General features: G+C 41.2%; 4 protein-coding genes, 1 non-coding gene and 1 pseudogene across 5 annotated transcripts; 2 read left to right on the forward strand and 4 right to left on the reverse strand.

Annotated features, from left to right (window-relative positions):
* Positions 1-12037: 12037 nt before the first annotated feature.
* Positions 12038-12717, forward strand: LOC107276379 (uncharacterized; annotated as a pseudogene).
* Positions 12718-13742: 1025 nt separating this feature from the next.
* LOC4346877 (probable glutathione S-transferase GSTU1) lies at positions 13743-14695 on the reverse strand. Its single transcript, XM_015757106.3, has one exon. It carries the CDS (start codon positions 14583-14585, stop codon positions 13899-13901), a length of 687 nt encoding a protein of 228 aa, XP_015612592.1. The 5' UTR covers positions 14586-14695; the 3' UTR covers positions 13743-13898.
* A 5346-nt stretch (positions 14696-20041) lies between these two features.
* On the forward strand, positions 20042-21319 carry LOC4346878 (FCS-Like Zinc finger 6). Its single transcript, XM_015757107.3, has 2 exons — positions 20042-20701; positions 20784-21319. The coding sequence occupies exons 1-2, from the start codon at positions 20298-20300 to the stop codon at positions 20953-20955; spliced, it is 576 nt and encodes a 191-aa protein (XP_015612593.1). The 5' UTR covers positions 20042-20297; the 3' UTR covers positions 20956-21319.
* A 17871-nt stretch (positions 21320-39190) lies between these two features.
* TRNAY-GUA (transfer RNA tyrosine (anticodon GUA)) lies at positions 39191-39277 on the reverse strand. The gene is given in 2 exon segments: positions 39191-39226; positions 39241-39277. It is a non-coding gene; the product is annotated as a tRNA-Tyr (tRNA).
* Positions 39278-39344: 67 nt separating this feature from the next.
* LOC4346881 (polyamine oxidase) lies at positions 39345-47976 on the reverse strand. The gene is made up of 10 exons (NM_001422741.1): positions 47815-47976; positions 44750-44999; positions 41943-42089; positions 41126-41381; positions 40885-41028; positions 40618-40767; positions 40283-40540; positions 40092-40173; positions 39861-39949; positions 39345-39770 (listed from the first exon to the last, which is right to left on the reverse strand). The coding sequence occupies exons 1-9, from the start codon at positions 47936-47938 to the stop codon at positions 39870-39872; spliced, it is 1491 nt and encodes a 496-aa protein (NP_001409670.1). The 5' UTR covers positions 47939-47976; the 3' UTR covers positions 39345-39770; positions 39861-39869.
* A 12063-nt stretch (positions 47977-60039) lies between these two features.
* On the reverse strand, positions 60040-70522 carry LOC4346882 (polyamine oxidase 7-like). Its single transcript, XM_015755946.3, has 9 exons — positions 70387-70522; positions 68238-68487; positions 66547-66693; positions 61569-61824; positions 61279-61422; positions 61012-61161; positions 60677-60934; positions 60442-60523; positions 60040-60277 (listed from the first exon to the last, which is right to left on the reverse strand). Exons 1-9 carry the CDS (start codon positions 70520-70522, stop codon positions 60216-60218), a joined length of 1485 nt encoding a protein of 494 aa, XP_015611432.2. The 3' UTR covers positions 60040-60215.
* Between the last annotated feature and the right edge of the window lie 1567 nt (positions 70523-72089).

A 72089-nucleotide genomic window follows, 5' to 3' on the forward strand; every position in this document is an offset into this window, starting at 1 on the left:
TGACGTGAAAGTATGCCTGATCGGAAATTTAAGTCCTAAGTTTTATCTTTCTGTAAACTCGTTGAACCCTGTTTTGGCTTTGATACTAATGAAAGCTGGATCGACATATATATATGTACACACACACTCTCGACATTCTTATCTAAATCTATTATATTATTAAAACAGTCTTCAAATGGGCTCACCACATTCACTCTATAAATAAATACTAAAAGCAATATAACATTAATCGAAAAAAATAATCTAATCCATCAGATGAAGTGGGGCCAAATTATAACAGTATAGGTATAGATTGATAGTTCAGGTTGTATACAAGTTATAATTGTATGTATAAAAACAGAAGAAAAGAGATTTATATCAGTCCAATCCTAATTTTTATATCTATATATACATAATATAATTGTGTATATGAAAATAAAAAGTTAGAACTGCACATATTAAATCCAATTCAACGAGACCATCCAAAATTGCACGGGAAATCCTCCATTGATATCACACGATCAAATTAATGTCAAAAGTTAGGTAAATTGATCGGTACCTTGAAGTGGCCCTGACTTAATTGGGAAAACCTGAGTCTAATTAAGCTAGTTTCAACATGATACTATCGTATTATAATTATTTGAAGCCAAAGCTTGCTTTACAGGCTAGCTTAGCACATACATGCATGTGCCTACGGGTAATTAAGACAAATTCTTGTGACGCTAATTAATAAATATTAATTGTATCTGTTGCGCGTGCAAACCCTTCGAGCGGATAACTAAATTATATGCAGCGTTCTTGACGGAGTAACGAGGGTATGGGTCTTGTTTAGGACCAACATACGATTATATTTAAACAAGTTTAGTTAATAAGACAAACGACTCAGCCCGGTTTACACAGAAACGTGGATTTTTATTTTCTTTTGGACGCCCGGAGAGCTTTCTAAAGCCGGTCTCCACACAGATGTGTTCACGTGACGACGCTCTTCTAAATATTCCTCCGTTGAAATGGAGACGAATAGGCTTTTGTCCTTTGTGACTAATATATCATTCAAGATAGCATTGCTGCTCTCTTTTGACTTAATTTGCCAGTTGCGGTTCATACTTTCAGATGTCCGCACTACTTAAAAATTAAACTATAGAAGTTATAAACAACTCTGCTTATAATTATAAAGAGATGTCCTGTAGATCCAAAACAGCTGTAATATTAATTTCTGTATCTATTATATTGAAAAAATCATCCTGTGAAAATAGTGGTATTTTCAAAGGCACCTAGCTCAAGAGATTGTTTTTTTAAGAAACATTGTACAAACGCAAACGCTCGGATAAGCGACATGCAAATGCTGTGCAGCTCCCGGCACTCCCACTCACCATCGCCGCTCTCGAGCCCACCGCTGCTAGCAGATGAGGGAGGATAAGGAAAAATGAGGTATGAGTGGAGAGGATAAGGGGAGTGATCCAGGAGGAGTGCATAAGAATTTTTTAAAAAATACATTTTCGTGTTCAGATTTTTTTAAGGAGTTGTATGTGAAAATAAAGGTCGATTTTTTACATACACAACCGGTTATAGTCCGCCTGTAATATACATGTATTTTCCTACAGAAAAAATGTTTATGTAGTAGTGCCTCTCAATAGGCCACCGCCACCATCAACTGTCGTACTATTGCCAAACGGTGCTACCACCATTCATGTCCATAGCCACACCGTCACCGCCACGAGCTCGATCGGGGCGTCAGTATTTAGATGACGAGGAGCAGAATGATGGCGGTGAGCCTCGGTACTAATAGATCAGGTAGCGACAAGCCTCGGTGGTGAGGTCGGGCTTTGTCTTTGCGACGACAGCGGTGAGGGCTTCATCTTGACGATAGTAAAAACAACTATGGGAAAAGCTGCTGCTCGCAGATTTACTGCGTCGACAACGTTGGCCTGGGGATGGCTCCACCAACCATGAAGGTCCTGGTCGGCAAACGCAGATGATATTGAGCTTTCTTTATATAATGAAATGGATAACATCTCTGGTCTCTGTCCATGGGCACACAGCTAAAAAGTCTCAGAAGTGAGCATAAAAGAACCTAAAAAAAGGTGTGAGATGGGACAAACCCCCAACTTCTACCAATAAGATGACCTACTAAAAAATGTTTCCAAAATTACATAGACTATCACAAAATTCCGTATGTACTACGTCATCCAAACTGAAATAAAAGTTCTTTGGCTAACTTCTGCCAATAAGATGATCTACTAAAATAATGTTTCCAAAATCACATAAACTCTATCACAAAATTATGTACGTACTATGTCATCGATCCAAACTGAAATAAAAGTTCTTTGGTTACCAATTCCAAGCGTGCAGCACCATTGCGCATAGTATTCTGTTGTTCCTGTGAAAGCATCATACACCAAGAGTGTAGCCAATTGGAACACATAAAGATAACATTCATGATGTTAGCCATTTTTTTATGGTTAAAAACTATATCATTACTGCAACACCAGATTGACCAACATATAGCATTAGCTCCAAATAAAATCTTTTTTTGGTGGGTCTAGGCACTCCCCTTAGCAAGTTACCAATAATATCTTTTGCATTGTAAGGAGGTGGGATATTGAAGGCAAAGAAGACACATCGTCAAGCAAAACGTGGAACATGACAGTCAAAGAAAGAGATGTTGGATGGTCTCTTGTGTATTAAAAAACAACATTGCTTGTTTCCCCTCCATTTTCTCTTTATAAGGTTATCTTTCGTTAAGATTATTTTTTTAAGGAACCACATAAATACTTTAATTTTAGTGGTACCTTTACCTCCCATTAGACTATTCTCTTGCGGATCTTACATTGGAGTTAATGATATATATTGAGCTGAGCATGTGTTTGTGCGCAAAATCGTGCCCTTTTGAGTTGAGTTGTTCCTCTATTGTTTTGCTGTAGAAAGTATATTCAGTGCTCTGAACATTTCATCAGGTAGCTTCTCCAAAATGCAGGTTACAAATTAATTTAGATCCATATGTTTAGGATGGCTTCGATTACGATAACACTCCCCATTTCATATTATAACCATTTCGATCTTATATACATGAACCATTATTTGATGTTGTCGGTGTGTGTATTGTACCATTATTCGAGACGTTCGGCACTAGCTACTAGAATTCCGAATTTAGGTTGATGATGCACATACAATAATGCAGCACATCCACGTTGAGAATGGAGAAAACTAAGAGGACTGAAATAATGCAGGAATTACATATCATCCAAGTGCCATACCTTATTTAAATGTGAGAAATTAAGCTTCTATCGATGCAAGGTAGTATGAGGCATTAATTAACAAAGTATTAATTTGTTTTAGGCGCGCCAGTGGGCCACTAATATCCTTAGATGATAGACGCGATCGAGATTGGTACTTATATAGTATATATGAGCAGCACAAGCTTTATTTTAGTAGTATATATTGTGCTGCATCGAGCTCACAGTAGCGTATGTATACTAGTTGTGAGGCTTAATTGACGGGGGGCCGCAAGCACGGATCCTCCTGGGTAAGTTGGGATCGTTGCTGCAGCGTGAGCCTCTCGCATCTGCAGCTGCACATCCTGTAGCAGCAGCAACCGCAATCAGCAGCAGCACGATCAGAAGGGGCGCCATGCTTCCGCTCTTCTTCTTCTTCCTCTGGTCCGCCGCAAGATCAGCTAACACGATGATGATCATGGTCACCAGCTGGGCGGTGACGCCGGCGGCGGCGGCGAGGAGTCATCAGAACGTGTCCCATGAAGGATTCTTGTGGAGGATGCGGACGGCATGGAACAGTTGAAATTAACAGGCTGCAAAAGAATCAGCGTCAACATGTATTGATATAGGTCAGCTTAATTAATTTGGGCTTGTGTCTTTAAAAAGGAGAAAATGACAAAGCCTGTATGGATAGGATTTATATTTTATAGGCTAATTATTAAGCTCTAGTCAACACTAGATAGAAAATGCGGCTCGATCTGTCACAGGATCGATGCGCGCACGTGTTCTTGCACTCATTTTTCTAGCTTCCTCTCGTTTCGTGGTATCTTTTGCTGTATGTAAAAGATATATATTTATACATGCGTAGAATGGTCAGATTTTATATATATATATGTTACTGCTTAAACATAGTGAACTTGACCTTTTCATCAGTTTATATGTAGCTGGAATTAATGATATTCAAAGTACATGTACACATTTTTTATGTTATTTGTTGGTTGGTATTATGGTATACATATGTACGGTTATTAGCATATCGCCGAAACTTGTGCACACATGCATACGTTCCCCCCAAGCAAAATGAACTGAGGATGGAAACGTTTCCTATATAAAAACCCTAGCTAGTTATAGGAGGTCCTCCTCAAAGCTCTCTTCGACCAAATTAACAAACACATGAGATATGAGGGCTATACCTGATGGTGCTGTGACTCCGAGCCAGCTGAGACAAAGGTCGGAACGACGCCGGCCGTCGACGGGTGCACGCGGCGACAGTCGTTGTGCATGAGAGTAGCAGCATCGGTACGCACAAGCACCGGCCACACACTAGTCAAGCCGGCGTCGTCGTCGTCGCCATCCAACGGGCACACATACGGTAATAAGAAGCACACAAAGGCGAGAGACAGTAGTGCAGTGAAGCAGCAAAGGGTACTGATCAGTGCTGGGTTTGATCGACGAGCCATGGTGGCTAACTGACCGACCAGCTCTATTGCAGTACGGCTATGTCCTGTCTGCACTCTGGAGATCACTTGGAGAGGGATGAGGAGCCGAGGAGGACGTTGCCCCTATTTATAGGCCTGGTGTAGAGTACTTCCTTCGTTCTAAAATAAGTGCAGTTTTGCATTGTCCAACGTTTGACTGTTTGTCTTATTTAAATTTTTTTATGATTATTATTTTTTTATTAGATGGTAAAACATTAATAATACTTTATATGTGACTATTTTTTTAAAAAAAATTGATAAATTTTCAAATAAGATAAACGGTCAAAAATTAGACATGGATATCCACGGTTGCACTTATTTTGGGACGGAGGTAGTAAGTTAATTTGTGAGTTTTGTATCCAACATTTGACTATCCATCTTATTTGAAAAATTTATAAAAAAAAGTCACTCATAAAGTACTATTCAAGTTTTATCATCTAACAACAATAAAAATACTAATCATAAAAAAAATTTAAATAAGACGGACAATCAAGTTTTGGATACAGAAACCTATAAATGAACTTATTTTCAGATGGAGGAGTACCATTTATTCTAGTTAAGCTCCTTGTGTGACGTACTATCCTCAAGAAAAATTAAGTCGGTGGTTTGATATAGAGGTCTTGACTTGGTTTGTTTGCAAGGGAATAAGACAATAGTGATTAGTGGATAAACACAACAATAATATGCACGCGGCTTTACCATATTTTTGAATTGATGCAGCAAATAAAAAGGTGGACTATAGTTTCAGCGAAGACAGGATGCATGCATGCTTTTCAATCTGCAAGTCTCCCTTTCCAATTGTCACTCAAAAACTAGACTTAAAAAATAGTTACTTCCTCCGTCCTAAAATATAACAACTTTTAACACTTAGGATTTGTTCCAAAATATAACAACTTCTCTCTCAATATTCTATTCACAACCAATCACAATCCTCCACCATTCACTATTCCCACCTACCTCCACTTCTTAACCAATCACAACCCCTTTCTATTTAATTCTACATACTTTCTTAATAACCGTGTCCAACTCCAAAACTCCCTATATTCTGGGACGGAGGGAGTACTTATTATATAATTTTCACAATAAGTTAAATCCTAAAATCATGACAGCTAAGCGTGAGGTAATAATCTAACCTTTCCACAGGCCCTGGGTTGGGCGGTTAGAAATACATATCCTATTTCACCCCCAGGCGCGGGTATGAATAGTACTACATATCACTCATCTCGTATCCTATTCTCTATTTATATAGTTTTTCCTCAGAATTGGATTCAGAAACGGATATTTATTTGTATATCTAATTCATAAATATTAAATCTAGGGAGGCAATTTTAGTGTTAAAAAATACATCAAGTAAAAATTTATGCAATATTACTTGTGAGCTCGTAAAACAGTGATTAATCAATCTTTTATTATGTTTGTAGATTAATTTCATAGTATTTTTCATATATGTTTGATAATACTCCCTCCATTCTATAATATAATGTACAACCATTTTTTTAAGATGTTCCATAATATAATACATGAATGCATACATGCAATTAATTATGACATCTTCTCCATTAAATTATTACTTTTTTAAATCCTTCACTCTCACATTCTCTAATTCTATTGGATGCATGCAATACATATTTATTAAAGGATCCAAACTATAAGATAATAATAATTATTTCTTAGTCTTTGGGTTAAAGATGGTTGTGTCTTATATTTTGGAATGGAGGGAGTATAGGACATAGAGAAGGATATAATTTTTTCGGTATCCTAACCTTTTTTTTTCAGATTTAAATTCGAACTAGGATTCCGGATATCCATTTTTCTCTCCTACCCGCGCCATTTTCGAATTTGAAGAAAATATGGGCTATAAATACGAGAATACGTATCCAACCCGATTTCAACCACAGTGACAAGTCGATAGTGCATGAAATGGAATTTGTATTTGACTCATCTAAAGTCATCGACTCAAAGTAAGCAATAAAGAGCAATATAGTCATCTAGGTGTGCAAGGGTGTAACGTGACAGTCATGTCCATTGCATGCATATGGCCATATATATATATATGGGTACGTGGAGGTAGCGAGTCTGGCGATACATTGTGCAATTAGTTGAGCTAACAAGTACATGCATGCATTGCATGATGTGAGTTAGTATCTATACTACATAACAGGCCCGCTGCATATATACAGGTGTGGAGTCATATACAGATGAGAGGAACACATAAATGACTGGAGAGAATCATGACTTAAGTCTTCAATTCGTTCAGTATAAAATACTTTGTGTGATCACCTAATCCTTTGGCTTTACCATTAATAGTCCACCGATCAAGCGCGTATACATGATAAGGTAAACCAAAATTGAGTCATTGTCAGTCGCGATCAAACCAGCCATAATAATCCAGTCACACTATAAAAAAACAATTTTTGCGACCAAGCTATTATTTTTCGTTGGCGAAGTAAAAAAAAATCCGTCTGTAAACAGATTAGAAAGAGACCCACCTATCCATTTTACATTAGCCATCCCCTCTCCTTTACCCATTAATTAAGTCTTTCCTCATTCATCCCCTACTCCCCATCTCATCATTCCTCTTCTCCCCTGTCTCCTCTTCTCTCCTTCATCACGAACGTGCAAGCGAGCCTGTGGCTAGCGTGGCGACGGGAATGGCGGTCTCCGCAAGTGGTTAGCGGACGGCAAGAGGGCGGCAGTTTGCCTTCAAAGGAGCACGCGAAGATTACAATGATGCTAGCAAACCGCGCGGCAACAGATCAATCGAGTCGATGTAGGGTTTAGTGGGCCTCAGCAGCAGCGACGATGACAAAGGCAAGCCGCGCAACTGCTAATCCGGTGGCCCTAGAGCCAAGAGGGGTGGATCCCGCCGCCCATTGGCCTCGGGTGCAGCGGGCCTCAATGCCAGCGACGATCACAACAGCGGCAAGCCACGCGGTGGTGGATCCAGTGGAGGCTTCTAATGGGCGATCGATCGCCCTGGCAATGGGGGTAGCGATCAGATTCGCCCCCCCCCCCTCCCTCCACCTAGTTTTCTTTTTTGGCACTGCATTACTTTCTTATTTTAGTAAATTTATACACCTAAAGTTTATACACCTCAAATTTACACATCTAAAGTTTAGAGACCAAAAGTTTATAAGTCAAAAGTTTATATATCTGATTCAAATTTGAATTTGATATTTTTTATATATAGTATTTCTATACATCTAAATTTTATACACCTAAAGTTTATGGACCTAAGTTTATAAGTCAAAAGTTTACATACCCGATTCAAATTTGAATTTGAATTATATCTGATTCAAATTTGAATTTGAATTCAAATATTTTCTATATATAGTATTTCTATACATCTAAAGTTTATACACCTAAAGTTTATAGACCCAAAGTTTATAAGTCAAAAGTTTACATACCCGATTCAAATTTGAATTTGAATTCAAATTTTTTATATATAGTATTTCTATACATAAATTTTCTCTAACTTTTGTTTTTTTTTAAAAAAATTATGGTGTACTGTAGTAGAAAGAGAAGAAGGGGAGGAGGAAGGGGGAGAAGAGGGAGGAGTATAGGGGGGCTGATCGCGCGGGATTATGGGACTTCGATCTGATCGCGGTCCGATCCCGCACGTGATCGATAGATAAATATCCTTTCCGGGATCCGGTGGCCTCGACCCCGGGAGGCTAGGGCGGATCCACCGCCGCCAGCCTCAGGTGAGGACGTGAGGTGGAGTCTCAGCGATGACAACGACAACAACAGTGGACTCCGGCAGCGGCGACGATGACAACGGCAGTGGCGGACTGCATTGATGATGATTGTGACGGATTGCGGTAGTATAGATGGGAGCTAGGATTTTTTTTTTATTATTTTGTTTTGCACGCGGGTGGCTTAACTTGACCATTCGTGGAATCGATTTTCGTGCGTGGTTGTACCGTCCGTTTGAGAAAAATACCGATTTTGTAGATAGTGTGGTTCAGCCGTCTGACGAGGCAATACCAGGCGAGATATCGATCCGAACCAGTAGACGGTGTTTGGCCTCTTCGGGAGCAAGTCCTATGTCCATTGCCCGTTTATTTGGATCTATGTTCACGTGTACGCTAAAAATCGATAGACCAATTAAGTGCCGTTCCCTTGAAAAAAACAGACGACGCCGTCCTTCTAGATGATGGACGACAGGAACGAGCCCACAAAGCACGACAACGATCCTCGATCGACGAACAAACAGCCGGTTACTGTCATCGAAAATAAGCTACGCCCTCTCAATTTCAAAATATACTGTCACTATGGAGAAACCATCTTTACTCCCGGTTTATAACCCCCTGTAGTCCCGGTTACGATTCCAGGACCCCGGATGAAATAACCGGGAGTAAAAATCAATTTTTAGTCCCGGTTGGTAACACCAACCCGGACTAACTCTTTAGTCCCGGTTAATGCTACCAACCGGGACTAAAGAGAGGATAAGAGAGGATAGGGGCAGTCCCGGTTGGTCCATTTTCTTTTTATTATACCCAGATCAAACAACAAACCCCAAATCGAGTGTCATGCATATACCTAAATCAAACCCCAAATCCCCAAATCAAAGTAACATCACAAATCATTCACATCACAAATACAAATCCTAAGTTACTTACACACAAATCAAATACATCATAAATCTTAAAAAAATACACACAAATCAAATGCATCACAGATCGATTATACATCTCAGATCCATGCAATGAATCACAAATTCTAAAAAAGAAATTATACATCTCTCAATCACAAATTATAAAAAAAAAGAGGAGAACCGGCGCGCTGCCGCCCCGTGCGCGGCCCCGCCGCCCACGCCACGCGCTGTGCCTCGCCGCCCGGCCACCACATGAGGGCGCGTGAGGCTGCCTTCGCCTCCGCGCCGCCCGGCCGCGCGAGGCTGCCTCCGCGGCCGCCCGGCTGCCGCCACCACCTGAGAAGTGGGGAGGAGAGGGGAGGGGCAGATCCAAAGGAGGTAGAAGAAGAGATGGGGTGAGTGAGAAGAGGAGGAGATAAATGTCAAAACTTATTAACTGATCCTCCCGTGAGCTTCGGTCCTCTCGATCTCGCGCGGCGCATGTCGATCTTTTTTCCCGTTTGGTAACACCAACCCGAACTAAAAATATATCTTTAGTCCCGGTTGGCGTCACCAACCGGGACTAAAGATAAAGGAGGGGTCTGACACCACCTGCCGTCTTTTGAACCGGGACTAAAGATTTTCAGTCCCGGTTTTTAGTCGAACCGGGACTATTGTGGATTTAGGCCGATCGACCAAAGATAGTTTCTCCACCAGTGTGTACTATCGTTTTCGATGTTTTATAATATAAGACTTATATGTAAACATTTAATTAACTAGCGTATCCCTTCCTCCAGATTCGTTTTTGAAAATCCTTTACTGTCTAAATCTCAAAATACACCGAGTATATATATATCTACGGTAAAAATTACCTGTACGTTGCAACGAAAAAGAAAAAAAATAAAAGTACACAAAATATTAAATAACTTTAAAATGACATTATTTTTCATAACCTGGTGTTACATATGTTTTCTTTCCGTGTAGAAGCACCGCATATATGTTTTTTTCCATATATTTATAAATTATTTTATTACAGTAATAAAGAAATATTTATTCATATTTGTGGCTTAGAAATCAACACATTAATTGAAAGAAAAAATACACCGTTGATCATAGGGGATCTAGAAAAAGTTTTGGTCCATATTTAAATATAATGATGTAGATTTATCAAATATAAGCTCTATCTTTATAATTAGAATTAGATTTATCCAAGTCATGATCTCATACCGGCCAGCAAACCGAACTGTTTTCTTCGTGCCAACACAGATGGGATACAGCTGGGGTTTGGAAACATGAACACACAATAAATAAAAGATCATTTCAGCAATTATTTAATTGAAAAAAGGAATCAAAATCCTCACTTTCAGGTTTGGGCTGAATATGGAAAAGTCCAGACTCCTTCCCTTAGTCTCTTCTCTGTTTCCTGTTTCTTTCTCCGTTAAAGTCCAGTTTGCGTCCTCCTTCAATCGGGCCTAGGAAAAGAAGTCCCAGAATGTCGCTACAGTAACTTCTTCGAGCTCCAGCCGAGCTAGAGCCAGCCTACACCCGACGCCACCCTAATCCCGCGTCCGATTTAACCAAACCCGTGGAGATAATCTCAAATTAGTTGAGGGTTTTTGTTCTATATCTCCTACTCTATCTTTCCTCTCAAGAAATTAAAGGAAAACCGCCGTCAGAACTAGTTAGGGATTTTATCTGATTTTAACAGTTGAGGAAGACCTGTAACCGGTTTTGTGGTTCAGGGATACGAATCGATCTCGACGTGTAGTTGAGGGAGGCAAATACAGTTCTTCCTTTATTAAACTCATAAGCAGGATTCCTAGACATGGGCCTAATGGACAACTAACTATCTATGGGCTCGATCTCATGCAGTTTCTGCAAATAAGTCGGGCAGGAAAGGAATAAGTTCATCTTATGTCCCTTAACTTATTAACAAATCCGATCTTAGTCCTTCAACCGGAAAACCACATACAAGGGATCCCTCAACTGTCAAAACCGGTGCAAAATAAATTCTAGGACAGTTTGGACGGCAGTTTTAGCTGACGTGGCCCCTATGTGGCTAATTTGACTCGGTTTTCATCTGACGTGGCAATTCTGTGGCATATGAAGCAAAATTTAACAATTTTAAAAATAAAACAAAATACGTGGGCCCACGTGTCAGTATGGATGCAAGCGGCCAACCCGCGAATCTACTTATATGTTAAATAAAGAGTAATCTGCGGATTTTCGCGTCATGTCTCAGCTTGCGGTACTTGGGGGGAAAAGTGGACTTTTTCTTTCCACGAGTTGGTCTAAACAGAGAGGCTTATGGGCCCGCTATTTCAGAATAGGAAAAGTACACCGAAGGTCCCTCAACTTATCATCGAGTTACAAAATCATCCCCAAACCGCAAAACCAGATATCCGGCATCCCTTAACTAATCAAAACCGGTCACAATAGTTCATTCGGTGGTTTTGACCCCGATTTTGTCCTACGTGGCAGCGGAGTCAGCATGGGACCCACGTGGGCCCCACTTATCAGGCTGAGTCACTCTCCCCCTCTTCTCTTCCTCGGTTACTCATTTCGTTCTCCGTGTGCTTGAAAGCCTAAGGCCGGTCGGCGGGCCGAGGCGGGAGAGGAGGGCGGCGCCGCGACGGCGGCCGGCGGCGGCAACCCGGCCGAGCTCCTCGGCGGCCGTGCGAGGGCCGCGACGCCAGTGGGGGAGGCCTTGGAGTTGGGCGGCGGCAGAGGCACGGGGAGGAGGAGACAGGTAGCAACCAGCGGAGGGGCGGCGCCGTGCAGTGGGGTGGCGGATGGGAAAGCGGCGCGACGTGGTGGATAGGGAAACGGTGCGACGAGGATGGCAACGGGCGAGCAGGAGCGGCAAGGCGGCGGTGTCCACCTCTCCATTCTCTACCTCTATTACCTCCGAGTCTTCACCTGCGAGGAGGCAGCGGCACGCGGCGGCCTATGGAAGAGGAGCGGCGCGCAGCGGCTCGCGGGAGAGGAGCGGCGTGCCGCGGCCAATCTCCCGGTCTCCTCCTCCTCCTCCGCCACCGTATGGATCTCGCCGCTCAGCTGCCGGATTTGCACGGCCGCGGCGATGGTCCTCTCGCCGCTGGGCACAGCTCGCCGCTGAGATCTGTGGGGCTATGGAGCTCGAGAAGGGGAGGCGGGAGAAACGGGAGGTGTTGGAGCCGCGGAAGGACTGGCAGAGCACCGTGGCGACGACGACAGCAGGCCACGGGCGGAGCGAAGGGGTGGGCGGAGCGGCAGCGGCGCCTGAGGTCGAGGCCGAGGACGTGTGGTGCGGGGTATAGTGGGAGGCGGCGTGGCCACGGCGGACGAAGCCGGTGGTGGTGGCCAAGGAGGAGCCCTACGGCATCGTCGTTTTCGGCGGCGGTGCATGTACGGCGAGGAGCGGGAACAATGGCGGCGGCGGCGGCACGCGTGGAGCTTGACCGACAAGTCGACGACAACCTGGAGGAGTTGAAGGGGTGCGTGGATCTCGGGTTCGAGTTCCGCTACGACGTAATCCCCGAGCTCTACGGTACTGCCCCCGTGCTCGAGCTCTGCTACTCCATGACACAGAGCTGTCGAAGTGGAGCACCAGCCGCGGGACGTCCACGGCCTCTGGCGCGGCCGCCGCGAAGCAGAGGCTAACACCGCTCGCTAGGGGCAGCCGAACGCGCTCGCACAGAGGCCGCCTCGGCATGCGCGAGCAAGAGGATTCGCGACCGTCGTTGGTGGAGTCGCAGCGGATGACGCCGGCGGCGCGTGGATGCTTCATCCCGAACCGGATGGCTACAGGTGCATCGGCGCGCAGTCGATGACATCGCCGTCGGGGCTGCCGCGTTGCCGTGTTTCCCGCTGCAGCCCCCACCACTGGGCGCCGGCCGCCATCGCCCTCCTCTCTCCCGCCTCTCCTGCTGGCCTCTGGCCCTGCACCCGCCGCTTTGCCTCTCCCCGAAAGAGAGAAGAGGAGAAAAAGGGAGGGTGATGACGTGGATTACCCTGACATGTGGGGTCCACGTGGGTCCCACGCTGACCCAGCAGCCACGTAGGACCAAACCGGTATCAAAACCGCTGAGGGATCTTTTGTAACCGGTTTTGATTAGTTAAGAGACGTGGGATATCTGGTTTTACGGTTTGAGGATGATTTTGTATCTTGATGACAAGTTGAGGGACCTCGGGTGTTCTTTTTCCTTCGGAATAAGAACGTAACGCACGTGCGGCCCATGGTCAGGTTGACACAGCCCAAACTCGTCTGCCCGATGCACACATCGGCTTAGTGGGCTTCATGTAATGGGCTAGGCTACCCTTGATACCCCGAAAGTCCTACCTCACGAGAGGACTGAGGACGAGGTGTCGCACGTGCTGCAGTCACCCCTGCATTTCATTCTCCGGGCATATCCCTTCGTTTCGTACAACAGATCGATTCGACGACGACCCATAAAAACAAGTACATTAAATTGTTTTGATTATGGACAAACAGAGCGCGCAATTCAAACACACGAGTACACAACTGCACTTTCTAATTTATTCGTGAAGCTCAAGCACATACATACAGGTGATAGGTAGGAGCAAAATCACAACGCGATAACCAAATACAGTAACAATAGATATAGATCATACGCTGCGATTGTTAACCAAACCAAATCTGGAATTCTCACTCTACTTGGCGCCAAACTTGGCCTTGAGGTAGAGCGCGAACTCGTACACCTTCTCAGGATCAGTAAGCGTCTTGGCGACGCTGTCCCTCCCCTTGCATCGTTCCCCCCACGCCACCAGCCGCGGGCAGATCTCCGCCACGGCGAATCCCGCGAGCCTCTCGTAGGCGTGGAACCACGCCACGAACGGCACGAGCACGACGTCGAGGTAGCCGAACGCCTCGCCGCCGAAGTAGTCCCCCTCCCCGAGCTCCGCCTCCAGCGTCCCCAGCGCCTCCGCCATGTCCCTCTTGGCCTGCTCGTGCGCGGCGTCGCCGGCCCTGAGCTTCCAGAGGCGTGTCTGGCAGTCGAACAGCTTCTTGTCGACGTAGTCCGCCCAGAACCTGGCACGCGCGCGGGCGTAGGGGTCGCTGGGGAGGAGACGCGGCGACTCCTTCTTCTTCTCCGGCTCCGGCGGCCATGTCTCGTCGATGTACTCGAGGATGACGAGGGACTCGCAGACGGGGCGGCCGGCGTGGAGGAGGACGGGGACCTTCTTGTGGACGGGGTTGGAGCGGAGGAGGAGGTCGCTCTTGTCGGCGAGGCTCTGCTCGCTGTACTCGTACTCCACGCCCTTCTCCGCAAGCGCGATCCGGCAACGCTGCCCGAACGGGCTCACCCACAAGTCCAGGAGCACCACCTCGTCCGCCATTGCCGGCCGGCGCCGCTAGCTGGCTAGCTGCTCGTCGGAGAAGAAGATTGGAAGAAGAAGCTGGTAGTAATGTGGATCAGTGAAGCTAGCTGCTTCTGCGTTTTGTGTGTGATTTGGAGGTTGTTCAGGTGAGCTTTTATAGGCGATGGAGATGTGTGTGGCTTACGTCAGCAGTGACTGTTATGAGTCCGTTGATTATTCCAAAAAGAGGCTTCCTGGTTCATGGGTGTGGCCTATTTTGGCATATACATATATGCATTTGGATTTTGACAATACAAATGCATAACTAAAATTCGTTATATATTTTTTTGTTAGGATGTTGTACTAGATGGTTCGAGGCAATACAAAATGTACATAACACATACTATGTGCTTCCAAAATTATTTTACACCAAGGATAATAGCCAGAATTTAACACCTCATGAAGTGATTATTACCTATATGCAATGGTGGGAAAAATATTTGTTGCAAACTTTACAACTATCGTAGAATAATAAGAAAATAAAATTTTAAGATTTATCTACGTCACTATAAGGTACTACATGAATAAATCACAGATGATTTTTCTTTAAAAAAAACTCGAATATTAGGGAATGACCTAATATCAAATAATTAGAAGGGGTGAGGCTTTGAACCTAGGTCATCTAGCCCACCATCTTGTGGAGCTAGCCGGAAGACCCTTGGGAATTTCTCAATTTTTCTTTAAAAAAAAACCTACTATAGTTTTTAAATTCACGCTATGATTTACATTATATATTTTCTGCCTACTCTCTATTCCTAGCAAAAGATAAGTAAGTCATGTACTCCCTCCGTCCCTAAATATTTAACGCCGTTTACTTTTGTAAATATGTTTAACCGTTCGTCTTATTCAAAAACTTTTGTGAATATTATTAAAAACTTGAGTAGTAGTAGTATATTTAATAATGAATCAAATGATAGGAAAATAATTAATAATTACTTAAATTTTTTGAATAAGACGAACGATCAAACATGTTTAAAAAATAAATAGCGTTAAATATTTAGGGACGGAGCGAGTATCAGTTTTTTACCTGCTAGGAGAAAATTTACATACAGATTGTTTCTTGCTGTGATATTGCGTCCGCTAATACAGAGTAGGCGGGTGCTTCCTTAATTTTCTTTGTTCTTTTCGACAAGGATATGATATGCTTCATCAAACGTGCACACACGATTACCAAACGCACTCACCCTATCTCTCCGGCAGTCAAGAATTTTAGTACTTAATTTTGGTGTGTGCTTGCAGTTCCAGATTGTTCTCTCATCCTTGACCGCAGCGGCGGCGTCACGGCCTGCGTCACGGTCTGAATTCCCAGCTTGCAATTCGTGGATGTTTTGTTGTGTGATCTGTTCTGCTACCTGTTGCGGTGTTGCCTCCTCCTACCTGCTTCTGTTTTTTTTTTACTAAAGCACGTGTACATCTAAATTGGATCACAAATCTGTACTCTAAAATGGATTAAGAACTCAAGATACCCCAATTACAGTGATAAAATGAGGATGACTTCTGAACTGAACCTCCTGGTATAGCATTCGAGGGCAAATAAGAGTCAAATAATGTGACCAAAGCTACAATGGCTCACAAGCAGGGGAAAATTTTCTTTTCTAATTGTTGCGGTAGATATACTCGATGGTTTCTAGATGGATGGATGAACGAGCTGTAAGAAATCCCATATTACGATCGACTGTTGTGACATTAGGCATGAGCAGGGAGATGACAGGACAATGTTGAATGATCCCCTTTCCTGCTTGCACTCCAAGTAGCATCTCCCAATTCTTCTCTCTCTCTTTTTTTTTCTTTCCTTTTTGGAAACGGCATAGCAATATAGAATCTCCATGGTTTTACATTGGAGATGAACAGTAAATAGTGACAAATATTTAGAACCGAGGTATTCCGAGAACATATCAATTATCTCAAACAATGAAGAAACTTAAAAAAGTAATGCAGATATGCATCAACTAACAACAGGTTACCCTAAGCTAGCCTCAAATCTGACACAAGTTCACTCAATCCGTATGATTGTAATCACCATTCACCAACATGTTCAGGTTCCATGGACAAATGAACCAAGGGTAACATGTTAGAGAAATATGCTAGATATATAGATATATAAGAGGTTGCTAAAGTTAGCGATCACAGAAGCATTGCCGAGCTCCTGTCAGAACCATTCTCGGTTGTTTTCTTTCTAATATACCGACGAAGCTTTTGCATGTGCTGGAGGAAAAAGAAAAGGCATAGCTGTAAGAGCTTGAGAAAGATGCAGCACCAGTCCAATGGCGATCTCTGCTGAAACGACTCTCAACCCACCAATGATCCTAGAAGTTCAGGCTTCAACGAAACCGAAATTTGGTTTGCGTTGTCGTAACGGATGAGGCTTTTATGTTTTCTACGCATAACGAGAGCAATGCAAGATTCAAATCCTTCCTCTGGCAAAATTTCTGCGGATTTTTCAGCATTACAATGCCGCCGTGGCCCGTGGTGGTGACCGGGGTCGCTCATTGCCGGCGCGGCGGAGGAGTCGCGGAGGAATCGCGACGGTGGGTGGTGGAACCGAGCGGGGCCAAGTGTCCTATTGGGCTTTTAGCGTTGGGCCTATCGAAAGTGGCCCTATCCTGCAAGGGCGTTGGGCTGGGCCTGCTCGACAGGCCCACCAAGCGAGACGGCCCACCTTACAATACTGTAGTACTGGCATTTTCCACAGAGAATCCAGCAAAAGCACAAGGGGAGGTGGGCCCAGAGGAATCCCACCTATAACCGCCCGCCACGTGTGGGACCCTCGGCGTCAGGTGGGCCCCACTCTCGCTGTTCCTGTTCGTCCTGCCTTCCCAAAACCGACGACGCTACAGCGGCCGAGCTGACCACCGTACGATACCCCACGGCCCACCCACACCGGCTGACGCGTGGGCCCAGTGAAACCCGCGTGTGCGCGAGGGCCGCGTGCGGCAAGCGATTTGGGTGGGCGCTGGAGGCCGACCTTTCCCCACGCGTGGCCCACGACATTCTACCGGTCCAAGTCGTCCAGCTCAGGCCGGGCCCACTATCCCGATTCCCTGGGGGCGCTTTATTATGCCGTGGCTTTTAGGACCGGATCAGATCGTAGCCAAAATAAACTTTACTAAATTTGACAAGATGATAATATTATTAAAATTTTGGCATGATTTCTTATATATTTACCAAATTTTGCAACAAACTAAACGTAGCCCTTTTTTTTTTGACAACTTTAAAACAAAATGGTATGGTTGAAAATGGCACCAAAGTGAACAGGTCCTTCGTGCGCAAAAATATTTTATAAGCAATATAATACCTGTCACTTCATTATTGCACTTCACTTATGAGTGACACAACGTCGTTGTGAACGCTCCAAACAGCCAAGCACGATATTTGCATTTCGTTTTTACAGAAAAAACAGACCTCATTGAGATTTCTAAGGGTGTAAAACATTTAGCAGAATCTCTTCCCACCAAAATATATCAAAGAATCACAAATTGAATCATGATTATGAAATTAATTAGTACTCCCTCCATCATATAATATCACAACTTATAAATCGTATGAAATACTTTATACTACAACGATTCTAAACAAACCTATGATATACCGTATCAAATTTAATCTTAAGTTCCTATAATGTTCCTATATTATAGGAAAAGCGTCTGAGGGAATATTAGCATACTAACAATAACAATGCCGAGGTCCTATTTGTTTAGACTTATAAGCTGACTTCTCAACAAAAAAAGTCTAAGGTCATCTTTATTTAGATTTATAAGCTAGCTTATGAGTCGAAAAGTCTAACCATACATAAACAAGTAGCTTTTCCATTTCACTTTTTTAAAGTCATAAGCCACTCTTACACTATTTGGAGAAACTTTTTTTTTCTTAAGTGAGGTAGAGTTATAACTTCACCATTAAACTTAGAACTTTAAATCCATTAGCTTATAAATCATATAGGCAAAAAAAAAACTTAAAAACCTAAGCCTAAAAATAATTAACTTTTTCATATGTTTTTAAAGCTATAATATAATATTATGCTGTTAAACCAAAAGTTAGGTACTTAACCAAGAAAGCTAACTTAAAAACTTAATCCAACAGACTTAAACCTAAACAAAAGTTCTTGAAAATCACTTGAGCAATTAAAGGCTAGTTCACTTTGATGCCATTTTTAACCATACCATTTTTTTAAAAGTTGTAAAAAAAATGGCTACGTTTAGTTTGTTGCCAAATTTGATAAATACATAAGAAATCATGCTAAAATTTTAGTAATATTGTCATCTTTCATGTACACAAACCTACACGACCAAATGTGATCTTTCAGAAAATAAGAGGAGAAGCTCGAGTTTTGGTAATTTTGGCTAAATATTTGTTTTAAAGAAAAGGCACCAAGCATTTATATGATTGAAGGGACCTGTGAGATCCGAGGAGTAAATTATTTTCCTATCATCTTGGTAGTTAGGCATACTGTGACAAATGACTTTTTGGCAAGTTAAACTCATGTGTAGTTTAACTGGTTAGACTTTGGTTTCTTGTGGTGGAACTTACTCACCCTGTTTCAAGTAATAGATTTGAAGCGGATGCTTACATCTACGACTAGTTATTCTTTTAGTGATAAACGATATTCCTATCAACAGCGAACCATCCATGATGGCTTCATCAATCTCTAGCCTAGTTTTTCGGAGGTGTCCATAGGGTAGGGTGTAAAAGTGTGAACTTCATCAATCTCAAGATATGCTACATTTATTGTGGTGAGTATGCGCACGTTGTTAGCATTTACGTTTGTACTGTGTCCATAAAAAAAATTAACAGCTTCTTTGGAGCAATGATTAAAAAACACACAAGAATATATTTTTTACTCCACCTTATTCCTATAGGATTTGAAAACATAGAAATATTTATTTAGCGCATTGAATGGTTTTTATGAAACAAACTTATGAATTTTAGAGGCACGTTCCATAGCTATTGCTATAGTTACGCTGCACGTTATGCACGGTTTTGCTGCTTGCTGCTGCAGTTGGCTGCGGCATAGCAAGACAGCAAGCCAAACAGACCATATATTCCTTTGTTCCAAAGAAGCTAACATGAATTTTTTTCGAAGAATTAAAATCCTTCAATTCCCTTTAAAATTCCAAAAATCTTAAGGAGCCCTAATAATTAAGTTTGGTTGCACATACATGACAACTGGTATGTGACGCACAAAGAACCCCACACCAGACTCAGCTTTCATGCATCGAGCTGCTCAATCACACAAATTTTCTCCCCATTTATGAGATATCCCAATCACACTAGTAAATGTTGGTAGTGCCACTACCAATATATAATACAAAACCAACCAATAAATTTAAAATAAAAATTTAAATAAATTCCGCATCGACAGCTCCCCGACCGAGCCAAGATGCGAACAAAAACGCAATCATCAGTCGCGAACAAAAGAAACACAATTGGCTCGAGAGAACGAACAATCAGTGCAGAGCCGAGCCCCCCGCGCTGACGTGGATCCGACGGATCGCGGGATCCCGATCCGACGGCCCAGATTCCCCCTCCCGCTTCTTTTATCTCCACCCCCTCCTCCCAGATCCTCTCCTCCACACACGCTCGCCGCGCGCCCGCACGCTCGCCGTCGCCGGCCGCCGCCTCGTCGTCGTCGTCGGAGAAGGAGGAGGAGGAGGCCGTCTCTCTGCGTTCTGGCTGCTCGCCTGCGTGGTGGTGATGATGGTGGGCAAGAGGGGGAGGGGAGGGAGCAAGAATAACCCGATGAGGCGGACGACGAGCATGACGGAGTTCTCGCCGCCGGACGTGCTGGCGGCGGTGGTGGAGGAGGAGGGTGAGGATCTCGAGGCCATGATGATGGTGGGCCAGCCCGGCGGCGGCGGCGGAGACGGGGCGCAGGACTGGCTGGCGTCGTTCGGCCGCGAAGGCGGCGGCGGAGGAGGAGGAGGAGGCGCGCCGGGGCAGGACTGGCTGGCGGCGTACCGCGCGCGCGCCGCGCCGGCGAGGGCGGGGCTGAGGCGGAACTCCGCCGACTACTGCTCCGTCGAGACCGCCTCGTTCCTCCGCTCCTGCGGCCTCTGCCGCCGCCGCCTCGGCCCCGGCCGCGACACCTTCATGTACAAGTACGAACACCTCCTCCTCTTCTTGTTCCTCCATGAATTCATCCATGGCGCCCGGCTAACGCACGCACTGTGTGCTTCGCAGGGGAGAGGCGGCGTTCTGCAGCCTGGAGTGCAGGCAGCAGCACATGACGCAGGAGGAGTGGCAGGACAAGTGCGGGGTGACGTCCATGAAGAAGGAGGCGCCGGCGCCGCCCAACGGCCGCCGCCGCTCCAGCAAGACCACCACCAGCGGCGGCACGGTGGCGGCGGCATGATCGATCGATAGCCACCACAGCCTCTAGCTACCTAGCAAGAACGCCGAGCTCATCAGCATCACACACCTAAGTATACTACAAGCTACAACCACCATGCACACGGCTCAATTACGACGACGACGACGACGACGAAGAAAGCAAAGCAAGAATCGATTATTAATCCACCATTATTGTATGGTTCGATCGATCGATCCATCGATCTGCCTTTAGAGAGATACCATTAGTTTTGATCAATCCATGTATGTATCACCTGATCAGTACTTGGATCGATCGAGATGTTAATTAGTTGCAGAGTTCTTGCCGATCAGTGATGATGGGTTGATAAATTGATTAATTGATCGATCATATATAATGTTGTGGGGAATCTATGGCCTCCTGGAACAGAGGAATTTCATATGAATTTTGTGAGAATTGGACTTTTTTTTTTGAAAAAAAAAGCTATATAAAAGGTTCTTAGAGTTAGTGGTGCAGATTGTTCGTCTACAGTTTAAGCACGAAGAATCGATCGATGTCAAATAAAAAAGAAAAGAAAACAGAAAGAGAAAGCTTGCGATTCTTCCTTAGTTGTATCTCTACGTGTTCATGAGACGGCCACCAGCTTGAGCCACTGAACCATGTCATTAAGGTGATTAAGCCAATCCCGTGATTTTCTTAAGTACTAGTATAAAGCTTGGTAATTAAGCTCTCTAGCTATGGATGCTGGTCACATGGATACCGATGTGGCCATTACTGCTAAGAAGCCACTTGCCTGCAGCTGCAGGTGACAAGCTGAAGTAAATACAGAAATGCTAACAACTCTCGTTATTTTAATGTGCAAGTACAAGTTGGTACATCTCCAGAATCAGGTTTCAGTGAAAGAAAGTACTCCTACTACTTGTGCGTCCGCATCTTTAATCAGAAGCATCGGTTCTGAAGTTCTGATCAGTCTGAAACTCACATCATACGAAGCAATTACTAGTTAATTTGAATTTAAGATTCAGTTATCACAATCTTACTACTAGTATTATTTTGCCCACATGTGATTAAATATATACTACCTCTGTCCCAAAATATAAATATTTTTAGCTGATTCATAGCCAAAAGTTATTATATTTTAGGACGGAGGTAGTATTATATATAAGCCGTAACCTACAGCTAATTATAACCCGTAACCGCTTATTAGAAATAAAATTATGCGTAAACTTTTATATATATGTTCTTAGTAGGCTCAGTTCAGCGGTGGGAGATTGTGAGTTTGTTTTGTTTTTCATACGCACGCTTCCTGAACTACTAAACGGTGTATTTTTTTTAAAAAAAAATTCAATAAAAAAATTTCTTTAAAAATCATATGAATCCATTTTTGAAATTTAAAATAGTTAATACTGAATTAATCATGTGCTAATGGCCTACCTCGTTTTACGTATCTTCTCAATCTCCTGTTCTCATCTCATCTCAATCAATCTTCTGTTCTCATCTCACCTCAAACACAGCTTAAAGGTCAATATAAAAGAATAAGAATTTTTTTTTCATGATTTTTGAGATTGTACGTGTACATACTAAAATTTTACACTTAAAATTTTGGTAAATCAAGCTATCCAAGACTTGGAGATACCAAGTTTTGCACTGAAAAATATAATATCTCTCGATACCTTGCTAATTAGGACAGTAAGGTTAACTAAAAAATAATGTACAATGACAAAATATCGGAAATAACTCTAAGAGAGATTTGAAATTTAAATTTTAGATGCAACTGAAATGCTGAACAGTATGTACTCCTACGTGCTTATACATTGATAGTATTTTTTTTTGCTTCTCCCTGAACGAATTTTTACTGCTAGAAGAGGCAAGGTAGCCGTCATGCCTTTGTCTCTCTATATATATGGTGGTACGGCCGTCGATGTGGACACCTAATTTGTGAAAATGCTAAGTGCAGGTTAACGCTTTTGGGCTATTTGGTGCTCCTGCCGTACGCCGATCGATCGGCTACCCAACCAAAGAAGCAATGTTCCGTTGTTGTTGAGACAGGTTCCAAAGCATTTATTTTGCATGATTCTGATGGACCTGTTTTACTTTCTCAGATGGCGCGATTGCAAATTTAAGTTGATTTGGACTTTCTGATTTGAAGCTTTAGACTTTTTAAACACTGTACTACAGAAATATTTTTTATATACAATAATCCCTATAGATTGTAGACGGACCGTAACTGATCACGCCTGCAAAAATCGATTTTTATTTTCGCACATGGCTCCTTAAGAGGCCCGCATGTAAAAAATCTATTTTCGTAGACGAACCACTTAAAGGGCTACACACAAAAATAAGTATATTTTCCCACGCGGTTCACTTAAGGGGCTGCGTACAAAAATAAATTTTCATATACGGGCCTCTTAAGTGGTCTGCATGCGAAAATACTCCTCTTTTGCACATATATTTTTTCCTCCTCTCTCTTTTCCTTCTCACCATTGTAATTTTTTTACCTATTCTCGCCTCTCTCTCTCTTCCTCTCCTCTCCTCTCTCTTTCTCTCCTCTCATCACCGAGCAGGAGTGGGCGCCACCACCCCGCCTTGATCCGGCGGCCCGTCCCTGCGTGGATTTGGCGCTGGAGACGACAGTGGGTGGTGGGGCGGCAGATCCAGCGCTTGCAATGATGAAGGGTGGTGGGGGCGGCGGATCCGGTGCGGCGATGACGGCGGGCGGCGGCAGCGACGCCGCCGCCCCACGTAGATCCAATGCTAGCGACAATGACGAAGGGCAGTAGGGGTGGTGGATCCGATGATGACGACGATGGCGGGTGGCGGGGATCCGGCCAACGATAGCGGCGGGCTAGAGCTTTGACGATTTGGGTTTTTATTTTTATTTTTTTGCCGAAATTATTTTTGCATGTGGCCGGTATAGTGACTGCATGCGGTTGCGCTGTCCGCATGCCAATGCAATATCTGATTTTCATAGATCTTTTGGCGCATGCGTTTGCGCTGACCACATGCAAAAATCACTTTTTGCCGCATATAGAAAGAGATTCTATAGTAGTGAAATTTTACAAATATCTTTTTAAGATAATTCAGATATTTTATTGATCGCACAAGAAGTACTTGCATCCTTGATCCCCTGTGGTAAAAGCAGTTGACAACATTTTGTTAATTCTTTCCTTAGTTTATATTTATATTTTAAGTCGTTTTGACTTTCTTTCTAGTATTTTTTAAGTTTAATTATAAAAAGTTTAGCCTATCAAATTAGTTTCATTAAAATGAACAATTAATATGTTTTGATAATATGTTTATTTTGGGTTAAAAATATTGCTACACTTTTTTATAAGCTTTATTAAACTTGAAAAAAAATTATCATAAAAAATTCAAAATGATTTTTAATATGAAACGGAACGAGTAAGTAAAAAGCCTCGAAGGAGTAATGGAAGGTGACTAGACAAACCCATGTCTCCTAAAATTTAAAGTACTAACAAAGCCCATGCCTAGTTCACTATTCAAATAAGAAACTTTTTAAGCAATATACTACCTTATTAATTTGGTAATTGGATACTGTCAGTATTAGCGTATAAATATCATTTTGAATATGCAAATGTATGAACTGAGGATTGGTGAAACCCCTACCCTCATTTTAGAATTTTAAAAAAAGAACAATATCACTGTAATTCACATAAAAACAACCATACTTTTTAGGATTGGTATAGTTAAAAAAAAACATCACGACCAGCTATTAACACACACTAGACGCCAACCCGTGTGTTCGTTGTTATTGTTGATAAAAATTAGCATACATTTGGCAATGAAGTATGAGGATCAAGAGTATATCCCTGTATATAACGTGATGGTGACGTATATATAGGGGATTGATAATAATAGTTCACTATTCTCTTCCTTGCAAACTCTTAATTATTCTGTGCCATGACCAGCCTAGACAATGGGACATCACCTACTAGCTTATTTCTATTTTCACAATAATTTCTAGCAGACAGGAACAGCTATATGGCGCATATGGCCATCGAGCCTAGGCAGCTGCCCAGCCAGGCTAGAAGCTGGTTTCGATAGTGTGACCAAAACCAATAATTTGCTTCATGCATAAAAAATAGAGTAAAACATTTTTCCTGAAGTAACTAAACATTTTAACTTACTAGCAACTTTTTAAACCTCATGCATGAATGCGCCTCTATTGAGAGTGTTTGAGATGATAGGAAAGGAGAAGATTGACAAGATACACAAAACAAAACAAGGTGACACATTATAGCCTATCAAGGTGACAAGAAAATAATTAATTGAGTATTAATTATTTTAAACATCAAAGTGGATTAATATAATTTTTTAAAATAATTTTCCTATCAATTTTTTAAAAAAACATTCTTTAACAGTTCGGAAAGTAAACGCGTGGAAAAATGAGACTTTTTCTCTCTTTGTTCCTCTCTAGAGGTAAAGAAAAAATACACAGCCCATTTACACACACCACGATAACAAACAAAACGACAACATCAAACCCCATTTGGTCCCTTGATTTGTCTTCAAGCCAAACAAATTAAAAACCAATGCCAAAGTACCAAAACAAGAACACATGTTTGAACCCGGGAAGAATGTGCACAAAAGTGCACAATCACAACTGGATCGCGAGGTCGATCTCTCATCACTTGCTCACTAGCCAGTAACCACAAAAAACCCATACATTTCAGTGCTCACGAGTGGTCCGTCGCTTTGGATGGATCCACTCGCAGCCAACCACGAGAGGAGCTTAGCCCCAGGCCAGCACAAGCAGCACCGTCCAGTTGTACCGCGTCTCCATGCGCACGCACGCGCAGGACAGGCTAAATTCCTCCCAAAATTCGTCACACCCAACGCCTCCCATTTGCTCCCTTCCCCTTTTACATTTTTCTCGTCTCCATCTCCCTCTTTCCATGGCTAAAGAGAGAGAGAAAAAAAAAGAGGAAATGGTATAATATCACACATGAGAGCCAAAAGGAAAAGGAAAGGCCATGGCTTTGGAAAGGAAACTTTACTGTTTTTTTTCTTCTTCTTTTCATTCTCTCTTTCTTTGCAAAAGTTCTGTGACGTGCTCTTCCTAGCTATTTAGTGGCTAGAAGAGGTGCATGGCATACGAAAGTTGAGGGGTGATTCGTAATATGAAGCTACCAGGAGCTCGAATCCATGCATATGGGTCCTCCTCGTTAAAAAAGGCGATTCCTAGGGTTTGCTATGTTAGTTAGCTAGATAAGCTCGGATCAGGCTTGGCCGATCCAGATCAGGCTTTGCCGATCCTCATCCATGCAGTAACAAACTTGGTTTGTTATAGATATGCTTCTGTTAGGTAGTTTGTTACTGCATATATCGTTTCTTTCATGTAATCCGGCTGGGATTGTTTCCTGGCCGCGCTCTTCTGTACAAAGCCACGACGGGGGCTTTTCCCGTCAGATATATATAACACGTAATCGACGCACAGCACGAGTGCGATCGCTTCCGCCCAAACCTTTCCACATGGTATCAGAGCACTGTTCCAATCCACACATATCTCTCAGATCAATTCCTATGGCATCGTCCTCAAGCACGGCAGCCACCAATCCGTTGCAAGGTCATCCAATCTCTGAGAAGCTTGGGAAGACAAATCATGCCCTCTGGAAGGTGCAGATCAGCGCCGCCATAAGAGGAGCATGGCTACAAGGGCATCTCACCGGCGCAACAAAGGAGCCGGCGCCTGAAATCAGCGTCACAGCTGATGGCGCAACCGTGAAGAAGCCCAACCCGGCGTACGACGACTGGGAAGCCGCTGACCAGCAAGTTTTGGGATTTCTTCTCTCATCTCTGACGAGGGAAGTACTCATGCAGGTTGCAACTTGCGACACTGCAGCAGAAGCATGGAGTGCAATCGAAGGGATGTACTCCACACACACTCGAGCGCGTTCGATTAACACTCGATTCGCTCTCACCAACACAAAGAAGGGCAACATGACAACTCCGGAGTACTTCGCCAAGATGAAGTCCCTTGGAGATGAGATGGCAATCGCTGGAGTCCGTCCCATTGATGAAGAGGAGTTGATCCAGTATATAATTACTGGGCTTGGAGAAGGATACAGCGAGGTGGTTTCGGCTGTGTGTGCTAGGGTGGAACCGATCACTGTGAGTGATCTGTACTCCCAAGTGCTCAACTTCGAAGTGCGCCAGGCCATCTACCGTGGCGCACATGAAGGCACGGTGAATCTCGCCAACCGAGGAGGCTCCAACACCGGAGGAAGCAGCAGTCATGGTCGCGGTAACCCTAGTGGTGGCCGTGGTCGTGGCAATTCAGGAGGAGGACGCGGCCGTGGTCGCGCATCTGGCGGATTTGGTGGTGTCGACAAGAGGCCCACATGCCAAGTCTGTTTCAAGCGTGGTCACTCGGCGGCAGATTGTTGGTATAGGTATGATGAGGATTATGTTCCTGATGCTAAACATGTTGCAGCTGCAGCCGTAAACTCCTATGGTGTTGACACAAACTGGTACATTGACACCGGAGCCACTGATCATGTCACGGGAGAATTGGAGAAACTCACCGTGAAGGAGAAGTACAATGGAGGTGAACAGATCCACACCGCAAGCGGTGCAGGTATGGATATAAGTCATATTGGTCATACAGTTGTTCATACCCCAAATAGTCGTAATATTCATCTAAAAAATGTTTTATATGTTCCTCAGGCTAAGAAAAATCTTGTATCTGTACATCGCTTAGTTGATGATAACTCTGCTTTTCTTGAATTACATCGTGACTATTTCTTTCTTAAGGATCAAATCACCAGGAAAACTCTTCTTAAAGGAAGATCTTGGCGCAGGCTGTACCCCCTACCACAATCCTCCTTGAAGCAAGCCTACAGCGCCATCAAATTATCCTTGGACCGGTGGCATCGTCGTCTTGGTCATCCCTCCATCTCTACTGTTAAGCAAGTAGTCAATAAATTTAGTCTTCCTTGTTCAGATTTGTCTAGCGAGTCAGTCTGTAATGCTTGTCAACAAGCAAAAAGTCATCAGTTACCTTTTCCTGTGTCATCTAGTATTTCTAAACATCCTTTGGAACTTGTTTTTTTCTGATGTATGGGGTCCTGCTCCAGAATCTGTTGGACGAAAGAAATACTATGTTAGTTTTATTGATGACTTTAGTAAATTTACTTGGATCTATCTTTTACAACATAAGTCTCAAGTACTTGAAAAGTTTAAAGAGTTCCAAGTTATGGTAGAACGACAATTTGATAGAAAAATTCTTGCCATGCAAACTGATTGGGGAGGTGAATACCAATCTCTAAACTCATTTTTCTCTACCATAGGCATTATCCATCATGTGTCATGCCCACATACTCACCAACAAAATGGCTCAGCTGAGAGAAAACATCGCCATATAGTTGAGATTGGTTTATCTCTTTTATCTCATGCATCTATGCCTTTAAAATTCTGGGATGAAGCCTTTCAGGCAGCCACCTATCTCATTAATCGAATTCCAAGCAGAGTTATCAACAATCTTAGCCCCCTAGAAAAATTATTTCATCAAAAACCCGATTACTCCGCTCTAAGAGTTTTTGGATGTGCATGTTGGCCCAATCTTCGACCATATAACAGTCATAAACTTCAATTCCGTTCCAAACGGTGTGTTTTTCTTGGGTTTAGCACTATGCACAAGGGATTTAAATGTCTTGAGGTATCAACCGGCCGTGTCTATATCTCTCGTGATGTGGTTTTTGATGAATCTGTTTTTCCTTTCACTGAGCTACATGCAAATGCCGGCGCTCGTCTTCGTTCTGAGATCCAACTCCTCACTCCAGATTTATTCTTTCCTGTACGATCTATGGGGCATGAACAATTGATGCATCATGAGACTAATCCATTGCCTAATAATATTTATGATGTTTCTGATGCTTCTAATGAGCAAGCAGACGACACAGAAAATCCGGCTGGTCCAGGTGGCGATCCTGACATGCCGCATGAGGAGTTCGGGTCGGACTCTGACGCCGGCCAATCCCCTGATGCCACTGCATCCGGGCGCCTGGCGGATCGGCCTCCCGACGCCACGCGACGCTCCCTGGTTGGCGGCTCCGGTTCTGCATCCAGGGGGACAGCACAACAGCTACAGCACCGGCAGTCGGCGCGGCAGTCAGAACCAGCCGAGGCGCCTGACACGGGTGAAAGTAATCCAACAGCAGCTGACTCGACATCGACAGAAGTTGATGCGACACAAGTTGGTCCGCGAACCAGGCTTCAGAGTGGAGTTCGCAAAGAGAAGGTATATACTGATGGTACTATTAAATATAAGCATTCCTGGTTTACTGCTTCTGGTGAACCTACTAATGATTTAGAAGCTATAAAGGACAAAAACTGGAAAATGGCAATGGAATCTGAGTATGATGCATTAGTTAAGAATAAAACCTGGCATCTAGTTCCTCCTCAGAGAGGGTAAAATATAATTGGCTGTAAGTGGGTGTATAAGATCAAAAGGAAAGCTGATGGTACACTAGATAGATATAAAGCTCGTTTAGTAGCAAAGGGGTTTAAACAAAGGTATGGTATTGATTATGAAGATACGTTTAGCCCTGTTGTTAAAGCTGCTACTATCAGAATAATACTGTCTTTAGCTGTATCCAAGGGATGGAGTCTTAGACAGTTAGATGTTCAAAATGCTTTCCTACATGGATATTTAGAAGAAGAAGTATACATGTTACAGCCACCAGGTTTTGAGGATCCTGCTAACCCACACTTTGTTTGTAAGCTTGACAAAGCCTTATATGGACTAAAGCAAGCGCCCAGAGCCTGGTTCTCAAGGTTAAGTAAGAAGTTGGTTGATCTTGGTTTTCAGGGTTCTAAAGCAGATACCTCATTATTCTTTTCAAACAAAGGTGGCATAATTATATTTGTTCTGGTGTATGTTGATGATATCATTGTAGCCAGTTCTTCAGAGAGGGCAACTACAGCTTTGCTTCAGGATCTAAAGGGGGAATTTGCACTCAAGGATCTTGGTGACCTTCATTATTTTCTTGGAATAGAGGTAAATAAGGTTCAGAATGGTATTGTGTTGAGTCAGGAAAAATATGCAACTGATTTACTTAAGAAGGTTGGTATGTCAGACTGCAAACCTGCATGTACACCTATGTCAGTAAGTGAGAAACTCTCTCTTCATGAAGGTTCTTTATTAGGTCCTGATGATGCAACTCAATATAGAAGTATTGTTGGTGCTTTGCAATATTTAACTCTCACTAGGCCTGATATTGCTTTCTCTGTTAACAAAGTCTGTCAATTTTTACATGCTCCTCACACTGTACACTGGATAGCAGTAAAAAGAATTCTTAGATACTTAAAGCAATGTGCTCAGCTTGGAATTGAGTTTCATAAATCAGGATCTACTCTTGTTAGTGGGTTTTCTGATGCAGACTGGGCTGGTAGCCTGGATGACAGAAGGTCAACAGGAGGCTTTGCAATATTTTTGGGGTCAAATCTGGTTTCCTGGAGTGCCAGAAAGCAAGCTACAGTTTCCAGATCTAGTACAGAGTCTGAGTATAAAGCTATTGCAAATGCTACTGCAGAAATCATGTGGGTACAAACCTTACTTGCAGAATTAGGAATTAAAAGTCCTAGGGCCGCAAAAATATGGTGTGACAATCTTGGAGCTAAATATATGTCAGCAAATCCAGTGTTTCATGCCAGAACAAAACATATAGAAGTTGACTATCACTTTGTTAGAGAAAGGGTAAGTCAGAAACTTCTAGAGATTGATTTTGTTTCAACTAACGATCAAGTTGCAGATGGTTTCACTAAGCCATTGTCGGTAAGACTTCTGGAGAATTTCAAGAGCAATCTTAACCTTGTACGGTCAGGATTGAGAGAGGGTGTTAGTTAGCTAGATAAGCTCGGATCAGGCTTGGCCGATCCAGATCAGGCTTTGCCGATCCTCATCCATGCAGTAACAAACTTGGTTTGTTATAGATATGCATCTGTTAGGTAGTTTGTTACTGCATATATCGTTTCTTTCATGTAATCCGGCTGGGATTGTTTCCTGGCCGCGCTCTTCTGTACAAAGCCACGACGGGGGCTTTTCCCGTCAGATATATATAACACGTAATCGACGCACAGCACGAGTGCGATCGCTTCCGCCCAAACCTTTCCACATGCTAGATGAGGTTGATATCTAGAATTGCGATTCGCCGCGTTCGTATGATACATAAACACAACTAATCCATCATTCTTGGATCTCGCAAATTGAAAGAAAGGTCATTCATGGGGTTTGCTAGATTAATTGTTGACGGGTAGCTAGCTAGTACTGGGATGCGCTGCACTTTGTAACATGAAATGTTACGGATAAATTAATGGTGCACACAACATAAGTTGGTAAGAGTAATAAGTTCGTAATGCATGTTTTATATATATATATATATATATATATATATATATATATATATATATATATATATATATATATATATATATATATATATATATATATATATAAAAATGTTGAATGGTTTCGTGATGTTTAATTAGTATTGAATGAAGAGTATATGTAGAAATTCATATGTTTTATAACGGGGCAACATATCCTATGCACACAGGCCCTCACGTGTACACACGTACACACCAACTAAAAAATGTCACCAAAAAATCTAGAAAAAACCATACACATACTTTCAATTGTATTACACCTAGGGTTAAAATCTTAACGTCAAATTCATTATATTTTAGCCGTAACAAAAAAAAAACAAAAAATCCGACAGTTTTAAGGTTGCAATTTTGTCAGAATTTTATCTTTTTTGTTATTCTCTATGTAGAATGAATTTGAAGATGTGACTTTGCGCGTAGATGTAATACTATTGAAAGTACATATATGAATTTTCCTAGAATTTTTTGTGATAATTTTTAGTTGATGTACACGGTGTGTACACGCGAGGGCCTGTGTGCATAGGATACGCTCCCGTATAACGGAGTATACCTCAAGTTTTCCTATTAGTTGTTACTGTAGACAAGAAGTTGTTAAGAGCAAGTTTGAAACACAAAATAAATATATATTTGCTTAGAATAGGAGTAGTTTTTTAAATAATTGAATATCACATGCATAAAACTTTTGTAAAGCTCTCCCTCTATTTGCCAAAGCGCGGCACTCTGGCATATATATTCTGCAGCAAATTAACCAAGGGCGGACCAAAGGCCTGGATGACCTGGGCGGCTCATTAGCAGGTCACTCTATTATGATGACATGTATTTTCTACAATGATGTTTAACTTCTACGCGTGTGTTTGCCCAAACTCTAGAGAATTGTTGGGTTCTTGCTGCAATAGCGAGAACAATATGTATCTCTTTCTTGATCGAAATATGCCAATATTTCCCCTTATTCGTTAGCATTGGCGAAGCTAGGATCTAGACATGAGGGCGGGACGAGCTAACTTATGAGGTGTTAGTTAAAAAAATATATCAAGACAATCCATGGAGATTTTAGGACTTTAATTGCATATTAGAGTAATTCTCTTCTCGCGCAACTTCCATGATGTTGGCATGATTTTATTAGAATAAGGTAGCAATCTTCCGTCGATTTTGAAGAATATGGATGAGCTAGTACCAACTGAAACAACAATCTTCCCCCCCCCCTCTTCATCGTATTCTATTTAATTTGGCAGGCAAAACTATAATTTCCATGGTTTTTCTTTCGCACGTTAATGTATAAATTTTCGTAAAAAATCATAACTGTATGTGTATAGGACCTAAAGTCATCAAGTAATAGCCCATCTTAATCTTATCATCACTAACGCAGCATGATAGGAATCGGAAGGGATCTGCATTTTGGGTTCGCCGGGGGGGGGGGGGGGGGGGAGGTTCATCGTTGGAGGGGCCAGGCCTCCCTCTTGCCCTAGGTTTCGCCCCTATTTGTTTGACTAACTTCCGTTTATATATTCCTATCCTAGCTAAGAGTTAGTTGGCAAGACGACCGAAAGGGGGGAGAGGATGAAATATATATCCAAAAAAATGATGGAGAGGAGATTGTATTAATTCATCTTGAAAACATGCATATATATATATATATATATATATATATATATATATATATATATATATATATATATATATATATATATATATATATATATATATATATATATATATATATATATATATATATATATATATATATATATATATATATATATATATATATATATATATATATATATATATATATATATATATATATATATATATATATATATATATATATATATATATATATGGTTGGAAAAAAATAATATAACTCATTAAATGGGAACACTTTAACTAGAAAACCTAAACATCATCCATATATGAGAATAAAAGCAACATGCTTAAATGAAATGCCACTAAAAGCCAGGGCCGTCCTTAGGGGCGTGCGGCCAGCGCGCCCGCACAGGACCCCCAATTTTCAGGGGCCCCTGAGCCCAAAACTTCAACACTAGATATATAACTCAATAAGTAAATTGGTAGCCTAACTAGTCCCAAAAATATGTTATTTTTCTTGTTGTTTCGGCTTCGATTACGCCTTTGTCGGTTCACAATCTTGAATCGTCTCCCATTGTGGACCTCGCCAATCGCCAATCGTCAATCGCAACGAACGAGAGCAGTAAACGACGCCTCACCTCTCTCTCTCATGCGGTCGTGCCGCCTAACGCTGTTGCCGCCTGACGCTTGCCGCGCCCCTGACCTAATTCTTTCTGGTAATTTCTAATCCAGTACTCCTTAATTTTATATTATCATTTTAGGCCATTCTAGATTTCTATGAAATATATTAAGAAGTATAAATTATTTTTATATTATATCATCAGTTAAGTTTTTATCCTTCAACTTTGCACAGGGCCCCTAAATTTGACGGGACGGCCCTGCTAAAAGCATAGGTATAGTTCCTCCGTCCATAGTATTTGACACTTCATTATAACTCTATAAGTAGCCACTAAGTGCCAGTTGATAGAGCTTTAATTAATCCAGGAATTTTGAATTTAATTAAACAGCGATAATGTCAAAAAGAAGCTAAAAGAGTGTGGACTATTTCAGTTCTGAGTCTACTTACATTGAACAATTCAGCCGGCATTAGTTAGAAGTTAATGTCATTAGACTATTTAAATGGCAATAATTCCTTTCAGCAATAGTACCAGGGAGAGAAAGTTAAGTACTATAGCTGAAATGATTTAACTTAGGGAGTGTTTAATTCGCGAAAAGAAAAAATTTGGGTGTCACATCGAATGTTTGACCGGATGTTAGAAGGGGTTTTCTAACATGAATGAAAAAACTAATTTCATAACTCGCTTGGAAACCGCGAGACGAATCTTTTGAGCCTAATTAAACCGTCATTAGCACATGTAGGTTACTGTAGCACTTATGGCTAATCATGGACTAGTTAGGTTTAAAAGATTCGTCTCGCGATTTCCATGTAAACTGTGCAATTAGTTTTTGTTTTTATCTATAGTTAATGCTTCATGCATGTATCCAAAGATTCGATGTGACATTTTTGTATTGGGAAAAAAATTTTGGGAACTAAACCAGGCCTTAGCATGAACAGTGTATCCATAACTCTTGATGGTAAATGTCTAAACTCGGGATCGTTTTGATATCACAAAACCAATTTTCCAAACGGTAATCACACAACTATATATCCTTTTGTTTTAGAGGGAACACAATTAGATTAGCCAATTGGCAATTAAATGCATCATGGCTGTGTTTAGTTCAACGCAAAGTTTGGATTTTGGTTGGAATTAAAGATGATGTGACTGAAAAATTGTGTGTGTATGACATGTTGATGTGATGGAAAAGGACTGAAGTTTGGATCTAAACTTTGGATTTAAACACAGCCCATGTAAAGTGACAGAGCCAGAAGTTTCAGAACAGCTGAGGCAACTTACCCAACAACATGCTCTGCATTCTGACTAGTCTCCCCTTCTAGTGCAGTTGCAATCACTTGCCAAAACAAGATCTTAAAAATTATTATGACATTGCCATCCTAACTTAATCTGGGAACTATTTGGTGATCTCAGTGCTGTCCCTACAAGAAAAAAGTACATGGAGTAGTGGAGGGGCCTTGCTCCTTGTTGGAGAAAGAAATCTCACTTGATAGGTTCCTTTTCTAGCTATAAACATAGTTATTAGCGTATTGATAAAGAAGTATAATAGTGTATGTAGCCTAGCTAATTAAACAGTGCTTTCAATGACTTTTCCACAAAAATTTCAGGTGCTGTTGAACTGATAGATACTCTGACCGAAATCACTAACTTGAGATGGCTCCAAGAGAAAAGTGATACATATATATCTTAATTGCTAATATCCTAGGAAAAACACTTAATTGCTAATTTCTAACTATCTTAGATTATGTGTAATACATAATTTTTCAGATAATGTTCTCTATTTCATATATACCTGCTTGATTTGCTACACAGGAGTTTTAAGGAACCTTTAATTTTGGCAGCATCTACCAAGTGTGGGCTTGTCCGAGTCAGCACCAATCAGGTAGCTAGGTTGTTGTTTTCCAGCCCAAAATTAAAATCATTTTCGCCATCTTTTGGGTCCTGGTTACTGGTAGCCAGTAGGCTTGCACTCTGAAATGACACTTGCAAGTAGCATATATCTTTGGCGTTTTTTTGGTTCAAGTGAAGTGAACGATTGGTATTTGGGACCATATACAAGTGGCAAGCACTGCAGTTTGGAATGAACTTTTCAGTAAAATATATGTAGAGAGAGTGATGCAAGTTTGAGCTGCTTGTGGCCAAAATTTACAGAACAATATTGTAAAGGGATGTGATCTAGGTGCAATGCTCAGCAGCAGATGATGCATGGGTGTCAGGGAGCAAAGAACCTGGTTAACTACTACTGATGATTCTGATAAGTATGTGTCGCCAGATCAGCGAAAGCAACATATGGCTCTGTATAATGAAAGGAAAAGGCTTTCAAAGCTTGACGTTTGCTTCAGAATAAAAAAAAATGACTGATGTCATATGCTGCGTAGGATATGATACTAGTGTTACATATAATTAGCATCAGTCCATCAATCAGACCAGGATATCATTGCAGAGTTGAGCGTCCCTCATGATGTGTCAACAGCAAACAATCCCTTCAAGTGTGCATATGCATAGTCCTTTCAAATGATACATTGAGAAAACAGATGAATGTAGAAAATATATATATGGAACTTTGACAGAATTGTAAATACAAAACAGAGAATCGCAAAACGCATAAAAAATACAGAAATAACTATTTGAATAGGTTTCAGGAAAAATGCAAGAAATGAATGAGTGAGATAGATTAAAAAGAATTTTCCAAGAGGTTGAGCCTCTTGCTAACTTTTATTCAAAATCTACTTTTAGTGAGCCATTTTTTAGAAATTTCATAGGATTCAAAAAGCTTCAATCATATATTTCAAATGATTAAATAGGAAAAATTCCTATAGAATTTGAGTCCTACAAAATTTCTCCACGAGTATTTTGTTTCAAAGGGGGCGTCATAATCAGATATTGTGCATTCCTCATGATCAGTACCATACATAATTGATAACAAATCATTATCATGATCATTTGCAGCGACAAAAATCGATAACAATGTTGAATTAAATCACAACCATTGATTTATCTTTGTCGGTAAGAAGGTTTTGCTCCTAGTCACAGGATCCGTCCCTCGACCCGGAAACACTGTCCCTGTCCCGCGAACGCGGATCATTTTCGTTCCCACCTTGTAAAAATCTCTCGTGAGTAGGGTATCACGTTCCTCGATCCTATATCGACCTGAAAACTTTGTGACTATACTTTTTGCTCGCTTGCCTATCTACGACTAAATTAAACCAAATGGAGCAACTTACCTATCTGCACTATGGCCTGGTTTAGTTCCTAACTTTTTCTTCAAACTTCCAACTTTTCCATCACATCAAAACTTTCCTACACACATAAACTTCCATCTTTTCCGTCACATCGTTCCAATTTCAATCAAACTTCTAATTTTAGCGTGAACTAAACACACCCTATATTTGAGCTGCAAGAATGGACAGAAAAGGAGAAAACCACCGTACGTCAGTCTACCCGCAGGAGCCCGGATGGCTGAACCGCCATGACCACGACACGGCAGCTTGCCGACCCGTCAATGCAAGCTGAGGACACACGCACGAACCTCAACTTGGCGCAGCTGCAGTGCTCTTCATGTTTCAGTTCAGGTTCACTGGAATTACACATACAGATACAGTGCCCCTGCCTCTTGACTCTTGTGCAGTGCCAAGAGGCGGCAAGCTGGCTGCTTGTTGGCCAGTCGGATATATCGATCAACCGATCGACCGGCAACTGCAATTTAACGCAGTGGAAAGCTCTGCCGGCGAAAGGGAGGAGGCGGCGGCTAGTGGCAGGCAGGGTCGACGTGCTGCGTACGTACGGGCGCCACCCCTGAAGTGAACGGTCAGGCCGAGAGAGCTCGTGTTGTTGCTGCCGTTTTTGATCTTCAGTAGCCACAACCACATTTGCATGTACTTTGGCTTTTGCTGTAAGCTGGAGAAATTAATGGTACTCTGTCATGTTGGATAGTACAGGGAGAGTGATAATCCAAACAAATCAATCCTATCCTAATATATCTCTGACTACCATATACTCTAATATGTCATGTTTCTTGTAATTATTCGATTCTTTCTGCCATGTGCCAAGTACGCCGGCATCTGTTTCAAAATACTAGTACTATTTTTAGATCTTGAAGTAAAAAAAACAACAAGGGTAGAGGAAAACATTTTCTTTTAGACATTTTAGTGGTCAAAATTTGAACTTTGAATTGCTTGGATTCTCTTCCCAATCATGTTATTGGTTGAAATATGTGAAATTCAAGAACAAATACCATATCGAACTAAGAGCACATATTTGGTGCCAGGACTTTGGAATGCCAACGTAAAATGCGCCTCATTTTACCGTGGGCATAATTTTACTTAAAATCAAAACGATTTTGCTAAACATCATACGACAGTTTTTTTTCCCTAGAAATCACTCGAATTTGCTTCCATTGGATCACGCATAATTTAATTTAACGGCTGCGATGCGTCTCCTACCATACACGCTATACAGACCGCCTAGTAGTATTTCTATCGAGCACACAACAAACACTATAAACAAATAAGGAATATGAACGGATGCAACCATATAAGTTAGTTTGGTTTGATAATTTGATGTTCTATTTTTCATGGCGACTTCGTGGTTATGTTTTTTTCTCGATCCTTTGATATATCTACAAATGTAAATTCAATTGATATGACATGTAAGTGTATTATAATATTAATAAAAATATTGGGTAAGTAAATATGTATTTATTATTTTCTTTAAAATATAAAATTACAATTCTATATAACTAAAATTGCATTTATAAATTCAGTTGATATGACATGTAAGTACACTATAATTTTGATAAAAATAATATGTAAGTAAATATATATTTTTATTTTTTTTCGTAGTTCGTTGGATGTAAATCTTAATGTAGGAAAACTCTGAGTGATTTTATCACTTGATAAATGGATAGGCAAAAAAAGAAAAAAAGGGATAAAAGGCTTTGTGGGAGGCATGGGCCGGCTGCGGACCGTGGGCCTGGAACAGGTTGCAGGCGTCAAAAGAGGCATTCTGAAAGGCCAGCAGGCCCAAGAGCCCGTTCTTTCCGATCGATCGAGGAAGCCAACAGACAGCGCCGCCGCAGTCCGCACGACGCTCGAGCAGATTGGCCTCCGGCGACCGGAGAACCGCGAGATGAAACAAGCCCTGCAAGAGAAGCGGTGCCCTGCCTGCAGGGAGCACCCCATGGTTTGTTCTTGTATCTAACTTAGTACTCCCTCCAAATATTTAGTCCCTTCATCTCTAAATATTTGACGCCGTTGACTTTTTTTAATTATGTTTGACTATTCGTCTTATTTATAAACATTTATAAAATATATAAAACTATATGTATATATAAAAGTATATTTAACAATGAATCAAATGATAGGAACATAATTAATAATTACTTAAACTTTTTTAATAAGACGAGCGGTCAAACATGTTTAAAAAAAGTAAATTTAGGGATGGAGGGATTAATTATTTTCCACATGTATGTGGCTTTTCTTTATTACAGTATATATATTTTTTTGGCAAAATTCTATGGTTTCAATGTTTATATGCTGACGTTAAATGTTGTGTATTAGTCCAACCGAGCACGAGCTGCTTGGAGTTTGCATTTTGAATGCCTGTAAACTTGGTCGAAAAACAAGTTCTAAAAGAACGAAAAAGAGTTTGCATTTTGAATGCCTGAAAAACAAAAATTGTCCGACCTGCCGGATTCGAACCAGCGACCTAAGGATTTCTCTGCATCAAACTACAGTCCTCCGCTCTACCAACTGAGCTAAGGTCGGATTTAGTGTTAGCCACACAAGTTTTATATATATACACTGCTATATTGAGTTTTGTTTTTTTTTTTTTGACATTGAGTTCTGGTTAGATATTCAGCAAAGTCATAATCGAAGCTATAGATATTGCTTGTTTTTAGAGAAAAATATCGGTTTTCTGATTCATATAAGTAGAAAATGAAATGGCTAATCCGAAGAGATTGCTCTCCGTTTCATCCTTCTCCATTGGTCCATCGGAATCCCAAGCGTGAATTGGTGAATGAACGGAGTATCTTGTAGTCATCAGAAATTACAGATTTACAAATCTACGCAAGATTTTATTCATTTCGAAACAATAGCACATATATACATCAGCTGAACTGCTGAAATATATATTCAGCAACAAGAAATAGCATAAGTAAACAATTAGTGTAAACACTTTTTCCTCAAATTGCTTTACACCTCGATGAACAAATTGTGGAATCTCACATTTCTCATCCCATCATGAAAATGCTTGCGCCTAGAAATACAAATCAACACGCAGGATTAATTAACTGAAGATATAGCTTGGAATGTTCTCACAGCCAATTGACAAGGTAGTTTGACTTGCCTCCACAAACTAGCCGTGCTTGCCCCCGACATTATATTTGCACATCTTCTTCTGTGCACAGTTGATCAGAATCTCTGCAGAGTCAATACCTGACAAAAACAAGCAAAGGCACAACGCACACTTGAGCACAAATGTTAGCATTACAAATCTCGTCGATCCCTACCCTAGGGTAGTTCTCTTTTAGAACAATAAAAATGGTTTAAATGTCCGGCCTATCTGACATATGGATACCTGCAAGATAAGCTCCATGGACATAGCCATTGTAGCGCTCGCTCGTGTGCTCACCGGTGAAGTACACTCTCCCAACCGGCGCCTTGTGCACAGAAACAGCAAAAAATACACACAACCAAAATTAATCTCAAATCCAAACCGCATCAATTTGTGAATTGTGATTAGCATTTGGTTGGAGTAGTAGTTCGTACCCTGAGCTGGTCATACTCGTAGCGACTGACGCCGATGGGCCAGTTGGAGAAGCTGCCCCGGAAGAACCTGTCGGACCACCATCTCGGGACGAGGATGTCGGTGGCGTCGGGGACATCCTCGTCAGGGAACATGCACCTCACAACCTCCATGATCTCTGCCTTGGTCTGGCTGTCCGGCTGCTGCTCGATCCGCCTCGACTCCTCGTCGGTCACCGTCACCAGGAGCACATTGGCATCCGGGTATTGCTTCTCAAACTCCTGAAGAATGTTCAGATCATCGCAATGTACTACAATTCGATGTGAGTGGATTGTATATATTGCTGCATATTTTGTACCTGCCAGACTCCGTAGTAGCCTCTCCTGGTGCTCGCGTAGAGGAAGAACTCCCTCCCTGCCCCTTCGGGCCAGAATTTCTTGGGGAACTTGACGAATATCTTGGTGTACACGGCCATGTCGAATTGGTAGATCGCAAGAATCTTCCAAGACTGATGGAAACATGCAAGAAACGTAAAGTAAATTTGACTGCTCGATATGCACATCTTAATTTATATTTGGAAGAGGATATGTTGAACATGCAAGGACATTTGGACATAGAAACTGACAGGCAGCTGTGGCTTGAACTGTATGAGATCGCTCTGCAGGACTCCCAAGCTCGCAGAAACCATGACATAGTCTGCCTGGTACGTCGAGTTGTCCTCCGTCTTCACGGTGACGCCGGTCGAGGAGTAGGAGATCTCACGCACCACCTGCATCGATCATATATACCACCATGATGATCGCGTGCTTAATCAGTTCATCTTTTCTGACAGAAAAGATCATGGCATCAGAAGTGATATGATCAACCTTGTTGAGCTTCAGGCGGGCGTCGGCGATGTTGCCGGACTTGTCGGCGTTGAGGTACTGGCCGGCGAGGTGGTGGACGACGGACTCGTAGCCACGTTGGTCGGCGACGAAGTAGGTGTCGTCTCCGAAGTCGGTGAAGGTGGGGAGGGGAACGGTGTTCTGCAGGCTGGTCACGCGCGGCGGCTCGGCGAACTCGTAGTCGTAGGTGAAGTAGTCCACCGCCATGTCCACCGGCGACGACGGGCCGTTGGGTAGGCTGCCAATTGCATGCATTTGCACGCACCCGAAACAGCAGAAAGTAAATTCACAGCTTGTAGTGCTATGTTGTACTGCTTGTCAGGCCAGTTATTCAGGCCAGCTAGCTTGTACTGGATTTTGGATTTTTCATTTGCGCGTTTTCTAAGCTTCTAAATGGATATTTTGTGTAAAGTTTTCTATATACTGTTTTGCTGAACCAACTTTTTAAATTTGTAAGTAGTAGTTAATTAATTAATTTGTGTATATACCCTCAAATAGCTATCACAAAATCAACTTGTTCATTGATCTATCAAAATTCCAACTATAAATCTTGAAGGAGGCCTTAGTGTCTTTTTGGGCCTAGTTGATAGTCCTACATCTTTCGAGGCCCAATATACGATTAGTTCAGTCCTTACACAAATTTCAAACGATTTTCTATATCTATCTATACTCTTACAGTAAGACAAATCAATTCGAATAACTTTTTGTCGCAAAAAAAATCAAATAACTTTTGAAGTGTTCTTTTATGTGCTTAACGTTTTTTTTTTCAAGTAAAGACTTGAGGGGCAGAGGCACGTACTGATCGTTGAGCCGTTGCATTGAAAGGATTGACATGTCGTCCCGGCCGCTTGGGTGCAGTGTGGCGGAGAGATTCTCCCCACTCTTGTCCACTTCATCTGCCCGATCCATTCTCTTCTGCACGTATGCTTCGTCACAGAGGCCTCCGCTGAAGTTATACAACATCAGGCAACATGCATATATGTATGGTAGCATATATATATTGGAGGAAAAAAATATACATGATACTAATTAATTAAGTTTCCATTATTTTTTTTAAAAAAATAATTAAGTTCGGTGTAGAATCTACTCATGTCACAAACATTTATCGGTTTGAACAAATATAAGTTCCTGGACCCAGGTAGAAACTTGCAGTATCCATATGCGTTAATTTGTCGAGAATTTATACGTTTGTTTTTTCCGAAAGATCAAAATTTCAATTTATATTATGTTTGTTATGTTGACATTATGTATTTGTTCCAATAAACGATGAGGGCATTACTTCATCGGATACGCACGTAACTTCACACGTTCTAATGATAATTTCAAGTCCAAGTTCAGTTCAGCCTCCGGAGATAGTACTTACTTCAAACGGACGTAGCGTCTCCATGCCAACTCCGATTTAGGTGATCCTGGACTTGATGGAAAGATTATCTCGCTATCTTTCAAACGCATCCGGTCTCATCCAAATTCATTCCGAGTCAACAAGAATCTTTAAAACAAGACATGGCTAGTCCCATCTCAAAAGTGTCTCCCTCCACCTCCATGAATTAGCACTTAACTCTAGATCCATTTTCCTCTATAAATGTATATGTATACCCTCTAGAACAATTGTGTTTTGGTTTAGTTGGATTTTGCCAAGTGCCATTCACCTTGTCTATAGTCCTCGCTCGATTAATTAGTCGGCGACAATAGATTCAGAGCCCCTAATAGTTGGTGTGTTGATTTATCGGATCGATTAGATATATCACTTTAATCACAACTATTAATTTGTGCTTAATTACCTATTCGCAATATTTAGATTGCATCTTATATCTTGTTCTTGCAATGTTCTCTCGTTTGCATTGTAAAGATCATCAACCGTGTGTCACGGTTGGTATGACATTGTTTGTGGTGTAGCGATTGCACAACGTCATGTCCTTGTTCTGGTTGGTAGCCATATCGCAAATGTCGCACTCGATCAAACCGAGAGTTATCCCCTCACCAGAAGATTGGACCACGAAAGAGAACGTCATCCATAAAATTGAATCCCCACTAAATATTTTTAATGCCAATTTTCTCTTCTGATGAGAAGTAACGTTACCATAACTATTTCTAACCTTTCGATCACTTATGCATGGTGCAAATTGTCCATCTTTTCTCATAAAGCCATGTGCACATGTAAACATTACCTATGGCCAATTTGATACAACTTGTATGCTATTGCGATTGGTTTCCCATAAGCATGATGGGGCCGGGCACTGTTATCTTGTTGGCCACTTGCCTACGAACGTACAACTGTGAGGTGGCATTCAGCGTGAAATAAATAGAAGGTTGATCATTAGAACAATCTTAACCCAAAAACTATTACTAGTTTTCATATATACCATGTTATATCGACAATGTACGCAGAAACTATATACCCAATATAGACGATTTATTTAAAATAAACTCTCATCAAATCATCTCCCTTCTCTTTCTTTTTATCCTTATTTTTGTTCCTTTAAAGCTAGTGTCTTGTATAAGAAATAATAGTTTCTTCATATTTTTCCCTTTGAGTGTTGGGATTGCCCTTAAGTGGTTTAGAAGGTTTAGTATTTATCTACTCCCTTCGTCCTAATTTTTTTTTATTTCTAGCTACTAATTTTAAGACCTTATTCTGAAGTGCTAATTCAACTTAGCTATTTCTCATTTTCCGTTAGTATGTTTTTAAATTGCTAAACGATGTCTTACCTACAAAATTTCTTTTATATACAAGCTATTAAAAATCAAAAAGTTTTTAATAATTAATACAATTAATTATATGCTAATCACATTTCTCATGTGCGGCTAATTAGCCGTTTGATGTATCTGCTTAGAACGGGTTCTAAGACAAAGGTAGTATTTATAAGTTTACCCTCTCATGTTTACCTATCTATCTTCCAATGAGAACCCATACTATCTATAGTTTACTACTAAGGAACTCCTCGCACAAAAGAAATAAAAAAACTCAAGAAATGGGGAACTGATAGCTAGTGGCCGGGAAAGAGAAAAAGTTTGACCAACAATACCTAGTTTTCTTCCAAGTACTATTCCATGTTTACACGGTAGATAGTTTCAAGGTAAAACCAAAAGTTGGGAGAAAAGTCACTTATATATATCTCTTGATCTATATTTGAATGTTTTGTGCTTGAACATTGTGTATGAATGTTTTAATTACCTGAAAATTGTGTGAAATTTCTCCAATATTTATATGAATGTTTTAATCTAAAAAAAAGCTTTGCATTTTGAAATTTTTGATCTCTTGTTGAAATTTCATCAACTTTTTCAAATTAAGTATAATTATTCCATTTCGTGGGCCGCACAAAGTATCCAATTATTAGTTACTCTTGTTGATAAGTGAATGGTGCATGAATACTAAATGATACAGTTCTGAGTGCTGTGCTGTGCATGCAATAATTAACCAACAGTGGTGACGGTTTGGAATTGACAACTGATGATGAGTGTGTTAATTATTGTACTATGATTCGCACACATCAACATATGCAATTAAAACATGTCATTAGAGAAATATGTCTGATTAATCACGTGTCAAGTTGTTAGCTGCTCCAATTTATCCACCAACTTGTGGTTGTGTGAAAATGTACGTACTCCTTGTAGACGTTCTGGGCAAGGCTGTCAAAGTCGGAGCGGAAGCTTCTGAGCTTGAGGGTGGAGTTGACGATGGGCCAAATGGGGTTCTTCTTTTCGCCATTGACGCCCTCCACCCAGTTGGCACCGATCTCCACATTGACGCCGGCGAAACTCTGCTTGTGCATCCGCCCGCCAATGCGGTCTGTCGCCTCTAAGATCAATACGTCTGCTATCCCAGCCTCCCATATCCGCTTCCCCGCTGAGATACCTGCACAGCAATATAGATGTAAATCAATGTACATGCGGTTCTCAGCTTGTGGAGACCGAGATTTTAACTCATGATATGTACTACTCCTATATATGGTATCTACCACCGGACCAATTTATCTCTAATGTGTGAACCATAATTTGTACTATGGGTCCGTATAAACTAACATGTAACATACATCATAATTAAAAACATAGCATTGTGGCTAACATAGTAATAATATTGGAGTTACTACTGTAGAATCCCTAATAGATATCAGCTCATAAGTGTTGGTTCGTTTAAAACCAACACCTATGCACCTTTAAGCAGCTATAGGAAAAGCTGGCATTAATTCTATAAGTACCGATTTTGAAAAAACGAATGACACATATAATATATCATAGGCGTTAATTAATTAAAAAGCTGACAAGTATAATGTCCACTCCCCCCTCCCCTTCCTCCCTCCAACGATTTGGTCCGGTGGTGTCTAAGGTGTGGTCGTGTCATTGTGTGTGCACATGCGTGCTCATGCACAGGGGGACTCCTCGTTCAACGCTCGGAACCCTGGTGGATGAGCACCTATTGAAGTTCCACAGGGACTGCACGCCCGGGGCCCACCGCCTATCTTTCCCCGCTGTCGACGAGTTGCTAGGACACTTCAAGCACTTCTACAAGGAGCTTTGTCGCCCTTTGCTACCAGGTCGGTGATCCCTTGCGCCTCCACAACCCTTTTTTCCAAAGATTATAGGTGTCGGGTCTGTCTATAGAATTGACACCTATAATCTCTATAAGTGTTGATTTTATAACTGGCACCTATGCGAACGGGCAAAGGCGCCTCCAAATTAATGCTGGTTGGGAATCCGACACCTACGAGGGATTTTCATCCGGCAACTGTTATACTCTCTCTGTCGTAAAATAAGACAACCTAGAATGCGACATATCCTAATACAACAAATCTTAATATATAGGATACAATAAATCTGAACATATAGGATGCGTTATACCCTACTACGAGGTTGGTTTATTTTTGGATGGAGGGAGTAGGGAATACTACGAGTGATGGTAGATACCACTGTAAAAGTAACTAGCATGGTGGCCCGCGCAGATTGCGCGGCTAGCATCATTATATTTTCTCTCATATAATAGCATATATGTTTTCTCATTATATTATTAAAATATATTACAATGACAACATAATTTTAAATTTTACAATAACTTTACGAAACTACTAATGTGTAATATTCATATTGTATTTTATATACATGTTAGTTATTAATTATTTTTGATATCAAATTTTAGTTATTTATAAATTATATATATTCCTATATGGACTCTAGACTCGTCTTTTAATATTTATTTTTTTAATTCTGAATTTTTATTATTTCTAATTGTATTTCTATGTGGACTCTAAACTCATCTTTCAATATTCTTTAATTTTTAATTTCAAATTTCAGTTACTTCTAAATTGTATTCCTATATTGACTTTAAAATCTTCTTCCCATGTTTTTCTTAATTTCGAATTTTAGTTATTTGTAAATTGTATTTTTATACGGACTCTAAACTCTACTTTTAATTTTATCATGTTTATTCCGAATTTTAGTTAGTTTCAAATTCCTATATGGACTCTATAATCTACTTCTAATATTCCTTATTTTTTAATTCCAATTTTCTTTTTTTTCTTAATTGTATTTCTATATGGACTCTATACTCTACTTCTAATATTCCTTATTTTTAATTCCGAATTTCTATTATTTACTAATTGTATTTATATATGAACTCTATACTCTACTTCTAATATTCCTTATTTTTAATTCTAAATTTCTGTTATTTCCTAATTATATTTCTATATGGACTCTAGTCTCCTCTTCTAATATTAATTATTTTTTAATTCCGAATTTCAACTATTTCTAAATTGTATTTATATATGGAGTCTAGTCTCCTCTTCTAATGTTCCTTATTTTTTAATTCCGAATTTCAGCTATTTCTAAATTGTATTTCTATATAGACTCTGCTTTTTTCTTTTTCTCCAATTAATGTGACAATTTCTAGATCATGAGAGCGAACATGGAGGCTCCTTTTTATTCTGAATTTTAGTTAGTTTTAAATTCCTATGGACTCTATATTCTACTTCTAATATTCCTTTTTTTTAATTCCGAATTTCTATTTTTTTTAATTGTATTTCTATATGGACTCTATACTCTACTTCTAATATTCCCCATTTTTAATTCCGAATTTCTATTATTTCCTAATTGTATTTCTATATGGACTCTATACTCTACTTCTAATATTCCTTATTTTTTAATTTCGAATTTCAGTTATTTCCTAATTGTATTTCTATATGGACTATAGTCTCCTCTTTTAATATTCCTTATTTTTTAATTCCGAATTTCAGCTATTTCCTAATTGTATTTCTATATGGACTCTAGTCTCCTCTTCTAATAATCCTTATTTTTAATTTCGAATTTTAGCTATTTTCTAATTGTATTTCTATAAGTACTCTATACTCTATTTCTAATATTCCTTATTTTTAATTCCGACTTTCAGTTATTTCCTAATTGTATTTCTATATGGAGTCTAGTCTCCTCTTCTAATATTCCTTATTTTTTAATTCCGAATTTCAACTATTTCTAAATTGTATTTCTATATGGACTCTAGTCTCCTCTTCTAATATTCCTTATTTTTTAATTCCGAATTTCAGCTATTTCTAAATGTATTTCTATATGGACTCTGCCTTTTCTTTTTCTCCGATTAATGTAAAAATTTTTAGGCCATCAGAGCGAACGTGAAGGCTCTTTTTTCTAGTGCTATAATAATATAATAGATAGATTGTACGTACCGGATATGCCAGCGCCAACAATGATGACCCTTGGCCGGCCGGTGCCAGCGACGAGGGACGGAAGAAGCTGTGCTATGGATAGCGCTAAGACAAGAAAAATGGCCATCGTCGTGGGCTTCGTCATACTGTCTTTCAAGTACTCTCGATCTCCCTTCTTGGCACGAGAATGAACTTGTACCTACATATATATATAGTTTCCGAAAGAGGTTGTTGTGTGTACATTGTATTGTTAATTTGGAGGAAAATAAACGTGACACATATATAGATCGAGTCGTACACGCATGTTTTAAGGTTGTAAGACGAACAAATTGACCGACCAGCGAAACAAATTGATCGTCGCCTTCCATTTCAACGCGTAGCCATTGAGAATTCGTATTTGCTATAATTGTGTCGACAAATTTTTTAGTTGATTACAATTAGTTCTCTGGCCGTTGGATCTGTGTTTAAGATCCGTGCTTCCATACTTTTTCCTTGCCAAGAGACCTGAAAGCATGCTAGCTAACCTCTAAAGTCATGCAAATCCGAGTGAAACGGCTCCTAATTAATTTCGTGTTATATGCATGCATGCATGCTATTCCTTAATACAAATTTACACCCCACTTACATCCCACTTACACACCATTTACACATGTAAAAACTATATAATTTTGAGACTTACATATGTAATTTTGAAACTTATATTATAAATACACTAAATTTACATATGTAATTTAGAGACTTACAATATAAATACGTGTTGCCTATTTTTTAAGTAAAAAATACGGCGCTATAAATATAACTACACCGGACCCTTGAGAATTTTATGCGTACAGGTCAAATGTTTTCCTTTCCGAATTTCCGATCTAAGGTTTAACTTCAGTGTCATAAACAAACGGTAACGGTGCACCTGGAAGTCATATATATGCATATACATGTCACGTCATATATGGAAACAACTAATTAATATTTCCTCTCTAGCTTAAACTATGACATTGTTATCTTGTAGACATGTGTTCGATAATTAAATCATTTGACTTATAAAAAAGAGTAAATTGCATAGTGGAACATCTCTTTTTACACCATTGTATAATTTGGAATAGGGTATGTTAAACTACCCTCCTCAATTTGAGCGAGATTTGTTTGCTAAACAGTACACTAAAAATGGTTTTGTAGACAATCCCTTTAATTTTTTCTCCAAACAGGCTAAAAACACCCGTATGTTAAAAGATTTTGAGCTAACAAATAAATACATATATGCAAACTTGTTAAGAGGCACGCTTAGCAACAGGACGGCCACCTAGTCTTCTCCCTCTTATTTTCTCTCCTCCCTTAAAAAATTCTATGTCCTCCTTTACTTCCCCTCTCCTCTCGAGACATCTCCTCCCTCATCCTCTCCTCTCTTCCTCACCGTGTCCTCCACCAACCGACGATGGGAGCAGTGACGACAGTTGCGACGGGAGTGCCTGCAACTAAAGGAGGGGTGGCGACGAGAGCAGCAGAGCAAACTTGAGCTGGCGCCAGCGGCCCCGCGGCAGGTGCATCCATACTGCTGGGAGGGGCCGATTCGGAGGCAGTGCCTCCGTAGTGCGCAGATTTTGACGCCGGCCCTTCGAGGGGCGAAGGTGGTTGGCTACTGGCGATGGCAGCTTCATGTATAGTGGGCTCTGGGCTTCGGGCTCGCCTCGGGAGCTACAGGGACGACGGCATCGGGGGAGCGGCAGATCAGCCGCCGCCGGAGCTATGGTTCGGAACTAAGGATTCATGATTTTAGAATTTTTATTGTTTTACCTTTTTTTAGGCAGCGCCATAACTAACCACCCGTGAAAATCAGTTTTTGCGTGCGGTTGTCCATGCAATTGCACTGTAGTAGTGCAATGTTTCACCTTGAGCACGTTTCTCTTTTCTATCCACTCGTTCTTCAACCATACAAATCTGAGTTTGCGGTTGTGGCCATGAGCAAGGCAAAACGAGCTTAAGTTGTTCCTATCCACACTCATTGGTGCAACACCCTATAGGTGTCGGTTGGGAACCCACATATGTGCTAGTTTCGGCAAAACCAATGAGGAGAAATCATATAGGTGCCAATTTAGGAACCCATACCTATGAGGTTCCATGGAACCAAAGAAATTGTAGCGACCCATATCCAAGAACACATTGATTAACATCACATTCATCAACACCATATGCCACCATCCATCCAACAACAACATGGAGACCCTAAGATTGAAAGGTTTCCATGAACATCGAAGAAAAAAATTGAATCAAGCATGCACAAGTCAGTAGACAAGAACACATATCTGGAAGGAAGAATACTACACCATCACCGCTGTTGCTCCCCATGGGATAATATGGAGTCAAGAATCTTCCCGCCGATGTGTTGACCGCCATCAATCCCCCCTCCCCCCAAAGTCCCCACACAAATATGGTTGCCTTGTGGATGGAGAAGAGAATAGGATGAGGGCGGATGGATCAAGAAGGGAAGCGAATTTGCACGCGTGCGTGCACAGGGGGGTGGGGGGCATTTAAGCAGGCACTTAAAAACCAACCTGGCTAGCTAGAGTTATTTTCTTCGGTGCTGTCGGTTCGGCTCAATCCATAGGTGGCACTGATGTATCATATATGAATGTCGGTTTTTAAAAAGCCTTGTTTGCATGAAAAATCCCTCGTAGGTGTTGGTTTAAAGTGAATCGATATCTATGAGAGCGTCACGAATGTGACGTTTTGTACTACTGACTATGTTATGCGTTGGTTCCTTGCCGATAGCAAAAATGAGAAAGTGGAGAAGAGTTCACCATGCACTTTTTGCTTGCTGGTGGGGAAGAACAAGAGGACATCCCTTCCTAAGCTCGAGCTCCAACACTTTCGACGCCTAAGGATCGAGTTCTAGTTCCTCCACTGTGACTCTCTCTCTCTCAGTCCTCTCTCTCTCTCTCGGCGGTGGTGGCTGCCGGATGCGTGACGGTGATGGCGGAGGAGGTCAGCGACAACAACGGTAGAGGGGTCTCTCTGCCTCCCTCGTGGATCTGCGGTTGGCTGGCCTCAAGAGGGGCGAATCCTACAGCGGTGGTGCTAGGGGAGGCGGATCCAGTGGTGGTGGGTGGGAGGCTTGGCGGCGGTGGACGAGGTCAGCAATGGTGATAGCGGAGAGGCCTCGTTGCCTTCCTCATGGATCCGCAGCTGGCTGTTCTCGAGAGGGGCGGATCCGGCGGCGGCGGTGCTAGCGGAGGCAGATCCGACGGTGGTGGGTGGGAGGCGTGGCGGCGGAGGATCCGGCCTCTACTGCGTGGCAACGGTGACGTGAGGGATGGACCCGATGTCCATTTCCTCTCCCACGCGGATCCCACCACCCCTATGCCCGACGAGGAGGTGGAGGATGAGGACAAGGACGGCGGAGATGACGAGGACAGCGGCAGTGGCTTCAAGCAACGATGGTGACAACAAGGATGGTGGCGGCGGCTTCTAGGGTTAGGGTTTCGTGATTTTTGGTTCTTTTTTTTTATTTTTGCGTGAGGACAAAATAAGCACCTGCACGCGAACCTCTGATTTTCGCGTGCGGGTGCGCCCACCCGCACACAAAAATAGCGATTTTCGCATATCATTTGGTGTGTGCAGCTAGCCCTACCATACGCGAAAACCCCTTTCGGGCCGTCTGTAAAAACCCTTTCAGTACTAGTGTCTGTTCTCGTTTGAAGAGGTACTTGCTTGAGTAAAAGGAAAGAGACCGAGCGCAAAGAATATATATGGATTATCAAGGAAGTTTATTGGGGACCAACCCAAGACCTTCCCAAAGTCTACTCCAACATTACCACACCACTTTTGGTCTGTAAAAGGCAAAAGATGAAATTGTACACGTTTCGGATTCGGATTCAGGTCTCCTTATAGCATAAGCTTCAAATGAAGCTAGACTCTAGTCTAGAAGGAATCTTAGGTCACATGAGTACTTGTTGGAAAGTTTATGGAGGCAACTTTCATATGGTTTTGGTCTCACATCAAAATTCCTCCTTAGCAGTTAGGAATCTGCAAAACAAGTCACATACCTCACATAGTCTGATTCTGATTTGAGCTTTGGGCCTTGTATTGTATCGTGCGCTAAGACCAAGGGGGTGGTGCCGGGTAACCCTAGGATGTCCCTAATCATATTTATTCAGTAGCCGCCATAGTTTAGACTCGAGTTTTGCTTACATTATTTTTGCCATTACAGTTGCGTCACTGGTTCGGTTTGTGGAACCCTATTCGAGTGCTTAGTCATTCATCTACAAATTGAGTTGCAATCTACGTTGCTCTTACTTGTTTTCTTCCATTCGCACACAAGGATTAGCCTTCGGTGAGGTTAATCAGGTTGATAACTAGAGAAAACGTGGTGCTGCAATTGCAGGGTTCGGGTCGTGTTGATTGGAAGCCAGATCGTGTGTGTGTCAAGTTTCCAGCAAATCGGGAGTAATCATTACCTATCCAGTATTTTTAATGTACGATGAAATTGACGGCCATTCGCTTTATTGAAAAATTATATTAAAAATAAAAAACAAGTCATATTTAAAGTGCCTTTAATAAAAATACAAATTATAACAAAAAGAAAATCAAAAAATGAATTACACTTTGAACTAATCTTTATCATCAAATTAAATTTCAAGTTGGACCATCTACTTTCACTTTAGGCCGCCATATTTTGTTACCAAAGCATACATTGGACTGGTGGCCCACATTGCCACATGTAAGTGAGCAAGAGCTATAGCATCATTTTCCCCACCGCATGTTGCATGTCACTCAGCCTTGTTTGTCCCCACGTCAATCCCCTCCTCTCACCTTGACGAAGAAATATCCTCTTCTTCCCCACTCCACCAAACGACGAGAGGTTGAGCACTGGATTTGGGGACACTACTACAGAACCCTTAAATGGTGCCGGTTGGGAAACCCCCTTAGGTGTCGGTTTTCCCAACCGACACCACGAGAGTGGCACAGATCACAGAAGCCTAAAGGTGCCGGTTTCAAAACGAGCCAAAACAAATCGGCTTGATGCATCGTGCTGTCAAGCCGATCCCAAAAAAACCCTAAATCCATGAATACATCTAGATCAAACAAATCACAAATCATCACATCAACCAATATCAACAAATCATCACATCAACAAATATGAACAAATCATCACATCAAAATATCAACAAATCAAAAATCAAAAATCAGCCACTGCCGCCACCGACAACGCCGTCGCAAGCCAGTGCCGCAGATGGGAGGGTGATCTCGGGCCGCCGCCGTCCTTCCTCCCGCCAGATCTGGCGGAGGGAGAGCGCCTCCAGCCGGCCACTGCTCCTCCCGCCGAACGCCGCCGCCGCCCCACGCTGCTACAGCGGAGGGGACGGCGCTGTCGGGCCGCCGCCGCCCTTCCTCCTGTCGGATCTGGAGGAGGGAGGGCGCCTCCGGGCAGCCGCCGCTCCTCCTGCCGCACGCCGACGACGCCGACACACGTTGCTGATGACACCGACACCGACACCGCTGCTCCTCCCGCCGCTCTTCCTGCCGCCGGGAGAGGAGAAAGAGAGGACGAAGAGAAGAGAAGAGGAGGTGTGCGGTGGAGAAGAGAGAGGAAGAGAAGAGACCGAGAGAGAGAAAGACGCGTGAGAAAGACGCGGTCTCCCTTATCCGCTCCTCAGGCGGCTCGGCTCACAGCTCGATCTGAAAGGTGCTGTTTTTTTAAAAAAAAACCGACACCTTTAATTTATTATAAGTGTCGGTTTTTACTGAAATCCAACACCTATAATATAGGTGCTGTTTTTTTTACAGAACCGACACTTATAATTGCTTAAAGGTGTCGGTTTTTCGTGTTTTCGGACCGCGGAGGTGGGAAAAGGCTTATAGGTGCCGGTTTTAGCACTTCCGGTACCTATAGTACCGATACCTATTTGAATGTTTTGTAGTAGTGGGCGAAGTGGTGAAGTTGGATGAGCTCGTGCAGACTGATGAGGAACTTGTCAAATTGGCCACTAACCCTCTTGCTGCACAACATGCCCTCTTGCTGCGCGATACACCCTTGTCTCCTCACTTAATTTCCTATCTAATTGGCCCGCCGTTGGCGCGTTAGCTATTTTGAAACCAGCGTAAAAGGTTTTTTTATATCAGTATCATAATTTTAAAACCCTAATTAAAACACAGTAGAAACGCATAGCCGTCATGCCGATAATGTCACGCCCCGAACTAGTCCCGACCGGAACTAGCCCGTGACGCTCCAAATTAACCTGTTAATCGATACCAGTCCCAGGAAACAGTGCTGGTATCACAGGGAGACAGAGTATCACAGCAACATAGGTCTCTTTTTTATAGAGTAGAAGTACAGTCATGTTGGGCTGCGGACAGATCCCGAGATCACAACTGCATTACAAAAGGAAAGCGGAAGCCAGGACTTGGACCAATCGTCACAGGCGCGACTTGGGAACTAGGCCGAAACCCTAAAACTCATCGTAGCCGACTTGCTCCTGGAAGAACTCCTCGTCAGCAGGATCCACTTCATCTTCTTCAGCAACTGGGGGGGGATTATTTATATAGAGCAAGGGTGAGTACGGGAGTACTCAGCAAGCCAGGGGAAATAAGTGTTTAATGCAGGCTTCAAGGAAAGGCTGTTGTTTTCGTAATTGATTTTGTTTGAACTCTTTTCTAAAAAGTCTAAGTGAGTGCTTCTCAAACAACACGGAGGAGACAGTGCGTCTCGTCCGGTCGGAGTATGTGCAATGTATCAGTCTTTAGATCTTGAAACAGGGTTGGCACCCGGCCAATAGCTTTTCAAACGGCCACCCGGGCCAACAACTTTTCAAACGGCCACCCGGGCCTAGCTGATCCCATCAGCTGCAGATTTTTCAAACATCGAACCCCTTTTCACAACAGCAATTTCACAAGCAGTAGTCAGACAAAACTACGCTAGGAATCACCTCACATCCGCCCATGACCGTGGGCACGGCTGTTCGAACAGTTTGTTAACCTCTGCAGAGGGGGTACACTTTACCCACACGACATTACTAACCCGGATCACCCAGCCCGTGGGGATCAACCACGTCGGGAGACCTCCAAGCTTTCATGACAAGGCATTTCGAAAGCCGATACAGGTTTACCATATGCCGACGAGAGGGGTCCCAGACCAACAACAGGTTAGGTCCCAGACCATACTGTGCCAGGAAGCCCAGGGGTCCTCCCCGACACCACCCCGGCGAATCCACATGTCTCTCGGCATCAAGGCTCCCCTGATAAGCTAGTTACTCAGCCAGGGGTGTCCCATTCCACCCATGTGGTCGTACTTGTCTTATGTTTGGATGAAATTCCAAGGAAATCGGTCCTTAAGTGCGAGAGCGGGAAACCGTACACCCGGTACGTTCCCCGGTCCGTGGTTTTGGAAATTCATTTAGTTCGCAAGCACCGACCCAGGTGTCGGGTTTTCCAAGTCTTTTGTAAAACTCCAGTTTTACCCAAGTTGTTACTCAGATTTTAAGTTTGAAGGCGACCGTCGATACTCGCACAGAGTGCACGAATATCGAGGCGCAACTGGGTGGTTACAAGGGGACATGGTATAACAATTAACAAAGGAAGGATCAAATGTAACAAATTAGGTAGGTCTGCCAATCTGCCTTGCAGACGGGACAACAGATTAAGTGTGATCTTATCAATGCATAATATTTCGCAAGCAATATAATTAAATTTCAAATATAGGCTCAAGATGTTCAAAGGTGGCTTGCCTTGCTTGAGATCCGGAGCTTGATCTGGCGACAGGCGCGTGCAGAGGCTGACGGCGGCGGCGACCGGGCGGTCGGCCACCACGGCACGCGCGCGCGGGAAGCAACGGGCGGCGTCCGCGCGGGCGCGCACACGCTGGCTCGCGAGGACGAGCGGCTGCGCGGCTGCAGGCGCGGTAGAGCGAGGGGAAAGGGAGGGGGCGCTCGGCGCGGCGGCTTACGCGCACGCGCGTGCGGCGTGCGGGCGAGGCTGAGCAGGGGAGTGGGGAGAGAGGCGCTCGGGGCGGCTCTCGCTCGCGCGAGCAGCGTACGGGCGAGGCCGAGCGGGGGGGGGGGGGGGAGAGATGGGAGAGCGCGCGCGCGAGAGAGAGAGAGAGAGAGAGAGAGAGAGAGCGCCCGGGGAGAGAGGGGGCCGGGGAAGAGGGGAAGATGGGCCGAGCGAGATTCGGCCCATCGACCTCGGGGGAGGCAAAATAGACTTTTGCGGAGGAATTTGATTGGAAGGATTTGGATTTGGAATTGAACTCGACGATAGATCGGGGATTGAGATCTTGAGATGGCACGGACACTAGACAACAAGCAAAGAAACAAATTTCGCAATTAGGGTTTTTAAGAGATAATTTTCCCGCTAGGCGCCACGACGGAACGGGCGCTACAGATTAGCACACACGTACGCACCCACCCTTATAAACGAATACACATACAACTTTCTCGCGAGATTGGATTGACAAATTTTAAGATTGATGAAATTATCCAAGCACCTAGCCATCATCAGGTACATCGCTTACCATTCCAAAAAAGTTGTAAATGCGAGTGCCAGAGTTATAATTTTTTTTATATCTAGTATTTTAATATTAAATTTTGATATTTTATAAACAGTTTATTATGGCTTTTAATTTGTGTGGTAAATTAATATTTTTGTTGTTAATGTATGAACAATTGATTATGGATTTTGATTTATGTGGTAAATTTAATATTTTTTTGTTTACTTGTGAGGCGTACGTACAACTGGAACACTTTTTAAAATTTGAAAATGAAGATTATTTTATAAAATATCCCGTGTATTCCATATTTTCATTTGTAAAAGGGGGACCTGCAGGTATTTGTTGTCAGGTCCTTTTCCCTTTTGTTTGATTAAATTTCGTTAGCTGTTCGTGTTTAGCTTTTTGCGCTCAGAAGTTCATCAACATGGCAACTTGCATCGCATGCGAGTAATTAAATGATTGGGTTCAGTGCTGGTAGGCTGGGACCGGGGTGGCTGGATTCACATCCAAATAATCTCCATAATACATCTTGATAACAAATATTGAAATATATATCTACATTCTAAATATTAATTCTTCTATTTCATCTGTACTTTCTCCATCCTATAATATTAAGCACAACCAACACTAACAAAAAAGTCTAAAATAATTATCGCATGGTCTGAATCATATGTTCAAATATGATCGAGAATATATATATCCTAGAGGATCTTCTCTAATTAATATCGATCTAGTATTTCTGATGATATCCATTTATCTCGCTTCAATTGTTATTTTGCTTTCCTTTTTATCCAACCAAACTAAAATATGTGCATGTCAAAAACCTATATCTTTTTTATTATGTTAAATATAAAATGGCTTTTCTAAATATTGAACCTGATTGCATTTCTTCTTCATCTAGTTTTTTATGAAATACTCGGACTATAATAATAAAAAAGAACCCTTCATGTTTTTAGTTGATGTATCTTTTTTTTCTTGCTAGCTATTTCCTTTTCATGTTTGATTCCTACATCCGTTTTATAGTACAAGTAGAAAAACATAGCAATATTTTCAACACAAAATTAACATATTATCAAAGTATATTAAATATTAGTTTTAATGAAACTAATGTGGCATTGTAGATGTTGTTAAATCTTTTCTATAAACTTAAATCAAACTAAAAGAAATTGACTAGTAAAAGAGACAAAGCTAGTTATAATATAAAATGGAGGGAGTATTCTTTTTTTTTCATTTAATTATATGCTTTGTGCCATCGGTGTACTTATATATACCACAGCGCCTTTTTTTTATGGAAAATTGCAACCAAAAAAAAAACCCCAAATGTTACTCTGTGTTTGAAATTTCCATAAGATTTAAAAATTGCCCCTCGATCTCCTAATTCCCCTTTGTTTGAGATTCCTCCTGTATTTTTCTCTTTCCACCTGTGTTATATGAATTAGGGCATCTCATGATGGATACTATTTCAAACACATTTTCTTCCTCATCTTAATCTGTCCAATAAATCAGGCAGCTCACGAAACCCCATGAGGCAAGCGTAATATATAGCTCATCTTCCGTCGTCCGCAATGTCTTGTAGAGGAGACTCGTGACCCCTTTCGCCCAATGACGTACTGAGTACCATGCATGGGATGCCGGAAGCCACCATGGTCATGTTATCTGGCCATGCCTAACACGAGTGGTGACCACGGTTCCTTGCCTATTATTTTTCAGATGAGCGCGTACGTGTGCGAAGAATGGACAATAATTGACAATTGGGAGAATCTCAAACCAAGGTGCATTACGAGGGATGTATTTGTAACAAATCGTTTTATAGAGAGAAATTTCAAACTTCCTTAATTGGTACAATCTAGAATGATAGTGCTCTCAGTTTAATCTTAACGAGCGATGCAACCCTGAGAGAGCTACTCCCTCTGTCCCATTTTAAGTAGAGTTGTGGTTTTCTGTGTCCAACATCTGACCATCTATCTTATTAAATAATTAAATATGGTTTAGCCGTATTATATAGATATAGAGTAGTACCTCAAACATATCTGCATTCGGATCGATTAGCCATACACTAGCAAAAATTAAATAATTGCACATGAATTAGGATTTGGTTTGCCTAGCATCTTATGGGTGTACCTTTGGTGTTAGTGTTATAGATATTGTATACCCAATAGTTTTGGGTTGGGCTCGGCGGAGCTTACTAAACATAAGGTGTTTCAGATAAGGAAAAAGAAACAGAGTCTACTCGGGCACTATAAGGATTACTCGGATCGTATCCATACTCGTTTCCCTAGTTCTACTTGTAAAGGGGTACCCGACGATATAAATACAAGAACCCATAGGGGGAGAGAAGAGGAGTAACGAACGCACCAAGACATCTAGACAGATCTAGACACGCTAAGTCAAAATACAAACCAATACATATATAGACAAACCCAATGTAGAAGCCACAAATACCGACATGAGAGATCTAGAGACAACTCCAATCTCATCAAGTTCATATTCGAGAAAGCTGACTACGTTAACAATCGACTAAGTGTGAGAGCTCCATGTTGCCAAGCCGACGGAGACTAGATTAGGTCATTCCATATATTGTACTCGTGTGATACTTATATATAAAGGCAACACCAGTTTCGGTCAACGGGAGTAGGGTTATTACCCATTAGTTAAGGGGCCTGAACCTGTATAAAAATCTCTATCTCCCATCTCTTTTAGCTGAATTTCGCGTATATCCTACCACTCACGATTCCCAAACTGTACAAATCATGTCTGCGGGTTTAGTCCAATTGGCACTTTGTCTTACATGTTGGCCTCATGCATTCCTCCATATTGTCCAAGATTTTTTTTCCCATTTAAAGAGCTGACTAGACTAACCCGTGACAAGTGAAGATTATAAATGAATTCTTAATTTTGTAAAGTACACTAAACGCCGTTATTCAAAATCGACCAAAGCCTATCTTATATGGAGCACACAAAAAACAGAAATATAACATCTGATGAGAAAAAGAGATGGGAAACTGGCCTTTGCTCAAATCAAAATTATAAACTGAAAAATGATCCCTAATCAATTCAATCGTACGTTCCACTGCGGCCCATATATGATGTCACATGATTAGCAAAATGTACTATAAAAATTAAAATTTAAGCCAACATTTTGTAAAATAATAAATTCTTTCGAAGAATTATCCCATCTTATCATAAATCAATAACTTATTAAATACTCCCTCCATCCCATAATATAATGCTCGCACGTATTTCAAGATTCAACTTTTAAAACATTTGACCAATACTTAGTATAATAGATTGAGATTTAGATCTTCTTTCATATTGTTATAATTTTGTTGTTACAAACCTTATAGTATATGAGAAATTATAAGCTAAAGATTAGTTTTGGAGACCGTGCCAACTTTAACCGCACCTTATATTATAGAATAGAGGGAGTATGTTTTTGCAATAAGAGACAATGACTTTTTAGTATTAATTATATTGATCAAACCAATTATATAATTGCGATGTTGGGAAAATTTGACAATGTTTTTTTAAGAGAACGGATACCATTAGTTATTAGAAATCCACAAGGTGTAGGGTATGACATGAGAGTCCCAACAAAACGAAGTGGGGATATTGGACATTATTTTATCTGAAAATTATAGTTTAAACTATTGAATTGGTCCCTGTAGAGAAGATACCATATCCGAAGATATATGAAGATACCATATCCGAACATATATACATCAGCTCAACTGCTGAATTATTCAGCAACAAGAAGTAGCATAAGAAAACAATTAATGTAAACACCATAATTTTCCACAAAAGGCCCTACACACCTCGATGAGCAAATTGTGGAATCTCACATTTCTCATTCCATCATGAAAATGTTTGCGCCTAAAAATACATATCAACACGCAGAATTAATTAACTGAAGAATGTAATGTCAGGGGAAAGCAAGTTTCCCCTGACATTACATTTGCACATATTCTTCTGTACACACACAGTTGATCAGAATTTCTGCAGAGTCAATACCTGACAAAAACAAGCAAAGGCACAGCACATAATAAAGCACAAATATTAGCATTACAAATCTCGTCAATCACTAGAGCAGGTATTTTTTTAAGACAATAAAAATGGTTTACATCTCCGGTCTCTCTAACATTAGAGACATAGGCTAACAAATTAGGCATAGATACCTGCAAGATAAGCTCCATGGACATAGCCATTGTAGCGCTCGCTCGTGTGCTCACCGGTGAAATAGACTCTCCCAACCGGCGCCTTGTGTGCAGAAACAGCAAAACATACACAAAACCAAATTAAGCTCAAATTTAAACCTCATTTGTTCATGACCAAAGAAACATCAAAGTAGCAATGAAAAACATGATCTGTAGTGAATTGCGATTAGCATTTGGTTGGAGTAACAGCTCGTACCCTGAGCTGGTCATGTTCGTAGCGACTGACGCCGATGGGCCAGTTGGAGAAGCTGCCTTGGAAGAACCTGTCCGACCACCATCTCGGGACGAGGATGTCGGTGGCGTCGGGGACGTCCTCGTCAGGGAACATGCTCCTCACAACCTCCATGATCTCTGCCTTGGTCTGGCTGTCCGGCTGCTGCTCGATCCGCCTCGACTCCTCGTCGGTCACCGTCACCAGGAGCACATTGGCATCCGGGTATTGCTTCTCAAACTCCTGAAGAATGTTCAGATCATCGCAATGTACTACAATTCGATGTGAGTGGATTGTATATATTGCTGCATATTTTGTACCTGCCAGACTCCGTAGTAGCCTCTCCTGGTGCTCGCGTAGAGGAAGAACTCCCTCCCTGCCCCTTCGGGCCAGAATTTCTTGGGGAACTTGACGAATATCTTGGTGTACACGGCCATGTCGAATTGGTAGATCGCAAGAATCTTCCAAGACTGATGGAAACATGCAAGAAACGTAAAGTAAATTTGACTGCTCGATATGCACATCTTAATTTATATTTGGAAGAGGATATGTTGAACATGCAAGGACATTTGGACATAGAAACTGACAGGCAGCTGTGGCTTGAACTGTATGAGATCGCTCTGCAGGACTCCCAAGCTCGCAGAAACCATGACATAGTCTGCCTGGTACGTCGAGTTGTCCTCCGTCTTCACGGTGACGCCGGTCGAGGAGTAGGAGATCTCACGCACCACCTGCATCGATCATATATACCACCATGATGATCGCGTGCTTAATCAGTTCATCTTTTCTGACAGAAAAGACCAATTACGAAAACAATCGTAGCATTAGCGCAGGAGCTGATCGAGATGAGTTACAGAAACAGAAGTGATCGATCCACCTTGTTGAGCTGCAGGCGAGCGTCAACGATGTTGCCGGACTTGTCGGCTTCGAGGTATTGGCCGGCGAGGTAGTAGACGACGGCCTCGTAGCCCCGTTGGTCGGCGACGAAGTAGTTGTCGTCTCCGAAGTCGGTGAAGGTCGGGAGGGGAACGGTGTTCCGCAGGCTGGTCACGCGCGGCGGCTCGGCGAACTCGTAGTCGTAGGTGAAGTAGTCCACCACCATGTCCACCGGCGACGACGGGCCGTTGGGCAGGCTGGCCATTTCATGGATTTGCACGCCACCACCACCCAGAAGAACAGAGAGACTGAATCACAGCTTGTACAACTATTGTACTACTCCCTCTATCTTTAAAATTTTTTTTAATTCTAATCCATTTCTGAGCTTGTATTTGGACATACACGTTATCTAGATACATCTTTAGAATTAAGTTGTTTTACATAGAAGTATGTTGTATACTATCTGTCAGGCGGGCCAGTTATATATTTAGTCTCTGGCCTAACCCAGCCTACTACCGGTGTATGTTCTAGTTTCCCGACAGCAGTGACTGTTGTTTGTTTGTAAAATGTTTTTCTTTCCCATGCTTAATACATTGGCCGACGCCGTCCACTGGCCCGGCCAAAAAAACTCTATCGGTTTTTAATATACGTTGCCGTTGACATTTAGTTATTCGTCTTATTTAAAAATTTTAAGCATAAAACATATCAGTCATGCTTAAAAATATTTATTGACAAATCAAATAATAACAAAATTAATATGGACAACCAAAAGTATCTAACAATGCCAATGGCATCATATATTAAAATTTGGAGGTGTGAAATCATGTGATGATGTAATCTTGGTGAAAAATAATTGTCAAAGATAAGTATATGTGAAAATACGACGAATAATGTTTTCGGTTTTTCATCTATGTTCAGGTTGGTTTTGTCGATTTTTAAAATCGGTTCATATTCATGACTTCTAAATGGTTTAGATACATATGTGATACTATTTGCATGATGATGTGAGACAAGTTGGTGTGAACTTGTGCTTGGATATGAAATTTTGCATTACTTGAGGTACAAATGATCAACGAGATCATGCGAGATGCTCAGACTAGAGAACAATATACATGAGTTCTCTTATGGCATACACGTGGTGTTGTGTGTGTATGGAAAGTAGAGTCAAATTTAGATTAGAGCCTAAGTTTGAGAAGTTTGGTGTTGTATAGGGATGTTGTTTTCCTGGTTCGAGAGGGGTTTTTTTGTGTGATTAGGATTCCTAGTTCCAGTAGGATTCATGGCTAGGTACAGCTATGTTTTATGTATAAATAGGCGAGGGGTTGATATTAGGAGTATATCGACTTTTAAGGGAGAAAAGTTAGTTCTTGCTTTGAGACTTTGACTCTAGTACATGAGGTGAAAGAGCAGTGCTTTAGATGCGATTTGTAAACACAATTTGATACAATACGGTTGATCTACTTTTAAGAGTTTTGTCGAGACGTGTTTTTTTTGGATCTCAATGGTCAGACCAGCATCAGACAAGCGGTCTACTCGACGGGCGGTTTAACCAGCGGTGACGAGTAGGCAGGCAGATTCATCGCACACGGTGATTAGATCAGCAGGACTACGGAGTCAGACTGACGCGCATATACATCAGTCAGACCAAACTTCGTGAGGTTTAAGGGCTATTTTAGTTAAAAGAGATTTGGTTTTCTGGTACTATCATTTACCCTTTCTGGTAGAACTAGGAAGGTAGCCCGCGCATTCGCGTGGGCATGTAAAGTAGGTTACACTGGGAATATCAATCGGATGATGGAGTATCAATCGGACAATACCTGCTATGCTTGAAAAATACTACTCCCTCTGTCTCAAATTATAAGACCTATATTTTTTTACACAGGTTTTAATAACATATTTTGACCAGTACTTTATTCCATTCTATCCCAACAAATATGAAATTAGCATCACATGAAAGTACTTCAAAATATAAATCTAGTGATGTAACATGCATAATACTTAGATATAGTTAGTATGATTATTAGTTAAAAGGTACCGAGTTTGATTATAGTTGGTATAATTTGGGACGGAGGGAGTATTTCTTTATAAATTTTCTTCATCGCTATTGCTTAGATAATTTTTTACAAGACATTTGTAAGGTTTGAACTATATAATATTTAATTCATTACTATAAGCAATTATCAATGATCTTCTTTATTTTCTTGAAAGAATGAGACAATAAATACATAGGAGATATATATATTTTACGCGTCCTTTCCCTTTTATATATGTGATTTATGGTGTTCTTTTAAAAAAAACCCTAGGCAACATGAGTCCTAAATTTAAAGTTGATAGTAGCATATATATATAACTTTTTAACCAACTAAGTACTACTACGTCCAGCTACCTTAGTATGTCTTATATATGCAATAATATATGAGAAACTCATAATACCACGATAGATGGATGGTTATGGCAATGGAACATACAATGGTTGTTCCAATTTTCTATTTTTCAGAAATTTATTACTATATTCTCTCTAATTGATTTGATTCAATCCCTATTGACTTTTTTTCTACTTTTCTATTTTATTTTATACAAGTCTTATTTTAGATTAAAAATATAGGCATTATGGATCAAGAATTGTTGGTTTAATTATTTAACAGAGCAATAATTAGATTAGAAATGTTATGTATATATTAAAAATATGGTCTTTTCAGTATTATTCATAGGAAGGGGGAGGAATGGAGAGCGGAGAGCATGAGCCAAGGTTGAAGGGGACCGGCAATGTTTTGTGCATGTGCCGGGGAGGACGAGGTTTTGGGGACTTTATTTTTCTATTTTTTTTCTAAATAATTTAAGTAAACCGTTGATCATTTTTTTCTTATAATTTATAAGATTTTTTAACTTTGATGACCGTTAAAATCATATATGAATGTCCCCTTTAATGGGTGAAGCTAACCGTATCTGTCGAGGCTTTATTTCTCCACTGCCTTTAAACATAGGTCTTGAGTCGACATAGTTATGCCCCGCAATGCCAGCATGAAGCATAATTTTAATGTCTAGTTCACTATCAGCACCCTCATAGATAATTGCATCAGTAAGTACAAAGTTATACACTATTGTCAATAGTGGCCTTTGCCGGGGTGGCTTCAACTCAACCATATGTATGACATTTGCTACACTTGTGGTAGCACAGCATGCTTGGTGCCCTTTATGGGAAAAAAAAGAGGGAATGTTGGTGATGAAAATATTTCCCTAGTGAATTTTTTCATAGTTTTGTGTAGACAAAATTGTGCATGGTATTAATCAGTAATGCTTTTTTTTTATTGTGTAGATACAATATTCTCTTTTCAGATGAGCAAGGTTGATAAAAAAAATATAACTAAACAGACATACGACCGTGACATCTAGGAGTACCATATTGTTCTTTATATTTTGACTAAGATATATAGTTTAGCTTCAGTTTGTTTTCATTCATGTATTGTTCATAATTACATGTGACATCTTTACTAATTCTAAGAATATATTTTCCAAAATTATTTAAAGTAACTAATTTGTTGGAGTGCATTTATAGTTACTTCAGTGGGGTGTATGACATACATCATCAATTATGTTTGATATATTAGAATTTCTAAAGTATAAAAAATATATGATGAATAGTTTGATGCAAATGATTTTTCATTTGTTACCAAACCAATTTCGCAAAGAAAAACAATATATGACCGTAATTCTCCTGATGGATTAAGGGGTCGTAATATAGCAAGGTCTTTGCCTGGAAATTCCCATCAAATAGTTCTATTTTTTTTAAAAAAAAGAGAATCTCAATATCACATAAATTAAAATAAAATCAAATCTGATTGTAAACCACAATGTTGTTTCACTTTTTCTGCATGTAGATTTGAATTAGTGTTATATATTTGTCAAGCGAATTTGACACCAAGTTGATCATTTTTGTCATGTGAAATTATTTTAAAAATGATCATGACATTAGTTATTATATGTTAACTAAATTATTTGAAAAATAATTATCACATTACGTATTATATGTTGGCACCATGTGTCGTAATGAATTTAGCAGTTCCATATAACATATAACTATTATAAGTGATTATAAGTGATTAGTATTTTATTTAATTAAAGAAAGACAAAGGATTATAAGTTAGATATATATTTGAGAAATAATTTAAAAGATGAACATTTAAAGACAGTTGATTTGGTACTTTATATTAATCTAGTTTAACAGTGCATATTTGTGGAGTAATAAATTTTATTTTATAATATAGGAAATCCTATTTTAAAGACGGTGGATAGATAGATAAGTCTTAAGTATGTACTTGCTGTTCATTGATAAATAAAAAACAGAGAAAGGCATACACAATACGTACTACACTATATTCGAAAGACCGTATTGTTCTTACGGCATACATATGGTTTTTTGGTTTTTTTTTAATCTTCGTACGTACGTATACGTCTGTTTGGTTTTTTTAAGAGAACAATACGGAAGGTTTATATCCGGTATGTACATTAATTTTTCTGGTATAATTTCGATGAAGCTGGGACTTTTCTAAATAGATCTAATCTAATAGTCTAAAACAGTGGGTCCACCAATTTAAGTGAAAATCGACGGTTAGATTAAAAGTGCCATGTGACGGTTTAGGAGCGTTTGTAGGAGTGCCACGTGGCGGCTTATGAGTGTTTGTAGGAAGTTTCATGGATTTTTAGTAAATAATAATAGATAATAGATAGATAGATTGGTTTCGTATTCATTCCTGCATGAGGAAGTATCTCTGTATCTGCTAGACTGGTTATTAGTTTCATTTTGGGCCTAAACCCACAAGCCTACAACTTTTCAGAGGCCCACAAGCCTAAGCAAATTCCATTTGTTTTGGAGCTACTATTTGAAATACATGAATGATCAATTCAAATAGCTTTTGAAGTGTTTTCTAAGTGCTTAAATTTTATTTTTAAGTAAAGACTTGAGCGGCAAAGGCACGTACTGATTGTTGAGCCGTTGCATTGAAAGGATTGACATGTCGTCCCGGCCGCTTGGGTGCAGTGTGGCGGAGAGATTCTCCCCACTCTTATCCGCTTCATCAGCCAGGTCGATTCTCTTCTGCACGTATGCTGCGTCGCAGAGGCCACCGCTGAAATTATTCAACTTCAGGCAATATAATGCAACATGCATATGTATGCTAGTAGGATATATATATTTTGGATGCAATAATATATTTGCATGCATAGTTTGTTTCTATTGTCTGAAAACACAATTAATTAAGTTTTGCTGTAAAATCTATTCATGTCACTCACAAACATTCATCGGTTTGAACATATATATGTACCCTAGTTGAAACTTGGGTATATATCCATATGCGTTAATTTGTCTGAGTATATGTACTACTATTTTTCGAAAGATCAAAACTTAAATTTATATTTTGTTTGTTATACGTTGACTTTATTGATTTATTCTAACAAAGTTGAATCTCCATTAAGATAATGCTAATCCTATCTTCTCTAATTAAGCCACGTCACTTCATCTGTTTCTAGCCTTTAGATCACTTATGCATGATGCAAATTGCCATCTCCTCTCAATGAATCCATGGTTTGCAATTTCGGTTTTAAATTTTAGAAATTTTGGTAATTTCAGACCGTACCAACAAGCACAAATCTCCTCTGGAATTTTTGGTTTTTCAAATATTTATGAATTTGATCAAAATTTGTTTCAATTAAGTCAAAAGATGTTAAATTTTTAAATAATTTCGGTAAAAAAACACTGAAATCCATGATTTTTTTTAAATTTTGGCAACCACAAAAATTTCGGTGTTACCGAAATTGCATACCCTGCATGAATCTGTTCCAATTAATGCATACCATCTTTTGTTTCTAGCTTTTTCTATCACAATTACCTCAAATTATTTTCAGCATTTGGACCCGATCTATTATCTCTTCTCTCTTACGGAAGCTACATTGTCTATAATTTTAGCATTGGAGGATTTCCTCAAATTATTTTTCATGTTTAGATCATCGATCTATTATTTATTTTTTTCTTATATGGCTACATTATTTATATTTCTATAATTGGAGGTTTTATTTATATGTTATTTGGCCAAACCATGTGAAGTAAAATTCTATATATATAACGTAATTTCTTTTTATATAACTTTCTCGCAGCTAGCAGCCGAGTAGAAGTTAATGTTCAAAACTATACTGTTTAAATGACAAATATGGATGTCCAAAACAGTTACCTATGGCCATTTTAATATTTAATGATATGAAAGTTTTAATCTCAACAGAAACTTTGCATTTTGAAAGTTTTTCAGTCTCTTTTTGAAATTTTCATTAACATTTCAAATTTCTAGTTAGAAGTTGCATATATATTTTAATTTATTTAGAAGTATACTATTCCATTTCATGGGCCGCAAAAAGTTTTTTTTTATTAGTCTCTCTCTTGTTGATAAATGAAAGGTGAATAGGTGGAGTACTTCTGACAACTGGGCATTAATTACTCTCTTTTTTTCCCAAACCAACAGCGGTGACAGATTGGAATTGGCAGATGATTAGTGCTTGTCTATTACTATGATGCGCACACGTAAATATGTGCAAAATATGTTTTTAGAGAAATCTGTATAATTAATCATGTGTCGAGTTTTAATTATTTCAATCGATCCACCCACTCATGGAATGTACGTACTCCTTGTAGACGTTTTGGGCAAGACTGTCGAAGTCGGAGAGGAAGTTCCTAAGCTTGAGGGTGGAGTTGACGATGGGCCAAATGGGGTTCATCTTCTCACCATTGACGCCCTCCACCCAATTGGCGCCGATCTCCACATTGACGCCGGCAAACCTCTGTTTGTGCATCCGCCCGCCAATGTGGTCTGTTGCCTCTAAGATCAATATGTCCGTTATCCCAGCCTCCGACAGCCGCTTCCCCGCTGAAATACCTGCACAACACAACATAGATGTACATCTATATAGAACTATATGTCGTCTTAGTTTATGTATGAAGATCAGGATTTAAAGCAAGCACCTGGGTTACCAGCACACATCTATGGGACTATAATTGTTCTTATAGCTTCTGCATAAATTACTCCCTTCGTCGTTAATTAGAGGGTGCACTTTTTTTTCCTAATTTTTTTTCCTAATATCAAGGAGAGAGTGAATTAAGAGCATGACCAACAATATCCTTAAATAAACCTAATTCTAAAACTGAAGCCGGTGGAGGAGAGGCGTGCGTGGACAGCAGCGGTGGCGTAGCCTCCTCGGCGGATTCGGCGGCGGCCCTCCTCCTTACGGATCTGGTGGCGGAAGCCTCGAGAGGGGTGCATCTACCAGCGGTGGCCTCTGGTGCTGCAGGATATCAATGATGATGACGGCGGGGAAGCACGTCAACGGCGGCAGCGGCGTAGCCTCCTCGATGGATCCGATGGTAGCGACCCTGCCCTGCGTGGATCCGGTAGTAGGGGCCATCCCCCTTGCAGATCCGGCGGTAGTAGCCTCGGGAGGGCGGATCCGCCACCAGCCTTTGGTGCGGTGGGGTATCGATGACGACAACAGTGGGGGCCCTCTCCTAGCCGGATCCTACGGCGGGGGCCCTCCTCCCTCACGGATCCGGCGGCAACGGCCTCAGGACAGGCGGACAGGTGGCCTCTGGTGCGGCGGGGTATCAATGGCGACGACGGTAGGGCCCTCTCTCTAACGGATCTAGCGGCGGTGGCCCTCTCCCTCTTGGATCCACCGCCGCTGGCTTTGGGTGCGGTGGGGTCGCGATGTTGACAACGGCAGGCAGCGGACTGCATCGATGACGACGACAGTGGTCCTCTTCCTCACGGATCCAACGGCGCAGCCTTGGTAGTGGCGGACTCACGCCTGTGGCGGCAGTGCCTGATCTAGGGTTTTGGATTTTTTTTTTCTTTATTATTATTATTATTATTGAAAATCGTTGTAGTCAGACATCCTTACTTGATTGCATGCAAAAATCAGGTCTTTACATGCGGCCTCCTTAAGACGCCTGACTGCAAGAATGCATTTTTGCATGCAGTTGTTGCAACCACATGGGGAAGTGCCTTTCTTTGCAGATACCTGGCTCCAGGTAGGTGCTCCACCCGCCAACAATAATGAGTTTTGGCCATATGGGAAAATCATTTATGTGGTAGTGTTAAATATTTATCCGAAAAATTAGAATCACCTTGTCCTTTTTTGCTCTTCACAGGTTGAGAGACACTCTCACTCCAAATTTCCGCACAACAAAAGGAGAGGGTGGCACATAGAGAGAGATTGCGCGTGGGGAGATGATATGCAGAGCGATTTTTGTTTATGTATATGTTGGTAATTAGGAGTTTGTCTACTTTTTATTATTATGAGTTTATTCAAGATATATGTTAGAGATAAAAATCTATTTACACCTTAAAATTAAATTATAAATCCCAAAAATATAATTTTAGAGATAGATTTGTGGGTATCAGTTGGGTATGCTAGCGTTCTAAGGCTTTAGTTAAGGAGTGAGTTAGTGTTATGCCTGGTTGGTTTGCATGCCCACATGCTTTCTGCGTGTATAGGTTGTGGCAGTTTGCATGCATACACATTATGAAAGGGTAATCTAGGAAGATAGTGAATCAAACTAAAATTACATCTTGCATATTGGGCACCAGCCATAAAATACACACTCCCTTATCTAAGACGAAGGGAGTAACAACATGTAACATGTGTGATATAAATTCATAAATTACAGCTAACATCATTTCTATTAGTAACACTTAGAATACTATGAGTGACGTAGACGGTAAACTTAGAATACTGAGTGACGTAGATATCACCGACGGTAAAAGTACTTGTGTGCGTACCGGATATGCCGGCGCCGATGATTATGACCCTTGGCCGGCCGGTGCCGGCGACGAGAGAGGGAAGCTGTGCCATGGATAGTAGCACTATAGAAAGAAAAATGGCCATCGTCGTGGGCTTCGTCATACTCTCTTCCATCACTTGGGCATTAGAATGAACATAGCCTATTTATATATATGGAGTAGTTTCCAAAAGAGTTTGTTGTGTGTACATGTATTTGTTAGGGGAAAGAAACGTGCAGAGTCGTACACATATGGTTTTGGTGGAATTAATCTCTTCGGCGATGGTGCAACTGATATTTCCTCCCATCCAAATCCAAAATTCCAATTAATTTTCGTATCTAGGAATGCACATGCAACCCTCTAATTTTAAATGTGAGCACGTAACGGCTGTAATTATATTTCGAATCAAGAAGCTCAGGTGTGTGCAGGGGTCATTTCATCGGACTTCGATTAATAGGCTACTGATCATTAGGACAAATCACTAGCTCGTAGCAACTTGTTTAGGCCTAATTGACTGTTTGCTGTCGAAAATGAAAACATTATTATCATTTGTGGTACATTCTGTTTTGTAAATTGGAACTGCAGCGGTCAGTTCAAATATAATCCATCTGCTTATTGGATCGTCAAAATCATACTAGTCTGTAATCTTTGATTTGTTTTACATAGAACGCGGCATCAGCAAGCAGAGGAGGAAGATTAACAGGGTGGATCATAATCTGTAACTGTAATACTAGCAAATACATGATGATGGATCATTTGCTTAATTTGTGCCTGCTAGTTTGATTAGAAATACTACATAAATTCAGGACAATACACATGCTCACATGTAGGTGGGCGCATGCGCATGTGCTTATAGGAAGAAAAATCGTTCGAAACACTGTGCCTCCTTAATTATGGCCGAGGCACCATCCGATCCAGCCCATAAAGAGTCTCCATGGGCCTATGGGCAGATAGCCAAAAGGCCCAAATTATACACCATTGCGTCACTGCTTCAAACAGGGAGTAAGTTCACTTTAGCTCCCTTAATTTGTCGTCAAATTTGGTATTCGCCCTTAAACCAAAATACCACATATAACACGTCCCTCGACTCTAAAAACCATCTCAAATAAGACCCCAAGGAGGTTTGAACAGTGGTTTTAGTTGACGTGGCGCCTACGTAGATTATTTGATTTGGTCCTCGTCCCACGTGGCGTTGACGTGGCATTAGAATCAAGATTAAAAATTTAAACAAAAAGTAAATATGGAACACCTTCAATATATGAGGCATGATTCCATATACAATACTACAAAAATGATTTTTCTGGACGAGACCCTTGTTATGTTGTAGACGGATCATAACTGACCACGTCTGCAAAAATCGACCTCCATTTTCGCATACGGCTCATTAAGAGGCCCGCATGCAAAAATCGATTTTCGCAGCCGGGACCTCTTAAGGAGCTGTCTAGAAGTCTAACTTACCTTCTAATTCCCACTCAACAGTTCAAAAATTTCTAACTCAACCTTATCTTCTCCTCTCTCTATATATATCTCTCTCTCACCTCCTCACCTCCTCTCTTCTTGATATCAACTGGTGGGTGGGCAGTGCGGCGCGATGGTGGGCGGTGGCGGTGGTTGTGCCCCTTGCGGAGGCCAGCGGCGGCGACCATCCTCGCGAGGAGTCCAGCGGAGGAGGCGCCCGGCGATGGCGGCCTTCCCCCACGTGG

The sequence above is a fragment of the Oryza sativa genome, chromosome 9 (assembly GCF_034140825.1).
Source record: "Oryza sativa Japonica Group chromosome 9, ASM3414082v1".
Classification (NCBI taxonomy): domain Eukaryota; kingdom Viridiplantae; phylum Streptophyta; class Magnoliopsida; order Poales; family Poaceae; genus Oryza; species Oryza sativa.

Bases quoted from the DNA above. Each gene is read 5' to 3' on its own strand.
- LOC4346877 (XM_015757106.3), bottom strand. From the start codon at position 14,585: ATGGCGGACGAGGTGGTGCTCCTGGACTTGTGGGTGAGCCCGTTCGGG.
- LOC4346878 (XM_015757107.3), top strand. From the start codon at position 20,298: ATGATGGTGGGCAAGAGGGGGAGGGGAGGGAGCAAGAATAACCCGATG. The intron at 20,702-20,783 runs GTACGAACACCT...TGTGCTTCGCAG, and splicing joins CGCGACACCTTCATGTACAA to GGGAGAGGCGGCGTTCTGCA.
- LOC4346881 (NM_001422741.1), bottom strand. From the start codon at position 47,938: ATGACGAAGCCCACGACGATGGCCATTTTTCTTGTCTTAGCGCTATCC. The intron at 41,029-41,125 runs GTTGATCATATC...TGATCGATGCAG, and splicing joins CCCGCCTGAAGCTCAACAAG to GTGGTGCGTGAGATCTCCTA. The intron at 40,174-40,282 runs GTACGAACTACT...TCTGTGCACAAG, and splicing joins ACGAGTATGACCAGCTCAGG to GCGCCGGTTGGGAGAGTGTA.
- LOC4346882 (XM_015755946.3), bottom strand. From the start codon at position 70,522: ATGGAAGAGAGTATGACGAAGCCCACGACGATGGCCATTTTTCTTTCT. The intron at 61,423-61,568 runs GTGGATCGATCA...TGATCGATGCAG, and splicing joins CTCGCCTGCAGCTCAACAAG to GTGGTGCGTGAGATCTCCTA. The intron at 61,162-61,278 runs GTCAGTTTCTAT...TGTTTCCATCAG, and splicing joins AGTTCAAGCCACAGCTGCCT to TCTTGGAAGATTCTTGCGAT.